At 34.2% G+C, this 71,910-nt stretch overlaps 5 protein-coding genes and 5 long non-coding RNA genes across 18 annotated transcripts; 5 read left to right on the top strand and 5 right to left on the bottom strand.

Moving 5' to 3' along the window:
- Nucleotides 1-16,374: 16,374 nt before the first annotated feature.
- Nucleotides 16,375-27,601, bottom strand: LOC112288647 (putative protein NAP1). 7 transcript variants are annotated; one of them, XM_024533065.3, is made up of 25 exons: nt 27,376-27,432; nt 26,232-26,316; nt 24,882-25,311; nt 24,631-24,705; nt 24,386-24,466; nt 24,018-24,098; nt 23,808-23,890; nt 23,393-23,477; nt 23,070-23,195; nt 22,740-22,847; nt 22,545-22,589; nt 22,181-22,323; nt 21,817-21,949; nt 21,289-21,399; nt 21,048-21,126; nt 20,692-20,885; nt 20,196-20,341; nt 19,887-19,968; nt 19,682-19,792; nt 19,442-19,567; nt 19,096-19,235; nt 18,882-18,978; nt 17,753-18,741; nt 17,363-17,581; nt 16,375-17,178 (listed from the first exon to the last, which is right to left on the bottom strand). In XM_024533065.3, the coding sequence occupies exons 3-25, from the start codon at nt 25,302-25,304 to the stop codon at nt 16,680-16,682; spliced, it is 4,176 nt and encodes a 1,391-aa protein (XP_024388833.1). In that variant the 5' UTR covers nt 25,305-25,311; nt 26,232-26,316; nt 27,376-27,432; the 3' UTR covers nt 16,375-16,679. The 7 variants fall into 7 exon arrangements, with proteins under 7 accessions (XP_024388833.1, XP_024388836.1, XP_024388834.1 ...); XM_024533068.3 differs by having other exon boundaries at nt 24,882-25,219; nt 27,376-27,393; XM_024533066.3 differs by lacking the exon at nt 27,376-27,432 and adding an exon at nt 27,051-27,305 and having other exon boundaries at nt 24,882-25,219.
- Nucleotides 27,602-27,770: 169 nt separating this feature from the next.
- On the top strand, nt 27,771-30,248 carry LOC141045920 (uncharacterized). The gene is made up of 2 exons (XR_012218500.2): nt 27,771-28,081; nt 28,243-30,248. It is a non-coding gene; the product is annotated as an uncharacterized LOC141045920 (long non-coding RNA).
- On the bottom strand, nt 29,276-30,570 carry LOC112288139 (small ribosomal subunit protein uS15). The gene is made up of 4 exons (XM_024532003.3): nt 30,488-30,570; nt 30,089-30,300; nt 29,699-29,885; nt 29,276-29,422 (listed from the first exon to the last, which is right to left on the bottom strand). Exons 1-4 carry the CDS (start codon nt 30,508-30,510, stop codon nt 29,389-29,391), a joined length of 456 nt encoding a protein of 151 aa, XP_024387771.1. The 5' UTR covers nt 30,511-30,570; the 3' UTR covers nt 29,276-29,388.
- A 10,554-nt stretch (nt 30,571-41,124) lies between these two features.
- Nucleotides 41,125-42,250, top strand: LOC149988076 (uncharacterized). The gene is made up of 3 exons (XR_016505322.1): nt 41,125-41,630; nt 41,843-41,915; nt 42,188-42,250. It is a non-coding gene; the product is annotated as an uncharacterized LOC149988076 (long non-coding RNA).
- Nucleotides 42,251-50,422: 8,172 nt separating this feature from the next.
- On the bottom strand, nt 50,423-51,527 carry LOC112288379 (germin-like protein 9-3). 2 transcript variants are annotated; one of them, XM_024532496.3, is made up of 2 exons: nt 51,339-51,527; nt 50,423-51,197 (listed from the first exon to the last, which is right to left on the bottom strand). In XM_024532496.3, the coding sequence occupies exon 2, from the start codon at nt 51,182-51,184 to the stop codon at nt 50,573-50,575; it is 612 nt and encodes a 203-aa protein (XP_024388264.1). In that variant the 5' UTR covers nt 51,185-51,197; nt 51,339-51,527; the 3' UTR covers nt 50,423-50,572. The 2 variants fall into 2 exon arrangements, with proteins under 2 accessions (XP_024388264.1, XP_024388265.1); XM_024532497.3 differs by having other exon boundaries at nt 51,326-51,527.
- Nucleotides 51,528-54,459: 2,932 nt separating this feature from the next.
- Nucleotides 54,460-58,520, top strand: LOC112288253 (uncharacterized). 2 transcript variants are annotated; one of them, XM_024532264.3, is made up of 4 exons: nt 54,460-54,842; nt 54,989-55,107; nt 55,646-57,578; nt 58,323-58,520. In XM_024532264.3, exons 2-3 carry the CDS (start codon nt 55,102-55,104, stop codon nt 57,575-57,577), a joined length of 1,938 nt encoding a protein of 645 aa, XP_024388032.1. In that variant the 5' UTR covers nt 54,460-54,842; nt 54,989-55,101; the 3' UTR covers nt 57,578; nt 58,323-58,520. The 2 variants fall into 2 exon arrangements, with proteins under 2 accessions (XP_024388032.1, XP_090110139.1); XM_090254013.1 differs by having other exon boundaries at nt 58,327-58,520.
- On the bottom strand, nt 57,722-58,563 carry LOC141045901 (uncharacterized). The gene is made up of 2 exons (XR_012218459.1): nt 58,442-58,563; nt 57,722-58,205 (listed from the first exon to the last, which is right to left on the bottom strand). It is a non-coding gene; the product is annotated as an uncharacterized LOC141045901 (long non-coding RNA).
- Nucleotides 58,564-61,227: 2,664 nt separating this feature from the next.
- On the bottom strand, nt 61,228-62,461 carry LOC149988077 (uncharacterized). Its single transcript, XR_016505343.1, has 2 exons — nt 62,416-62,461; nt 61,228-62,009 (listed from the first exon to the last, which is right to left on the bottom strand). It is a non-coding gene; the product is annotated as an uncharacterized LOC149988077 (long non-coding RNA).
- A 151-nt stretch (nt 62,462-62,612) lies between these two features.
- On the top strand, nt 62,613-63,631 carry LOC112288414 (pathogenesis-related protein PRB1-3). The gene has a single exon (XM_024532549.3). The coding sequence runs from the start codon at nt 62,811-62,813 to the stop codon at nt 63,321-63,323; it is 513 nt and encodes a 170-aa protein (XP_024388317.1). The 5' UTR covers nt 62,613-62,810; the 3' UTR covers nt 63,324-63,631.
- A 2,675-nt stretch (nt 63,632-66,306) lies between these two features.
- On the top strand, nt 66,307-67,333 carry LOC112288318 (uncharacterized). Its single transcript, XR_002971523.3, has 2 exons — nt 66,307-66,576; nt 66,956-67,333. It is a non-coding gene; the product is annotated as an uncharacterized LOC112288318 (long non-coding RNA).
- The last annotated feature ends 4,577 nt before the right edge of the window (nt 67,334-71,910 follow it).

The raw sequence follows: 71,910 nt of genomic DNA on the forward strand, positions 1-71,910 counted from the left end.
TATGTGAATGTGCTTTAAGAATTTGCCATGATGGAGTTATTTTGTGAGCTCTACTTTAGTATCTTTGCTTGATTTATAAGAGGATGTTGGATCCTTTATATATAACTCTTTTTCAAATGAATCTAATTAATAAAAAATTATATTAGATCCTTTGTGTATGATTCTTTTTTAGATAGATTGCATTAATTAAAAAAATAGATCAATTTAATAATTTTTATATTTATATTATTTTACTAGCTAAAAATAAATAATATAATATAAAATTAAAAAAATATTAAATAATTTTGATTCAAATAAGATTTATATAATATTTAATTTATATCTAATAGTGCTTATAGTTTTGAGATAACAAATCAAATCTTAAAACTCTTTAAATAATAAATTAGATTTTTTTATCTTTTGAAAAAAATTAATATATTTCTAATAATAAGCTTTCAATCAAAATTTAATTATTAAATCATGAAATTCTAAATTTAAGTAAATAATTATTTTTCAATTTGAATATAAAAAATAAATAAAATAAATATAAATATAAATTTATTTTTATAATTTATATTCTTTAATTAATATTTTTTAATTGATTCATAATATTTTCTAGAACAAATATTATTCTTAAATTATAAAATTATGATATTAATTTTTATATAATTAATAAAAATAAAAGATAAAATTTTATGATTTAAATAATAAAATAAAATAAAAATTATAATTTAAATTTTATTGTATCTTATAAAAAATAGATAAAATATTTTATCAATAAGAATAGTGATCATTTGTTTATGTATATAGGATTTAATTCAAAAAATACCATTTTTTTAAGATTTAGTTTTAATTTTATATTAAAGTTATAAATCTTCTAGAACATCTCAATGAATGTCATACATTATACAATATTATAAAGGTTTCTTAAAATGACACCTTGAACCTCTATCAAATAACATAATGTTTCAACCACTCTCAATTTGTATATTATAATCACAATATTGTATTCTATAGATGTTATTTCTATCAAGATTCTCTCATATTTATTTTAAAAATCATATATAGATTTCTCAAATACCACTCAATTTTATTGTACAAATTATACATGCTAAAATATGCATGCCTAGCATTTTAAATCTGACATCAAAAAAAAAAAAAAAAAAAAAAAAAAAAATCTTTAGTTTTTGTCCAAAACCACCATTTTTTGTCAAATCATGAATCACAAAAAATAAAAATCTCAATACACTCTTCTGTCACTAGAAAACAATAGATCATCACTCAAAGATGGTATAATATTAAGATTAGAATAGCTATTTGTGAATTTAAATTTCACCCTTCTACCCAAATTACAAGATCGCCTCAATTAAGAGTTGCTTGTAATGGATATTGTGAAGTAGAAGATGCAATGAACAAGAACAAAAGAAGAAAACAACACAAATAAGTGAAAGAAATGTATACAAGCAAATACACACTCCAAAACTTAGTCACAATCTATTCAATGTGTTTTCATCCAATAAAAAGTAGAACTAAAAAGTAAAAAATATATTTTTAGATAGGTAATTTTTTATCTTTCCAATGGTGTAAAAAAATATATAAATCCGAATTACTATGAGTAAGTTATGAAGGTTTGAAACAACAAAAAAGTAAATAAAAAATTAAATAAAAAATTAAATAAAAATATTTTACCTCAAGGGTAATTTGCTTATAGATCAAGGATTCGAGCCTCATCAAGGCTCACATGTAATGTATAAGGGTATCTAAAGAGGCCTTGAGGGCTTATTCTTATCTTCCTACCTATATCCAAGGTGTTACAACCCATATGGAACTTGTACACCTTCCTTCCTACAAGGACTAGACTAGTTACTCGTCCTCCTATTTTCTACTAGTAAAACTCATTTTTTTTTGTATTTTTGACTTCACCTTAGTGTTTAAAAACACCCAAGTAGCTTAGGAATTTAATATGGCCATATATTCTTACTCCCTTTCTTCATAATGGCTTCCAAAGTGATAAAACTCATTTTTACCAAGATCTTAAACATTACTCCAAAAAATATAAATAAATTCTAAATAAATTCTGGAAAATCCTATAATGTTTTTATAATGCTAATTTCCATGTAAGGCTAAATTTTCCTATCTTAGTGATTTTTGATAATAATAAAAATCAATTTAAATCTACTATAAATCCTATTTTTGTTTTTTATACCAATAACTAAAATGACATGAGGTTTTTTCTCATGTTTCTTCTAACTACTAAAATTTATATTTTTTATAAGTAGTACATATAGATAGATGACCAATATAAATTTTTTTCTTAATAAATAATTCTTATTATTCAATAATAAATAAAAATACTAAATCAACATAGATAATTGCCTCCAAGACTTACTAAGACTCCATTTCTACCACTAACATTCTAATTTTCTATTTTTCTAAGGATTTCTATACTAATTAATATATATTATGATTTAAAGTATTATAAATGCATATTTTTATCTTAAAACAATAAGTGAGTCAATTTGATGACTTACACTATTTTTAAAGACATGAAATCTAGAAATATTTGAAATAAGACTAAGAACAAGAAAGGTATTAATAAATGTAAAGAGGACCTCATTCTTGCCTCTATATATACTATCTAACTAGGAATTATATAACAATGTTTTGTAATACTTCTAACTCTTGTTCAACTTACAAAATATATATCTAACTTATAAGAAACTTGTCTTATAAGTTAGATCAATTTGTACCAAAAATCATCAATATATACCACAAATCATCAATATAAACAACACATAGCCTAATTTTCAATCTACTAATCACATATAAATATGTCTAAAATCAAATCCGTATTTATAATACTTTTAAGTAGATTTTTTATAAGATATTATCAAATTTATTTATAATTAGTTACTTCTATCTAATTTCTTTAATTTAGATAAATATATATGTCTATGATATTAATATTTCTTCTAAAGACCAATTATATAAAGAACAATAATCAAATATTTGAAAAGTCCAATATGCAACAAATTGTATTTGCCATATACTAAAAATCTTTATTTCTTTCAAAGATAGTTAATATGTCTTCTTAAGTATTGATATTATTTCATACCAAGGTAAGAAGACCACTCTATGATCTATCAAAGATGTAATCTTTTATATATAGACTACAATAATGATCATGTATATACCAATATATAAGATATTATAATCCATTTTGGCGTTGCCTTGAGCCTATGTTAAAGATATGAACTCGAAAAAGATGAAAAAACCTAAAAAAATTGTATTAAAAGAAAAGTGACAAAATAATATTACAGTAGTATGTATATTAAAAACAAACTAGAATAGCTATTACCAAATGACAAGAAAACTAAAGATTCTTAAATCTACATTAAAAGTAAGAAAGGAATCGATAAAGATGAAGAGGGCTTCACTCTTGCCTCTATATATACTATCTAACTAAGAGCTATGTGGCGATGTTCTATAAGACCTCTAATATATGTTGACTTTGCAAGACACATGCCTTGACTTACAAGATAAGTTTTGTATGTGTGGGCTACATAATTAGCTTGTTATTCAAGCTACCAACATATGTAGCACATGGCCAACTTGTTGACCACATTTTTAACCTAAAAAGTCAATTATAAACACTTATAAAGTCAAAACAATGTCTATAAAGCTTCTAAGAAGTTTTTATAGAAGATATTATGGAATTAATTTATTTTTATTTATTTTTATTTAATCATATAGGTAATTATTGGTTTACATGTATATATCCATGACATTATTTTCTTTCAAGAAATAAGTTCTATAAAGAGTGGTCATTATATGTTGAGAAATCTCAAGATCTGGCAAATTGTATTTGCCATATACTCTGATCTTTGTTCTCTTCAAAGATGGTTGATAGGACCTCTCAACCATCAATAGTATCTTATACCATGGTAAGAAGACCACCAAATTATTTGATCGTTGTTGAGGCTTTCATAACTTCCTTCAAATAAAATATTTAGAGCATCATTAAGAGTTGTTCGTACCTTTAGTAAAATTATCAAACATTGAGAGTTCCTTTTAAGGTCATGATACCAAACACATCGTATCTTGCCATCTATTCAAAGAAGAACATATTGTTCTTGAGGATCTTCATCTCAATTGCATCATCTTGAAGGTTGAAACAATCGCAATATCTCATCTGACAAGTTAGCAAATTAAGGCTGTTGAATCAAATTTATTGGTTGTTGGTTCTCCATTTCGTTAATGTCACAAATATACAAGAACTACAAACAAAAATAGAAGTTAGAATGCAATCTTTCTTAGACCTTTTTTCTTTTATAATAAAGACTTACTATTTTTATCTTGATTTTGATAGATGTCATTGATAAAAAAGTCTCTACTACCTTTGCTATATTTGCAAGATTCTTTATTGGCTTCCATGTGCATTCATTAATATCATATTTGCACCAATGGACAAGATATTTCAATTTATTCAGGTGTCGCCTTGAGTCTAGAACTTCTTCTACTTCAAACACTTTATTATTATTCACTTCTAAATGAAGAAGTAGACCTTGTCTTCTTCTTGGTATGTTAACAATCTTATATGATTCAAGAAGAAATACGTGGAAGACAAGATGGATCTTCATTGACTCCGGTAGGTATAATCAATAAGCAACTAGATTGATTTATCTACAAATAGGAAAAGATCTAAGCTTGCAATAGTCTAATTTATCACAAGGATGAGTATTCTTGATATTATGACAAAGTAATCATATCTTTTTACCTACATTGAATTGTGGTTATTTCTTTTGATAGGCATCCACATTGATCTTTTGTTGTTCTTGAGCTTCTTTTAATTGCACCTTTATTGTTGCATGTAGCTCTAACGAATGATTTGTCAAACCTTCTGCCATAAGATTATCAACTTTTGAAAAGTCAAAAATATCAAATCATGGATAGTAACTATAATTGATAAAAAAAAAAGTGTTTATTACATAGAAGAATGCATTGTATTATTATAAGTAAACTCTGCCAATTGTAAGAGGGTTCTCTAATCGTCTTATTGATAATTGATGGTATACTATAAGTATTACTCCAAAACTTGGTTTATATGCTTTGTTTATCTATCAGTTTAAGGATCAAAAGTCAAAAAAATATTTATGTCTACCTTTAGAATCTTAAAAAAAATTCTCCAAAATCTTGATACAAATTGAGTCCTCCTATCGGATATAACATGTTTTGACAATATATAATATTGATAGATATTGTCAAAGAAAAGCTTAGCAGTTTCTTCACCTATAATAGATTTTGTGCATGTTACAAAATCTGCCATTTGATAAAACGATCTACTATCACAAATATAGAATCACACTGTCCTGAGATTAGAAGCTCCACAATAAAATCCATGGAAATAGAAGACTATGATTGTTCTAATATAGGTAATGGCTGAAGAAGTCTATAAAGTCGGTGACAAGGAGTTTTTGACTTTAAACAAATATCACATAATTGAAAAAATTCTTTTACAACCTTTTGTATTTGGGGCCACCAAAAATCTTCGAATATTAGCTCCAAAGTCTGATTCTATCTAAAATATTGTGCTGCTAGAAAGATGTGATGTACTTGAACAACATGTTGTCATGATAAAATACCACCATATAGTGAAATTATAATCAAAATTGAATTTCTAATTAATATCTAATTATCTTAATTCAATTAGAATTTGAGGTGTCTAAACATGACTTTTATGAAAGCCTCTTAGGTTATTTTCTAATCTTAATAGTTAGTAAGTTGAAAGTTAGTTAGTAATTTTACCTTCTAAGTTGTAGAGATTCTTCTACTATCTTAGAAAGACCATAAATTAATAAAATCAGATTAAAAGAGGTAAATAATTAATATAGTAGATACTAGGATTAAGTTGAGAGTAGGATTGGACTAAAAAATCCTTAGGATAGATTAGATTGATACCCAAGGGTCGGTCGTTTTTGAGATAGAATCAAAATCAGACCTGTGGCCACAAAAACAACTGCTTAGGGCAAAATAGGGATTCATTCAAAGATCGAAGGATAGGATTTGAGAGCTAGCTTGAAGTTCTTTCCAAAGGCATAAGGATTTTTTTTGGAAGATTTTTGAGGACTTAGAAATTATTGTTCAAAGTCAGGATTTGTATTGGTGATTAGGATTTTATATAATATAATTAGGGCTAGCAATTTTGGCTATTTTGTGCAATTGATGTAACATCTATAATTAAAAATTTGATATTATTTGGATTATTAGGTGTGCTAATTATATACAAAATTTTGTGATAATCTAACAATGTGATTTAGAGATATCTGGTTTTTAGCACAAGAGGGTTTTGAAAGTTGGCAATTTGAGGTTGGGTAGGGTTTCTATGATATCTAAAGTTCTATCAGTTGGATCAAAGTGAAATTTGGCACGGTGTTGAAGGACTTGAAGATCGAGTTGTATACTAATTTTGAGTTAAAGTTAATGGTTGGAAAGGGAGAAATCACTACTGGGATTTCTGTTTCACTTTTCAAATTGGTAGCCAAGTAATATCAGTGCAATTTTTGGAGGTTTTTTTACAATTTGTAAGTTGGATTGGATTAAAAATTCTTGAGCATATAGAAGACTTGCATTGACAATTACATGCAAAATTTTACATCAAGTGGATAGTCGGATTGGATGTTAGAGCTTCTTAAAGCTCACTAATTAGAATTGGAGCTTACAAGAAAAATCTAAATTGCTTAAATATGAAAGTAACAAGGTAATTGGGTTTTGTGTATAGTTAAGGCTACTAAGAAGAGTATTTTTAGTACTTTTGAATTGAAATTTAGATTATTTTTCTTCTTGTATAGATGAAATCTATTAAGATTTTTTGGATACTTGTGAAACACAACCTCATCTTCCACAACTAGATGCCTAGTGTATTTCCAAGCAAGACAACATATAATATGACAATATAAATATACTTCTCTTTTTGGTACATACAAGCATCATTCAAAATAAAATAGGTTGTTTCTGAACTTGAATTTAGAAGTATCACAAGACTTATAAGAAATATTCTTAATATCATGAATAAAAAGATCAGAGGACATACTTGAATTTGTTTTAGAAAAGTTGACTCAATAGTCAATTTTGATTTCACTGCTCGAAGATGAAATTATTCTAGCTTCAATAAAATTATCCTTTGTTGATTAAAAGTTACATTTCATTCTTTAGGTATAAGATAAGAATGTCTAAAAAGGACATTGAACAAATCTTGTTGTTTTTCTACTTGATAAGTAATATTGAACTAAAATCTTGATAAAGACATGCTTCAATGACTCTAGCGACAATTCAAAATATGAGCTGACATGAAATACTCAAGGTTCTTGTGATCCATATATACAATGTTGAAGTAGAGAGAATTTTCCTTAAGAAAGCGTTGGGCTTCTAGCTGTCACAAAATGCTCAATCAAGCCTCTAAATAAAAGAAACACCAAGTCTATATATAAAATTGTCCCTATAGGGGCAATCATATCAATATAGAAGCCTTGAATACCAAAGATTACCAAAAATGTGATAAAAATATCATAAAAAACTTGTATATCCTTAAGGTAAATTCTTCTTGAACTTCAACAATTCATATCTCACGATCAAACTATCCAAACAAATCCAAATTTTATATGAAGTACTAGTGTATTTTTGACAACTACTACAATAAATTTCAATTATAAATTTGTTACGAATCTTGAGATATTACCAAAACTCTAACAATAGCTTTAAATCCTAAATCTTACAATCATTGCTTCTAATTCTCAAATATTCCTTATGAAGTTGCCAAATCCCTTGTTATGGGCACGGACAGCCTGATGAATGTCCATTGAGCATGGCCTTTGATCAATAGAAATAAAGATCTTTACCTTTTGCCTTCATCTGATTATGCCTTGATTTCATCCCTCTCCATAAGCCTCCTAGTAGTTTAGATTTTCATCCTTAGGCTTCCACCTTCTCTTAAAGCTTTATACTAAACATTTAAATTTTATATAATTTAAATACTTAATAAAAATAGATAAAATTTAAAATAAATTTTCTTATATCCACTATCTTTAAATTAATTTATTAACCATTCTAACACACATCAAGACTTATGAATATAAAATATATTTTAATTAATTTTTATATATTATAAGAATTTACAATACAACAATAGTAATTAGATTAGAAACACCTTCTAGATAATGATGCCATTTTCAAAAAGAATCCACAATTGCAAGAAGATCTTTTTCATGAATGTCATAGTTAAGCTTGACTTATGAGAATTTTTTGGAATAAATAGCTACTAGGTGAACTTTATCATGTATTTCCATTTGTGATAATATGACACCCAAAGAAAAGTCCGATGCATATGTTTCTATAAAGAATACCTTAGAAAAATCAACGCAATACAAAATAGGTGCAAGAATAAGGTTGTCTTTAAAGCTTCAAATACTACTTCTGCTTCTTAATTCCATTAAAGTTTGTCTTTACAAGTCAAACGTGTAAGTAAAGGTGCAATTTGAAAGAATCCTTGATGAAATTCTAATAGTAATTGGAAAATTTCAAAAAACATTGGACATCTCGAATCATTTTTGGGATCTTCCAATCTATAATAGTTTGAACTTTCTTAGGATCCATCATAAGTACATCATTTGAAATGATGTAACTTAAGAAGTCAACTTGAGTAGTGTGGAATATACACTTTTCTATCCTAGCATAGAGACCCCCATCTCTTAATTTTTCTAAGACATGATAAATATGAAGTTTATATTCTTTTTTGTTTTTAGAATATATCAAGATGTCATTTAGATAACATACAATAAGATTGTCCAAAAATTCTCAAAAAACATCATTCATAAGATGTTGAAAAGCTGCGGATACATTTGTAAGTCCAAAAGGCATGACATTATATTCAAAATGTCTATATCTGGTTTGAAATTCAGTCTTCTATTCATCTCTTTTTTTGATGCATACAAAGTTGTATACTCCTTGTAGATCTATTTTTGTATAGATCTTAGTTTAATTCAACTGATTAAGAAGTCCAGATATTAAAGCTAGTGAATACTTATTCTTGATCCTGATCTTATTCAGTCTTTGATAATCAACATACATCTGCAATGATCCATCGTTTTTCTTCACAAATAGAATTGAGACTCTTGTTGGAGATTTGGAATGGCATATGAAGTTCTTGGCTAGATTCTCTTTAATATATTCCTTGAGTTTGGCCAACTCATTTTGTGATAAATTGTAGATTGGTCCAAATGGTGGTTGTGCTCTTTCTTAAAGATCAATTGAACAATCATAGAAACAATATTTTGAAAGAGTATCTGCATTCTTTTTTTCAAATACATCTTGAAATTCTTGATATTGACTTGGAATGCCTCTTGAAGTCTTTGCACCATTAGAAATAGGTGGCATAAATGACATAAGGTGATCTTTTTTTTGCAGCATGCAAGAAAGTTCTTGCATCTACAAACATAGGTTTAATTATACTAGACTTGTAGTTTTCTACTTGATTAACTTCAATCTTAATTATATTTTATTAAAAAATTGAGAATACAAAAAATCCACTTTATTCGAGTATTGTATTTTTTTAACTACAATAAACATAAAATGATTGGATTAGACATAGATTTAATGATATTAAATACTACAAAGCTATTATGACTATTGATTATTACTTCTATAGGAAGGATTTTGTGAGTAACATCTCCAAAAGACAATAGACGACCATCTATAATTCTTATATAAACAAGTTTAGTTTTTCTTATTAAAGTTATGCTAAGTCTTTTAGTAAATTCTTCATCTAAGAAATACATTGAGGCTCCTAAATCTAACAAGGCAGAGACTATGTAATGTATAGGTTCTAAAATAATATTTAATATAAAACAAAAAGAGAGTTGTGAAGAGAGAATAAGACCTTTATTAGGTTTTGTACAAGGTTCCAACTACATGGTCCCTATTGTAGCTAAACAAACTTGTTTTCCAATATATTATCTTCTTTGACATTCATATTCCCCATTTTATAATTGAGTCACTTTTTTGGACAATATTGAGCGATGTACTTAGATTCTCCATAATATAAGTATAATTCTTCTTTACAATGATGAGTCTTTTCTTGCTTAGTAAGAGATTTAAAACATACCGCATCAAGTTGGATATCCTCTATTTCCAAATGTATGTATTGAAGAGGAATTGATGTTGCTATTGAATTATAGTAACATTAAAATCTACTTGTCTAACTCTGAAATCAAAATTTGAAAAATCAATTGTCACACTTCATAACAAAATTAATTGCTTGACTCAATATTTGAGGATCAAGTAAGTTGAGTATCAATTTCTTTATCTGATATTATAATCCATAGAAAAATTTGCTAATAAGTACAAAATCATTTCACTTAATATTAGTTACAAGTTGTCAAAATTGTGAAATATATAATATTACAAATTGATTGCTTTATCATAAAATATGAATCTTATTGGTTAAAATACAAATTATATCATATTTTCCATACATGGATCAAAACTCTATCAAGAAAGCCTCCAAATTATCAAGTATTGGATCTCGTCTTTTAAGAAAAAATAAAAATCATGATAATGCTAAACTTAAAAGAAATGTATCAATGAATCTAACTTATGATCTTCGAGTTGGATAGCTTTGGAATTGAAGTTCAATCAAAAATTATACTTGATTGATAAATCTTCAAAACTTGGATCTTATGCCATCAAACTTCTCAAGCAAAGTAATTCTTGGTTCTCTAATACTAAAAAGATGTTCCACTTTAGGAGAAAGGACATGATTTGGTGCAGATATTGAAATACCTTCAATCATATCTATATCTTCACTTCTTGCCATTCTTGTTGCTCCTTGTGGTAGTAAACTGAGTTGATGCATCGTAAGCATTAATTTCCTCAATTATTCTTGTATTTATACTATTGCACTTTTAATTTCAATAAGCTCTGCTATAATAATACTTGAAAAATAAATATCTAATATTTATCAAGACAAGTAGAAGATGGGACTTAAAAACAAAAAAGATACTATGAACAATATTAAATTAGAAGAGGGTATTATGCAACTTCTAACAAACTTATGTCTTATCAAGAAAAAAAGGTAATCACTCTTAATTAAGAAAAGATAAAGCTCTAATATTATAAGTGTAACCTTATTAATTTATCAAGGATATGAATTAAAAAAAGATGCAAAAATCTAGAAAATTTGTATTAAAAGAAAAGTGAAAAAATAATAATAAAATAGTATGTATATTAAAAAATAAAATAGAATGGCTATTGCCAAAAGACAAAGAAACTAGAGACTCTTAAATCTAGATTAGAAGCAAGAAAAGAGTTCATAAGGATGAAGAGGACTTTACTTTTGCTTCTATATATATTATCTAATTAGGAGATATGTGGCAATGTTCTGTAAGACCTTTAATATGCATTGACTTTGCAAGACACATACCTTAGCTTATAAGACAAGTTTTTTATGTGTGGATGACATAGTTAGCTTATTCTTCAAGCTATCAATGTATATGGCACATAGCCAACTTGTTGACCATGTTTCTAACCTAAAAATTCAATTAAAGATACCTATAAAGTCAAAATAGTGTCTATGAAGCTTTTATGAAGTTTCAATAAAAGATATTATGGAATTAATTTATTTTTATCTATTTTTATCTAATTATATAGATAATTATTGGTTTATATGTATATGTCCATGACATTATCTCTCCTTCAAGGATATCAAAAATTTCTTGATATCAGCTTTAATATCTTATTATATCTAAAATGTCTCATAGTTAAAATATTATAATGAGATTAAAGAGCATGTAATCATGTTTCACCATCTAAAATATATAAGCATTCCTTAAAATAGAGATGATATTTAAAAATTAATATTATAATTAAAAAGATTGTAGAATAAATTGGATTAAAATTGATCCAAAAATATTGAATTAATCATTAATATTGATTTTATAGCTCAAAAATAAAAATTCTTTAGCTTCAAAAGAATTGTTTGTTGTTAATCAAAAGTTGCATCTCTTTCTTTTGACACAAAATAAAAAATATTTAAAAAAAGTGTCAGATAAATCATATTGTTTTTTTTAGTAATTAATCTTGTATTTAAATCTTCATAAAGATATGCCCTAATGGATTTGGTAGCGTTTCAAAATGTACCTTGATATAAAATACTTGAACTTCTTGTGACATGTATAAATAGTAAAATAAAAGTATTTTCTAGATAATAACACCATTCTTAAAATGAATTAAAAATTAATAAGAGTTCTTTGTTGTAGATTTTATAATTAATCATAATTTCTAAAAATTTCTTTAAATAAAAAATTAATTAGTAAAGATTGTCATTTATTCTTATTTGAGCTAATATTATATCTAAAGATAATTCTTATATCTTTATTTTTATATAAAAATGAATTAAAAAAAATTGATACAATATAAATTTGGTGCAAAAATAAAAGTTGTTTTTGAAGCTTCAAATGTTGTTTCAGATTCTTTATTCCACTCAATTTTTTTTTACAAGTCAAATGTATAAGAAGAGTTTCAACTTGAGAAAAGTTCTTGATAAAAATTTAATATCCATTAGAAAATTTCAAAAAATATTACACGTCTTTTATTGTTTTTGGAATTTATTAATCCATAACAATTTAAATTTTTTTTAAATCTATTATAAAACTATCATTTGAAATAATGTATCCTAAAAAGTCAACTTGAATAGTCAGAAATATACACTTTTCTATCTTGATGTATAGTCTTATATCTCTAAATTTTTGTAATACATGACAAATATGAAATTCATGCTCTTTAATGTTCTTATAATATATTAAAATATTTTTTATATAATAAACAAAAAAAATCATCTAAATTTTTTTTAAAATATCATTTTTAAGATAATAAAAAATAATTGACACATTAGTATGTCTAAAAGATATGACATTATATTCAAAATGCTCATACTTAGTTAAAATGTAGTCTTTTATTTATTTATTTTTATAATATATATCTTATAATATACTTTTCATAGATCTTTTTTTCTATAGAGCTTTATTAAGTTGAATTGATTAAGAAGTCTTGATATCAAAGATAAAAGATATCTATTCTTCATGATAATCTTGTTGAAGCTTTAATAGAATGAGATTGTTGAAGCTTTATCTATGAAACAAGATTATCATGAAGCTTTAATAGAATGAGATTGTTTTTATAAAAATTAAAATTTAATCTTTGTTATATAATTTTAAATAAATTTTTCTAAATGTAGCCATAAACACTTTTAAGAATGAATTTAGATCATAAAAGAATAATAAAAAAAAAATCCATCAAATATACAAATTAAAAAAAATACTTCCATATAAAAGTGTACCTATAAATCTAACTTGAATAAATCCATCAGAATATTCAGATATATATATATATATATATATATATATATATATCTTTAGAAAAAACTTGATTTATTCTAAAAATCCTTGAAATTTTGATCTTATTCCATCAAACTTATCTGACATACTAATCATTGCCTCCATCATACTTATAGTAATAAGACTTCTTGGATTCAATTATGAAATTGATCTACTTACTTCTTTTAAGTGCATAATTTCTTATCATATTGAACTTCATTGTTAATTTTTTTTATAGATATAAAAATAATACTCCATTGGTTGATGTTAATAATACATAAAATTTCTACCTAAAGAGTGTTGACAATCTTATGAAGACTTGTAATAGTTGCAAATCTATTCTTACTTTTATCAAGTGTAGTATTTATAAATTTATTTTTTATTTTTATAATAGATAATTTTAACAAATTCATAAGTCAAATTAGAGAAGGATAATTTTTAATCTCTAATATCAAATAATGATTTTTCAATGAGAAATAATCCACTTTTTTTAATAAGTTTAAAAAATAAATAAATAAAAGATAGTCTATAATCTTTAAAATGCAATAATAGGAGATAATTTATTCTTTTCTAAAAAAATAAGAATAGTAAATTAGAATTCTTGCCAAATTATCAAGGATATAAATAAATAAATTTAAAAATAAATAATAAATAAATAGTAAATAAAAATCAATAGACTCTTGCATTATTGTCAAGGACATGAATTGGAAGAAGATGCAAAAATCTGGAAAAGCTATGTTAAAAGAAAAGTGAAAAAAATAGCAAAAAAATAGTATATATATATATATATATATATTAAAAAAAAAAAAAAAAAAAAAAAAAAAAAAAAAAAAAAAACTCTTGCCAAAAGACAAGAAAACTTAAGACTCTTACATCTAGATTAGAAGCAAGAAAAGAGTTGATAAGGATGAAGAAAGCTTCACTCTTGCCTCTACATATACTATCTAACTTGGAGCTATGTGGCGATGTTCTATAGGACCTTAAATATGTGTTGACTTTGCAAGACACATGCCTTAGCTTATAAGGCAAGTTTTCTATGTGTGGGCCACATAGTTAGCTTGTTCTTCAAGCTACCAACATATGTGGCACATAGCCAACTTATTGACCACGTTTCTAACCTAAAAAATCAATTAAAGATATCTATAAAATCAAAGTTGCATCTATAAAGCTTCTATAGAAGTTATTATGGAATTGATCTACTTTTACCTACTATTATTTAAATCATATAAGTAATTATTGATTTATATGTGTATGTCCATGATAGTTATTAGAAAAGAGTATATAATCACTCAAAGATAGTATAATATTAAGATTAGAATGGCTATTGCCAAAGATAAGAAATTTAATGCTTCTTAAAATAAGACTAAGAATAAAAAAGACATTAACAAGAATGAGGAAAGCATCACTCTTGCCTCCATATATATTATCTAATTAGAAGTTATGTGGCAATATTCTATAAAACCATTAACACATGATCAACTTGCAAGACATGTGTCTAACTTGCAAGATAAGTTTCCTGCATGTGTGCTACATGGCCAATTTGTACCAAAAGTTATGAACATTTACAACACATGGTTAATTTATCGACCAAGTTTTTAACCTACCAATTACCAACAAACATGTCTAATGTCAAATTTGTATCTACAAAGCTTCTGACAAGTTTTTTCATAAGATATTATCAAATTTATTTAAGTATATTATTTCTATTTAAATCCTTTAATCCAGATAAGTATGTATGTCGATGACATCTTATTAAGTTGAACCTTCATACATATCACCAACAATCTCAATTTCATCCTCTTTATCATTACCAATTCAATTACACCTCCACCTCTACATTCATACTCTATTCATTGCACCATCTTTAGTTTTGCATCCCACCACCTCCACATCTTCTCATCTTATAGATGTACTCTGCCTCAAACAAGAGCAACTTACATACATTTAAAACAAAAATATAAGTTTTCTTGCTCTTCATGCCCATTTCTAAAGGCTGGAATTCATAGGGTCTTGTATTGTGACTACCTTATCTTTTAATAAGTATACCTTTGAATTGCATTACCATACATTATTTTAGTTTTTTTGCATAAATTTAAAAAATAATCATCTATAGAGGTTATAAATTAAGTCAAATACTTTTGGAAATAGACTGTAACTTCACATCAAGAAAGAAAGCCATAGAGTGAAAGAAAAAGATTGTGTGTGTGTATATATATATATATATAAATGTGTATTCACCATACACAAACCAGAACTGTAGATGCAGAATGGACTCTTAACTTGCACAACTTGGTTGTAAGGCTGCCGTAGAGGTGTCGGCATTCGTTGACTTCTGTCAATGCACAACCCTCAAAGACCACAGCCAGGCCAATTCGAGAGTTGGCATTCGAGTTTCCATAGTTGATTCTAATCTCATGTCCTTAGATTTGCACCTGTCATCACTTTGTGGTGTCAGTGAGCTAAATCTCACGTCGGTGGAGCTTGGTGTGAAATCAGACAGCAACGGTGACAAATGTGGATTTAGGTTTGCAGGAGAGGGAGTGCTAGTAGGTCGAGGAGAAATCAAGGATGACTCTGTAGCTTGGAGCTCCAACGTATGGAGCGACTCCGAATCTGGGCAAGCTCTAATCAAAGCTGAAAATACTCCACCTACCATTATCAATACATTAAGGAATGATACTCATGATTGGTCGTTGTTTCTTCACATGTATGAGTTCAATGAACAAGATAGTTTGGCTACACCTTGGATAAAACTAACCCTGTTAATGCCCGTGGGCATGTTTGGAAACTAAAATAAGGTAGAAAGTAATTTAGTGATTCAGTTAGAAATCACATCTCTCGACTAAAATTGAGAATGCATTAGAACAATTCCTACAAACTTGTATGGCCCATAGAGAAATGAAAGATTGGGCAAACACCAAAACATAGAGCCGCTACAGTTATCACTTCTGAACATTCAAAATGAGGAGAGTATGGTGCAAAATGTTTATAAATACAAGTAGATAGAGTTACTGCTGATTCCCAATAAAGCATCATTCCAGAAGCACCTACTCTATTGATGGCCCAGAAGTCATCAACTAGGTACTGCAAGTAAGTGTGAACAACAAATCGTCTAAAAGCTCCAAGTTCGCCTTTTCATATACAAGAGTAGATACAAAGTCCGATGGGCACCAACTGCCACAATCAAAGCTCACCACTATATGCACCTTCCAACCTCTGAAGTTCAATAAAATGTATAGATGGTTCTTTAATAAAAAGAAAATCAGATCTCTGGTATTACACGTAGGAGAGAGGTCCTGACCGGAACCTGCCAAGTGGACTCCTGGTGCTTGATGGAGCCGGCTCTGGAGGACCACGCCCTTCGGCGAAGGACACCTTTCGACTATAATCCAAAGGACCAGAGAATCGGTTTGCTTTTCTGCGAGGCTTACCATCTGGTCCTAGTTCTCCAGAAGGTTCAACCTCAGGACGCTTGTGCTGGCCAGCAAATTTAATGGGACCAGAGAAGATTGACCCTCTGGAAGTCTGTTGAAGATGAATTTCGCTAGGCTCTGCAGATGTATCACCCTGGCTTTTGATGGGGCCTCCATTACCTGCGTATTGTCGTGTGGAAGGATGGACATGTACGAGACTGGGAACTGAATTCTCGAAATACATTTGGTAGATTGAGCGCATGATTGTATGTGGAACGTAGCCCTCAAGAGTGCTACGAGGTAAGTAGTTTGTCAGTTCACAAAGCTGATCCAGAAAGATCAACTTCGCGACTAGTGGGCTCCTGCAGCAGTATAAACATCAGTATAAGTATCAGTATGAAATTGGCTTTACGATTACAAAATGAGCTGATTATAAACCGATATCTAGTCTGTAACACCTCTAGTTCAGACCCAAGCTTGATAAGACAAAACGAGTACGTGAAAGGATAGTTAAAATGTTAACCAAAGGCTATGGAAAGAGCATACCTATGCGAATCATCCCAAGATTCAAGCACTGTGGCAACGGCACACTGCAAAAATGTTTTCATAGAGGCCTTGATACTTATGTTTACATCCGCTCTAGTCTCTACACCTTGGACACCATCTTCTCCCATACTGCCATTTCTTGGATCTAATGTTAGCCGGTGCTGCTCTCTACGCTCTGATCGCACCCACTCATTCGCAATCATTACAGCGTTTATGCACCTGTTCATCAAAAATTACCAAGATTAAATGACAAGCATAAGTAGGAATGTGCAAGAGGGAAATAAAAAAGTAGTTCAATCAACAGCCAAATTTACTCTAACATCTTTAAAATACAGAAACACTTCCTGTCATAGTTATCATATGCCAAAAAGCAGGTTGCGAAAGTAACACCTGGCTAGACAATGGACATTTGATGTGAATCCGCCAGTAAGCACACTGAATGTAGTGGAGTTCCAAACGTTTGAGTTCATGCACGCAACAAAAAGAAATGGCAGAAGCCCCCACGTTGGATCCCCGGCTCCTTCCATATTGTTCAAAATGCTGTGAATCATCACAGCATCACCTTCTTCAAGTTCAACAGCACCCACACGACTGGATACACGCTTCAATCTCAGGAGATTGGGTTTCTCGGGAATAGTTGCAGGAGCATGTTTGCAGAAGTCGGTCAAGAGAGAAAAGAGGAGTGGGGTGTTGGTCCTTAGCACTTGACCTGTGGCCTCTGCTAGAAGAGCCCGCATGCTAAGCATGTGACCTATCCGCATCGCGTTTGACATGAGAATTTCCAACTCAACGATCTGAAGCAACATATTTTCACGATGACTTTTACTGTGCAAGTTCCCAGCTAAAGATTCCAAAATCTCCTTATTTGAGCGCAAAAAGGTATCAAGAGTATCTACAAGAACTGTCAACTGTTCGAGCAAACTATTGCATAGCTTATCAACGCCATAAGGACCAAAGATCCGCACAAAAGCCTTCAGCTCTGCCAAATCTGCCACCGACTCTGCAGCTACCCGACCAATAGGTCGGGTGCTCTTGAAACACTTGTCCAAAGGAGAAAAAATAACTCCAGAAGCCTTAGCATCCCGCAACAAATTCTCTACATACCAATCTGCAATTGTACATACTGCCTCACCACCAGCACCCACTTCACGGTCGTCAGGGTGAAGGTCTTCCATATGTCTCGCAAACGACTCGGTTAGAAGGACTTCTCTGACACCTCGTGTTAAATCTAGCTGCACATGCTGTTCCACGAGATGTACAATGCTCATATGCCGCTGCAGTCGTGCCTCCACTACAGACGGCCGTTGAAGTTCACCATTCGTCATGATTATACTTTTCAGACGCGTCCGGAAATTCTTCATAATTCGGTCTCTTAAGTACTGGAATTACGGCATACATTTAAGCAGATATTCAGTGTTTAGTAGGTATTCGAAGCACGAATAGCAGGTGGGCACTGGATTAAGAGCAAAAAAAAATTCGGATATAAGTATGTTCTACAAAATCTACGTAAAATACTTACCTCTCGTGGCACAAACATATGATTTAGAACCCGCAAGGGTTCCATTTCATTCAGCACTGAACACAGGCTAGTGAGTCTCTGGACAGCGGCCTCCAACCTGGACAAATACCAAACAAAATTTGAATGGTGCACGACTTTTAGACCAATCAGCAAATAGAAAATGTGCGAGTTAACATAACAGTACTTGAAACGCCCACATTGATTGTGCATTTACATTTTGATGGAGCCCCTGTGAATTGGTTCACTTTCAAATCCAGGCAAAGGAAAATCCACCATTCCATTGACATTCTTGATTCCATAAATGCCAGCCCTAGATAACTGGTTCAGACGTAGGGCAGCTTGCTCGAGAAGAAGCTGCACATGTCCGAGTCAAAAGACTTGGAGGTTAACCACCAGCAGAAAAAAAGTCGCTTCTGACCCAAAGAGTAACAAAACTCCTTACGATGAAACACACAATGAATGAAAACTTAAAATGAACAAGGGAATAAAAATAAAGTTAAAATAACCAAAATTCTTCATATAGAAGAAAGTACCTGTCGAATTTACATGCAGAGACTTACCTTATTATCAAGAGAACCATAACCTCCTTCAGAATCTAAGATGTTGATGAGACCCTCCAAGCCCCCCATGACTGAATCAAGGATAGACTCTGCATATGAGACTGCGTCCCTAGCAAACGTCGGCAGCTGTTCAACACAAGTGCATAACCACATATCAGCGCCTTTTTTTGGTTCAAAATGACAATGCTCAGTTAAACTGTACATCATTAAAGAGACGGTGTTAGCAAGATGAGGCTGGACCTCATCAGGAACATTCGGGTGCGCGTTATCTGAAAACGTGCACGCAAGACTAAGCCAAGCACAGCAGTGCTGCGGTCGACCTTCAGGTCCAAACATTGTATGCCGGAAAACCTGCAGCAGGCAGCGTCATTGTCAGATAAATTATCAATAGACAGATTTGTAACTGAGCATGAAATAGTAATCCATTTGACAATAGAGTACTCACCGCTGTGACATCAGGCCGATAGAAGTACAACATTTTAAGTGATGCATGTTGCAAAATCTGCTTGTCCATTTCATCCACACTCCTGTAACATCCCAATTAGGAAATATGTCATAAATCAAAAGAAAGGAATACAATAGCATCATTGACAAAAATAAAAAATAATAAAAATAAAAAATAATAATGTATGATAACTTTTAGAACCCAGGATTGACTGCGCTAGTATCATCCTGTATGGCTCTATACGCCACTGTAGTAAGAGAAGAGCAATTATCGTCTAATTCAGAAATTGGAGGGCAAAAGTATTTACACCTTGACCATAGGTACGCGAGGTTGCCCTCAGAAACAATGCTATCGTTGCCTGTAGATACAGTTGCCTTATCTAAGTGCCGAATATTTATTGGAGACCTTGAAGAAGAAACCAGCATGATCAAACGCAGCCAATCCCTGCGAAATCCCTACAAGAAATAAACGTAGTAATCGAAGCAGTTAAGGTAACTAAATATTATCCTCGAACCCAGCTTTCATTAGTCAGCAACTTTCAACGAAGTTCTAAATGAAATGGCAAGGAAACCTGCAGGTCTTGAAAAATCCAATGAAACCCTCAACATGGCAAGTTGGTGTCTAAGAAACAGCTACCTAGCACAATGTTGATCTGTCAAATCACTCTTAAGGTTTCCACATCACCACAAAGAAGTACCAGATTAAACCACAATACAATACTTGTCCAGTTGCTTTTCAGCGCTCGAAGCGTTAGTTTACAGTTTCAACACGACACACCGTCCAATCATGGCACGCAGAAACTCACAGAGAGATCAAGCGATGCTGGAACAATTTTGTCGGTGTGAAGCTGTGGAAGCTGGTCCAACGTTTCCAGAGCAGAATTGAACAGCTCACGCAACTCTGGATCTATATCAAGTGCTACCATTCCTGGTCCAACCAGAAGGACCTGCATTCTCTGGACTGCGGCTGATAAGTAGCCCATTGCAAATGCTTTGCAAGCTGCAGATAGTAACGATAATGGTGAGGGAATTCGTTCCAAGATACCATTTCATACCAACAATGACCAAACTCCTTAAAAACGAATCAAGAAACGTAAGAACAGAAGAATATGAAATTGACTGCCTTCATAAACACATAGAGCGGCAAGAAAAACTTCTCTACCTGGAGTGTATTTGCGAATAAGCCCGGTGAGACGATCCATGCCATCTAATAGAAAACCAATTGTAGGGTCTTCCATGTCCTGCACCCACCAATCAGTGAACTTGGTTGATTGACAAAATGCTAGCTCAAAAATTTCATGTGACAGTCATCGATCAAAAAGCTCCAATTTAAGAATCAAACAGGCGCAAAAATGTGAAAATAAAGAAGAGTTATGACGCGCAGGGGTTGAAAAATTAAGCACCATCTCTATGGGCATCACTCGAGTACCCTTTGCTTTTCCCACCATAACTCCAACGTGGCTAAAAAACCATAAAATTTCTGCACGAACCATTACCAAGGCAGCAAATACCATCTGCACTCAAATGTATATTATATCAGCGGAGATAGCCTGGAAGATGGTCTCTCTAAAATGAATATAACTGAGATAAAACATGAAGAAGCAGAAAATATGGGTCAGAACCTCAAAGTACTTTATTAAAAGCTTTTGGACTATTTTCAGATAGGAAGTACATGGGCGATCTTAGTCATGTGCTTGTTAAACAAATATTTACATATAGAACCAACCATTAAATAAATGTTGACCCCACACAAACACCAAGATGGAATCAAGATGGTCTCTTAAAAACACCAGAGATTATATATATATATATATATTGAATAGTTTCAATCATAGCAAAAACGTACTGTTGAGATTTTAAAACCACACAGATACAGTATGCGGAGAAAGTTGGAAGTAGAAGCACAAGGTAAAGCACAAGGTATAACACACCTGCAGATTAGGTGCAAGGAGGGTGGGCTGATCTGAGAAAAACAACAACATACGACCAATCTCCTGCTTCAATAGCAATCGGTGCTCCCTATGTGCAGAGTCTGCATTGTTGATAGCAGTATCTTGGGCGTCGCTGTGACAATCCAGATCTTCATTAGAATGAAATATTACAGCGTAATATTTTAGCACTACAAAGCTTGTGTCAACAAGCGCAGATTAGATGCTGGATGTGGGCGCAAAGAGTGATGATAAGATAAGATAAGATAACCAATATCTAATGCACGAATATTTTCTCCACGACATTCAAAAATTCACATGATTCTTAGATTGATGTCAGTAGCCTGATTCTGCTGTGCATACCCACCATATTTGCTTCTCGACCTGTTTGGCCAGATTGTATTCAACATCAGCATCACGACCCTTGGCACGCCCCGCCTTTGCAAGTTTTTTCGACTCAGCTATCCTAGGTAGTACATAATGCTGATACTCTTCATGCAACAAAACATACTGCACTCATCCAAGAAAGTTTTCCTGATAATGACTTTCCATGCCTGAAATTAACCTTGTGGAACCGCGCAAAAGGCCGACTCTAGAGGATGACTACATAAACAACACAACGAACAATGAACAACGAACGAATTTAAATCTGCGAGATGAAAGCACAGATAGTAATTAATACCACTTGTCAGGAAGACAATCAAGCATTTGCACAAGAATGCAGAAGGTACCTCATCTCGGAAAAGAGGTAGGAGGATAGATTCTTTGAGCAGCACCTGTTTTATAATCGACATGGAAGATGTGTAAGCTGGACAAATAGACAAATACCAAAAGCAGTTTGCGTTCACTACGTACTTACATAATTTTCAACGACTAACATGCAATGTATACTACATCTGGAGCAGCAAGCTGCAGAAGAGACCCACCAAAGCAATATCCACTGCTCCAGGTCGAAGAAGTTCTGTGGGGCAAACTAGATACCCAATAAGTACCCATTCTCGGTATGCTTCAATATTTACCAGCTCTTGTGCTCTCTGAGAAGTTCACAGAATTGCATGTAAGCATTCAATATAAAGAGTGCAAAAAATTGTCAAACATTCAACCTGCATAGTCAGTTCGATACCAAGCTCATGCATACAGCTACATCTTTAAACTGAACTATCCAAAATCCAGAATTCAATATAACACCTGACGGCACCCAAGAACATAGGAAAGTCACAAAAGGTACATGGTAAGCTATACGTCAGAAAACTTACAGCTGGATGTGCTGAGTTGGTAAGCTTGTCAGGATACCGAGGATGAAATGGACTGAGATAACCTTCACTGCGCAGCCTTTGAAAGTCGGACCCAAGAAGTACTGTTGGCCCAACAGCGTCCAATATCTGTTGTGCGTCAAAATCATGAATCAGCTTAGACTATGCCACAATCTTACTGCCCCCAGAGGCAGGCCAGCACTGCTGTAAACAAATCGAATACACACAATCATATGCATGTAGACGCTATTTGCTCAAATTCCAAGTAAAATGCGGCTGTAAAGCAAAGTTGATTCAAGGTTTTGTCTGTAGATTCAAGCACATACCTCACCTATGCGGGGGCTCACAAAATTGAGGTCATCATGTAGCCCCTTCAGAGGAGGGTCATATGCTTCTACAAACTGCACCATGCTGATTCAAAGTATCCCAAACCCTCAGAATTCACAGAAACGAGTGGCAACCGATCCCAATAACACGAAATAAGCAATGTCATGGTCAAGATGGTCATTTAAACGAGCATAAGCCCTACTTCACAAAATTGTATTTTGAACAGACTCCACTTCATGAGGCAGCTGTGATCTACAGCTTTCTTGCTCTATTGTTCGATAACTACAAACTACATTTATGGAACTGTTTTCATGAATGCACCATAAAATTGGTACATATTTTTCCCATATCTACTCAGGTAGACCTGCCAATTACAAGACATGAAATCAAACCCGCCTTCGCAAAACATCTTACCGATGGTAAGCCCCATAATCTCGTCCGCTTTTCATTATTGTATGTACCAGATTATACATCTGAAGGAGCATCTTCCTCGGTACCTGCTTATAACCACAAAGGTCATGATATAATTTCGGGAGCACAATTTGAAACCTTAAAAGCAGCCAACGATAAAATTCCCAAAAGTTTGCGAACATACGTAGCCAGAGGTGCAGGAAATGTATTAACCTTGTCTGCTAGAAGGTTGACCCGCACAAAAGAACAAAAAAGCTCCATAAATACTCGGAGAAGAAGAGGATTTTGATTGGGCTGCAGAAACACGTTGCAAGTCACTGAAAAACCATTCTCCCACTCTCATTTACAGATTAAAGATAATACTAGCCCTAATACTAATTGACAACCGCAAAATGAAGCTTCCTCGAACTCGGGTTTTTTTGGAATTAAAAGGTTTAACTTTTTCTTACAAACTAACGGTTTCATAACATCTATGCCATCAACAACTGACAAGGTCCACGTTAGTCTCAGCTTGACATGTCAAGCTGGGGCATTATCACATGCGATAACGCTCCTATATTGGCTTAGGTTGAAGGGCTCACCAGCAAGGTGACCACTGTGCTACTCAAGTCGAGGATCACACGAAGTGACTGTTCTCGAAATGTCATAAGATCCTCTAGAACCTGCAGACATCCATGACTTCAGCTTGAAATGTAGGTGGATATCAAATCGACCAATGAACCCGAAAACAAAATAGTAAGCCTAAAAACAGAGACAGGTTGTTTCACTCAAACAGCTACTTCTCTGCAGTACTCTACAAATCAGTAGCCTTCCACTGGAATCATACCATTATCCACGGCTCAAGAGACGCTACATATCTTCCTGAATGTTCATGAAGCATATCGCACCCTCCTTTGTCGACCTGAAAAAATGAAAACAATAATTGGATTGAAGTAAATTCAAATTCATGGCCTTAAGTTAATCTCTCTCTCTCTCTCTCTCTCTCTCTCTCTCTCTCTCTCTCTTGATACACAAGTTGTGCTATCCAATGCTTTGTGAAAAAAAGTGTGGAGAGAAAGGGAGGGTAATAGAATCCACCTTGTCCAGCTGCATTTTCGCAGGGTGCTCAGGAAATTTGCGTGCAACATGCTGGCACAGTTTTGGCATGTCTGGAAAGATTCCAGTCTTCCAGAACGAGTCTGGGTGGTGCAGAGTCCCGGGTTCCGCAGACCCCAAAATCTGGTGCAATTTATGCAGCTTGGTCATAAGGCCAAGTGCGACCTTTTGCAAATGGATGACCCATTCGATCTGTCTAGTCTTCTGAACATTCTTCGTTGACTGAGAACGCTGGGTGGCCATCGAGGCGCGTCTCCAAACAGGAGATTCGTTCCTTCGAGCTCCAGTATCCTCAGCACTCCACGCCGCCTCCGCTGGACCTGGTCTGACTGGTGAGGCGTCATTGTTGCGTTTCAACCGCAATTTGGCCAGAAACTGCTGGCTAGTTTGCACATCCAACTCCATTACGCAACTATTTTCACTCATAAGAGCAGTGTGTTAGAAGATTATCTCAACATGAGTTCGTCCAAAACTCATGAGTGCTTTGCGGCACAACCACTGCTTAGTTTTTTCCTCTGGCTTACTACTAGGTAGTTCAGTTGACCACAGAAGTCAATAATTGGAGATATGAGTAGTTGCTCTCACGCAGAATGTGCAGTGCATTGCAAATAGGTTCTACAATGCACAAGTCAAAAGACCACTATCCTATGTCGGAAATTTAAGCTACTTCTAGTTAGTGTCGATGGCGCAAAACAAATGTTACGAGCTTCCAGGCGTGAAACGGTTGATTGATGACCATAAGGATGGAAACTTGTTAAGATACGGCATTTATCTAAGAAGGAATAACCCTGCACCCAGTGTTGACCCAATATTCTGTGCAACTAGTAGGTGCACATACGTAATCGAAGATAAAGTATTCGTAGTAGACATCTTGACTCACCCAATCTCGTACTGTTTACATTACAAGCTGGAAGGCTAGTCACTTTTTCCAGCTGACGTGATAATATTTTTCGAGGTCTAAAGGTCACAGAAGAAAACGTAATGAAAGGAAGACTTGATTACAAGCCTAGCCCTACCCCTAACAATTTGTCACTAGCCGTTGCAAAAGATTAATGACTAAACAAGGGTGGTATCACTCCATCAGGAACAGAACAGTATTAGCTCGTGTGCAAGAAAGCACAAATGCACAAACAAGTTAACCTAACATAATCGAAAAATGCTGATTCTAATGACTAGTCATGCCCCTGATACGGTATTTACTCGATTTGACATGCTCAGAGCATGTCTCTACGATACTTGCCTAGGTGATTGCCCTTGGTCTTGTCGTCCAAAACGAAAATCCTTGATTAGAAGCTGATGTACCTCACAGATATCAATAAAGTGAACACGTACCTCAAGTTGCAGGCCTATCTCTCTAAGACAGTAAATTTCTCGCTCCTCGATCCATAGATGCCACTGCCCCGCTAGCCTGATAGACCTGATCAAAGTTGCCGAATTCGTTAAGCGTTTAGGAAGAGGGAAAACATCCGCAAAAAACAACTTCATCCGTAAAAGCAACCGATCGTTCATCAAACAGCCACTCGCAAAGTTTGTCTTGCTCCAATAAGCCAGTACCAAAACCGCTGTAGGAGTCTCACAGCTGACTGACTCATCAAAACTGCTGCAAGACTATTGCGATGTTGAATGCACGCACTACAAAAATCTCTTAGTACAACAAAAACTAACTGCATTGTCTATCCCAACTGATGCAATGTGCTCTATTTATTTTTGTTCACGAGTCTAGGACACAATAATTTGTAGTGCTCATCTTTGGTGAAGGACAAAAAAACATCCTATTCCACACCGTAATGACAATATTCTACACATTAAGCAAGCCGAACCCTCAGATCCTCATCCATCACTTCGAATAACCCAGGTACACGAAAGCTCCTACTCTCCTTCAATCCTACTCTCAAAAGCACACCAAAGAATACAGAAATCGGACTTCCATGAGTCCCCCACTAGGAGTGTCCACTACACCCGACGAGACTCGGAGGACTGGTTAACCCACTGCGTGCACGTGTTGGGAGAAAGAGAACGGGTCGATACAAGCACAGACATGGCGACGAAGAAGGGTTGAGAACCGAGAGACTGCGATCTGAAGCTACGCGGAGACGACCCAGGAGAGATAGAGCCCTAAAGAAGCGGGAGGAGGCAAGGAAAGATACACACACAGGAAGAAGGGCGGTGGGGAGGGCTCTAGACACGAGCGTTGCTTTTCATAAAACACAGCAAGCTGGGTGGCTGGGTGGCTGGCTGGCTGCAGTGAGTTGTGCTCAACGACACGAAACCTGGGGCTCTCGCCTCTACTCCTCAGAGTACCCGAAGTCCACCCCGACGACCAGCCCTGCTGCTATTTTCCACCCTGGGAGCCACGCCACTGGGAAGTAGACGGGCCTCGACGCCACAGTCCTCGCGACCCAACAACACAAACTCTAAACAATGCGCGCGCAACCGCCTCTCGGCATTCTTCACGGCACTTGGCGTAGGGCCCTACCTACCCTGTCGCCGTCGGATGTGTTGGCTCCGGCCCTCTGGGCTCCGGGGCTCTGCGATTCCCGATCCCGCATCCCCCCCCCCCTCTCGTGCCGACTGTGAACCCACACTTGCTTGCTTACTCGCTTGCTCTTGCTTCGACAATGCAACTAGTTTCAGGAGGGCAGAGCTGTGGCAGGGTCAAAGTCTTGGCCATGTCCGCATGCACAAGGGTGGTGGGCAGACGAGAACCAAGTCGTCTTGAGGTGAGAATCTAAATTAAGGCGCAAATCTCTGACGCCTAAGAAAGGAAGGGCAGCAGGGTGGTGGTGCGTGAGTGGGTGTTCATGGGCCCTTGCGGACTCCTCTTTTGCGCTGTGTGCCGTCCTCCCCCCCCCCATAACCCCTCATTCTCCCTATCACCGCGCCCTTCCGAACATGAACTGAATGGTCGTTCTAAACGTGTCGATTCGAGCACACTTGTAGAATTTCTTTCAGGATGGAGCGCTTCTTCAAATGTCTCGGTTTTGAGATGTGGGTTTTGAAACTTGGAAATGACATTATTTGCCAAAAATACATCTTCACTAGCAAACTCTTTTTTTTGGTGCTGTTGTTGTAATAATTGGGGGATGATTGAAGATGAAAAGTGTTGTGATTACACTATAGAACTAAATTGGGTGGTATTGCTTTTATGGACCATTCTTCATGCAAACAAGGCATATTGAGATGTAAAATCTACATGACTACATTATTGATTGTATACAATTTGATTGTCTAAATATACAAAATAAATAAATTGAATTCAAATTTATATAATACAATTTTGTATTGAATATAAATTTGTATTCAAGTGTATTTCTAATCATAATAATAATTTGTACATGAACAGAATAAAATAAAATAACAAACTTATACGTAAGAATGTACCTTTTACAATTAAAGTTGATAATGAAAAATTCAATAAAATAAATGTGACTTTCTCTTTGTAGATAGTTAAATTTTGTCATTAACGTGTTAATGAATCATGACTCAAGCTTAAATTCTTTAAGTTTGATAACATTTGACAATCATTTTCAGAAATGTCTATAATGTCAGCAAAAATTATCTTCATGGTCGCTTTCTTGGTAAACGCTGAAAGGTTATTTGAAAAAACAGTATTTACTTAATAAAAAAGCAGCAATATCCATTTTTAGGTATGAAGTACGCGATATAATTAACGGATACTTACGCACATGCCAAGGTGGAATCAAGAAACAATCCATGATCTTGATGAGCGATCCAAATACGTTTAGCTGCCATACGATCATTTTCATTGACCACAATTACTCTTGAGTTGTCAATCTTCCTACTTGTGTTATTGACGACAACCTGACGCAATGTAAAGGTTACAAGATATGTACTTTACCAAGTGGCTCATTGATTGAAATTGAGTGAGCTCATCAGTAGTCGAGAAATGATGAATTTGTCTACAGAGAAGTTTTTTACTCGATTATGGGAACATAGGCTTTCGATACTGATGCCGTGCTATTTAAATTATTGTCATATCACGCAGTTTCGAAGAAAATAAATTTCATGAGTCGCGAAGATTCCAGTCACAAATCGCGTACTTTTCTTATCTTTGAACGAAGAAAAGTACTAATATGTGCGGACCCAGAATTGTTTATTCATCTCGTATCCACTCCAGAGAATATTCAAGCACCTAAGTGGTTTTTAATCCCCACTCAACCAACAAGCATGAGGGGTGAATTCTGCTAAAACGAGGGCACGGAACTCCTTGAGGCATATTTTAGTATGAAAAATATGAGAGAAGAGTAAGGGGGGGGGGATCAAACAGAGGATATTCAGTGTAACCATTTTAGTACAAAACGAGACTGAGGCTGGCCGTCTCCTTGAAGACAAAACCACTTCCAGTTGCAAGATAGTAGCTTCAACGTATTTTGCTATTTCAATGAAAACATAACCCCCTGAGTACAGCTTCGGAAAATTTTCTATCCAAAATCTATTGCAAATGCCAAATCTTGGAATTTCTCTCCACTTAAGCGACGAGAGTGCTAGCAGTGGCGGATTCGCTGCAAAAAACACAGTATAGTTAGAGTTCAGACTGGCAAGCCCTAAAGGTGGTTCGGATCCAAGAGATAATACACACACAGAGAGATATGTCGCCAGTCTTCATGAATAAATCACACTATGGCATACTTTCAGTATCACGAAGGCGTTGCCAACCATACTGCAGTTTTTAGGAGCATGCTAATAATGTGAAACTGCAGAGTGAAATTAAGCCCACCTATTCATGTCATTCCTCAACAATATTCCTCAGATAGAAGGAGTGGAGTGTTACTACTTACTACTTCCAGGTAGGGGGGAGCTTCTTGGTGCGCTTGTAGTAGCGAGCTAGCCTGTGGACACGGCTCTCGATCAAAATCAATCGGAACTTAGAGTCCTTGTCCTTGCGGTTCCTCTCCAAGTGCTTGCGCACAGCGACAGCCTTCTTGATCAAGTGGTACAAGTCCTCGGGGATCTCGGGACCCAAACCTACACATGGGCGCAATCTCGTCAGCCCTCAAGCAATGCGGTGTCAGTATCGTCAAGCTGGTCGGAGACCGTCATTCTGAGGTGATATCGTTAGCTTCCGGAATTAAACGACATGAAAATAGGACGCATAGTTTTTCGTGTGAGTATCCATTAACTGTCTGATTGCCCAGTGCGGCGTGTAGGTCAAAAAGCCAAATTCTTACCATGTCCCTTCAGAATACGGAGAACCTTGCTTCCAGTCACGCTGTTAACCTGGGCAATACCGTGTGAATCCCTCAGGATCACACCAATCTGAGAAGGGGTCAGACCCTTCTTGGCGAGCTTGCAGATATGCTCTTCAACCTCGGCGGTGGTGATCTTCAACCACGATGGCGGGCTCCTCTTGTACGGCAAAGCCGATGAGGACATACCCTTCCTGCATACAAGTCCAAAAACTTCAAACGCAATTCGAGTGAACTGAACCAACGAACATAGCCACCAACAACAACCTAAACCTAAAGTTTAAAATTCCTGAAACCTAACGACGGCAGCAGTTAACTAAACGGGCATTCAAGGAGTATGAGCAAGGGCAGAAAAGCGGACGCCGCAGCAGATAAACGTACCCGGAACTGTGCATACGCCCCATGGTGAAAGACTCAAGGTTGCGGGCTGACGCCGATGCGAGAGGCGAAGGCCAACAGAATGCGCGCGGAAAAGAGAGCAATCAGAATCGACGGAGAGACCATATAAGCCAGCCGACCGCATAGGCTAGGGTTTCCTCCTCCAGGTACCAAAACGAGGTCCTCAACGAAAATAGATGACTTATATGGTCCCAAGGCCGTGTGTGCCTTATTCCGCAGAAGCTGAGCGAGAATATAGTTTGCACTTTCGAAGCTTCGCAGCTTGATTAGCGCTTTCTATTTCCTGACGTTTTGTGCTTGCGTTTCAGCTGTAAGATTTGTTTCAAGCAGATTTAAAAGAACTTGAAGAGATAATGTTTCTTCTCTTTACCATTGCTGACTCTTTGAAATTAAATTTTAACATATTCATTGCCCAACATTCAAATGCTATCAAGAATATAATGTTTCGTGCAGGTGATTTTGTCGGATCGCTGATCAAAACCACGTCACGAAATCAACAGATCGGAGTCATCACCAGTAACGATTCATCCGGTAGGATTGCAACAGGATTGTTGAACTGAGACATTTGTTGATGTCTCTACTCAACTCTTGTGGGCTTTCAAAACATTGTGGTAGAGAAAATTTTAATTTCCATCAACAAAAACCACTAAGTAGTTGCAGTTTTCTACCGCACCTTGTGAACCTTCTCAATTCTGTTCATATTTGCATGTACTCAATTAGATGGTGGATACTTTTAATCTCCTGTTATGCAATCTTCAATCTGCTTCAAAAGCTGCAAAATTTTGCTGAATCATGCATGCAAAGGATCACAAGTTGGAAATGGAAATTTTTTGCTGAATCATGCATGCAAAGGATTACAAGTTGGAAATGGAACTTATGAGCTACTACAAAGTGACTCAGTCCATGTCTTGGAAATGAAACTTGTTTGTTTGTTTGTTTGTTTAATTCAATTTTTTAAAATTACAACATTATAAACCTGTATTAAAAATACGGGAATGTTAAATAGACACATATGTGGCAATCATTATGAATGCGATTAGTTTTTATTGGTTGCAGATATGTAACGGACATATGCATGTAAGCCAATAATTACATGTATAAATAGGTAGAAATAAGTAAAAGTAGGTAAAAGTAAGCTAATTATATAAAATTTATTATACAAGCTTCTTATTAGCTTCATAGACTCTGCTTTGACTTTATAGGTGTCTTTAATTGACTTTTTGGATTAAAAACGTGGTTAATAAGTTGGCCATGTACCACACATGTTGTTAGCTTGAAGATCAAGCTAACTATGTCGCCCACACATAAAAAAACTTATCTTGTAAGTCAAGGCATGTGTCCTACAAAGTCAACACATATTGGAGGTCCTATAGAACATCGCCATGCAGCCCCTAGTTAGATAGTATATATAGAGGCAAGAGTGAAGCCCTCTTCACTCTTGTCAACTCCTTTCTTGCTTCTAGTTTAGTTTCAAGGGTCTCTAATTTTCTTGTCTTTTGGCAATAGCCATTCTAGTTTCTTTCTTAATATAAATATTGAATTATTTCTATTTTTTCATCTTTCTTTGAGAGAAGTCTCACTTATTTATTTGTCTTTATCAACTTCTTGTCCTTGATAGATTGACAAGATTACACTTATAATATGAGAGATTTGTCTAATCTTGATTAAGAATGGATTATTCTTTTCTCTTGATAAGATAATAACATATTAGAAGTTGCGGATTATCCTCTTCTAAACTGATATTGTCCTTAGTATTTTCTTTGTTTTCAAGTCCTCTCTTCTATTTGTCTTGAACAATAATAGACATCTATTTTTTCTAAGTGTTATCGTTGCAGAACTTGCTGAAATAAAGAGTACAATGGCACAAATACAAGAACAATTCAGGAAGTTAGTGCTTGCAATGCATCAACTCAATTTACTATTATAAGGAGCAACAAGACTGACAGGAAGTGAAGATATAGAAATGATTGGAGCTGCTTCAATATCTGCACCAAATTATGTTCCTTCTTCTATGGTGGAATACCCTTCTAATGTTACAGAATCTAGAATTGTCCTACCCGAGAAGTTTCATGGCACCAGATCAAAGTTTAGAGGATTTATCAATCAAGTAAAACTTATGATTGAACTTTAACCCCAAAGCTATGCAATTCTAAGATTGCAAGTTAGATTCATTAGTATTCTTCTTTCAATTTCAACATTATTATAATTTTCATCTTTTCTTGAACAACGAGATCCAATATTGGATAATTTAGAGGCTTTTTTGGAAGAATTTTGATTCATGTATGGAAAACATGATGCAATTTGTGATGCAATCAACAAGATCCATATTTGGCAACAAGGCAATCAATCAGTAATGTTGTATGCTTCATAGTTTTGACAACTTACAACTGATATCAAGTAAGATGATGCTACACTTGTTAGCCAAATTCTCTAAGGATTATAATATGAGGTAAAAAAATTGATGTTTAACTTACGTGATCCTCAAACATTGAGTCAAGCAATTGACTTTGCTGTAAAGTGTGACAATTGTCTTTTTTAATTTCAATTTGAGAACTATACAAGTGAACCTCAATAATACTATAATTCAATGGCAACACCAACATCTGTTTAACATATACATTTAAAAGTAGAGGATATGCAAATTCATGTAGTACATTTCAAATGTCTTATTGAGCAAGAAAAAATTCATTGTCATCAAGAAGGATTGTGCTTATATTGTGGAGAACCTAAGCGCACTACTTAACATTATGCAAAGAAGTGACGTAACTATAAAATGAAGAGTACGGCGATCAAAGAAGATAGCATGTCAAAAAACAAATTTATCCAGCTACAATAAGGACTGTGTGGCTGGAACCTTGTACAACGGCTAATAAAGGTCATAATCTCTCCTTAGAACCCCCTTCCAATGTCGTATTACGTGCTATCTTGCTTGAGAACGCACCAGACATCTGGCTATGGAAGATAAAATAATGTTTTGTAAGTATCCAAGTAGGCTAGTGGGTTTCAACTATCTGAATACAAACTATTTCGGATTTCAATGTAAAAGCTTAATTCCAATATAAAGTGCTTAGAAACACTATTTTTAATAACTTCAAGATATTATAAGTACAAAGTCTTTTGTTATTTGTTAGTTTTTATTTTTTATTTATTTTATCTTATTTTATTTTATTATTTTATTTTTATTTTATTTTATTTTAGTTTTAATCCTAACTCTAGACAATGAGCTTCAACAAGCTCTAATTCTCAATCTAATTGTCTAATTATTGTAAATTTCTACCACTAGTGTCTTTGCAAGCCTTCTAAATGCTCAAGAAGTTTTAATCCAATCTAATTTACAAGTTGCAAGAAATTACCGTTAATCCACATTAATGTATCTTGACCGTTACTTAAAAGTCCTCGACTTATCATGCCAAAAGTCACCTTATTCCAGTTGGTAGATCTCTCGAAATTACAGAAACCCTAAACAACCCCAATCTGCTAACTTCCGATACCTCTTTACACTAATGGTCAAATATCCTCTATCTGTTCCATCAGATTAACACAAACTTTTGCATGCACTTGGCATACCAACCTTTTAGACACCTCTAAATTTCAACCGCAGAAGTTTGTCCAATTTCACAAAACAATCAAGAGTACTAGCCATTACTTTATTACAAAAAATCCAATTCACTAATACAAACATTGGCTTTTAGCAACGATTGCCAAAGTTCTTCCAAATCCTATGAAACTCAATTCTACACCTTTCGAAGGAGCTTGAAGCTAGCTCTCCGACTCCAAAAAACCAATCTCTGAATGTCCCTTTCTTTATCGTCTCTTCCCTTTTAACTCCATGTGGTCCCCTTTTCTTTCACCATGGATTTCGAATTGGAACAGTCGACGGTGCTTCCCCGGAATTCCTCTCTCTAAGAGGATCTTTCTACGGAAAGGACGTTTCTCTCAAAACAGCATAGAGAATGGAACAGCTTAAAATGGAACTGAAGCCTCCGTATTCGGGACCTCATTGGGTTGCCCAACCAAGTCAGGTCTCATACTAAATAAGAGGCACATACTAGGGCCTAGATTGGATGTCCCTGTAATTGGGTCAAATTTGTCCTTTACATTAAACTCACTCGAATATTGAATTGGTCCTTTTTCTTTTTGCCGACTCCTGATAAGAATGGCTTGGATTCATTCCGCCCGATTCATCAAAGAATCTTGAGGACCTTGATTTATCTTCTCAATTTTTTCTTAGCTTTGGATCTGTTGATCCCGCTTATTGAATTGGATAGAGCATTACATTGTTGATAAGTATGCCTCATTTGCTTACAATTCCTACACACTATGGTGTAATCATCACAGGCTTTGGGATTGAAACATTCACTGGCATAATAACCAACCCGTTTGCAATGGAAACAACAAAGTGGTCTTCCTGCACTTCCATCATGCATATTGGGTGTCTTTGGCGATATATACATACTAGGCTTGTTCCATATAGGGTTGGAAAATGATCCTGGTTGTATGGTTTGATGATACTGATGGGATGATATTAACTGCTCTAAATATTGGCACTGAAATTGGACAATGTTTCTAACATCCAAGATGATTAAATATTAATAATATCTTTTTTATTTATATTTTTTTTATATAGTCGTGTTATAACACGACACCGAAACATAGCATATTCTTTTGGAACATTGTTGCTATGACTACTCAATTGACGTTTAAGATGGAGCACAACTGCCATTTGGACCAATCTTTACTTTATCAAAAAATGAGTTGGCTGAACTTAAGCTATATATTAAAGAGTATCTGGCCAAGAACTTCATATGCCATTCTAAATTTCTAGCAAGAGCTCCAATTTTATTTGTGAAGAAAAAAGATGAATCATTGCAGATGTATGTTGATTATCGAGGACTCAACAAAATCACCATCAAGAACAAGTACCCACTACCTTTGATATTTGGACTCTTTGATCAGTTGAATCAAGTTAAGATCTATACAAAAATAGATCTATCAGGAACATACAATTTAGTATGCATCAAAGAAGGAGATGAATATAAGACTGTGTTTCAAACAAGGTATGGACATTTTGAATATAATGTCAAGCTTTTTGGACTTACAAATGCACCAGCAGTATTCTAACATTTAATGAATTATTTCTTTCGAGAGTTTTTAGATGATTTTATTTTCTGTTATTTAGACGACATCTTAATCTATTCCAAGAACTCAGATGAATATGAACTTCATGTTCGTCGTGTGTTACAAAAACTAACATATGCGGGATTCTATACTATGATAGAAAAGTGTGTATTTTATACTATTTTAGTCGACTTCTTAAGATACATCATTTCAAATGATGGACTTACAATGGATCCTAAGAAAGTTCAAACTATTATGGATTAGAAGATACAAAAAATAGTAAGAGATGTCCAATGCTTTTTGGTATTTGCCAACTACTATTGAATCTTCATCAAAGACTTCTCTCAAGTTGTAGCTTCACTTATACATTTGATTTGTAAAGACAAACTTCAATGGAATCAAGAAGCGGAAGTAGCATTTGAAGCTTTGAAGATGGCCTTTGTTTTTGCACGAATCTTGTATTGCATTGATTTTTCTAAGCTATTTTTTATGGAAACATATGCATCAGATTTTGCTTTGAGTATTGTATTGTCACAAATGGGAAGAGATGATAAACTTCATCCAATAGCTTTTCATTCCAAAAAAATTTCAACAGCCGAGATCAATTATAAGATCCCCAACAAAGAACTTTTTATAATTATAGATTTGTTTCAAGAGTGGTGCCATTATCAAAAAGGTGCTTCTAGCCTAGTCACTATGTATACAAATTACAAGAATCTTGAATACAATACATTCTTCTACAAAACAAACACCTTTCTTTGGCAATTATGGTTATCATCCATGACTTGATACTTTTGACTTTTCAAAAGTTGATAATCCTGCGGCAAAGACTTGGCAATTCATTTGTTAGAGCTACATGCAATAATGAAGGCGTAGTTAAAAGAAGTTGAAGAACAACAAAATGTCAATGTAGATGTATATCAAAAGGAACAACCACCATTTGACATAGGTGACAAGATATAATTACTTTGTCATAATATTAAGATGACTCATCCTTGTAACAAGTTGGACTATCAAAGGCTTGGACCATTTTTTATTTCTGCACAAATCAATTCAATTGCATATCATTTATACCTACCGGAGTCAATGAAAATCCTTATAATATTCCCTATGTCTCTTCTCGAACCTTACAAGACAATGGACATATCAAAAAGAAGACAAGCTCTACCTCTTCCTATAGAAGTGGACAATAATGAAGAGTTCGAAGTGGAAGAAGTTTTAGATTCAAGGTCGCATTGAAATAAATTAGAATATCTTGTCCATTGGTACAAATATGATATTAGTGAATGCACATGGAAGCCCGTAAAGAATCTTGTAAATGCATCAAAGGTGGTGGAGGCTTTTCATCGACGACATCCATCAAAATCAAGATGAAAACCTTCCTTATAAAAGAAACAAGATCCAAGCAAGATAACATTCTACTTTCAATCCTTGTTTGTGGCTTCTTTGTAGTTGTGACACTAAGAAGATGGAAAACCAACAACCAGCGGATTCGACTCAAGAACCTTTGTTTGCTGACCTGCTAGACAAGACATTATGATTGTCACAACGTTCAAGACGGCACATTTGAGATGAAGATCTTCAAGAACGACATATTTTTCTTTGAATAGATGGCAGGATACAATGCGTTTGATATCACGACCTTGGAAGGGACTCCTGATGTTTGGTGACTTTACTAGAGATAGGAACAATTCTTGACGGTGTTCCAAATGTTTTATTTGAAGGAAGTTATGAAGGCTTCAACATCGATCAAATTGTTGGATGGTCTTTTCGCCCTGGTATGGGACACTATCAATGGTTGAGAGGCCCTATCAATTATCTTCAAAGAGAATAAAGATCAGAGTATGTGGCAAATACAATTCGTCGCATCATAGATTTTCTCAACATATGATGATCGCTCCTTATGAAACTCGTTCCTACAAGGGAGAGTAATGTCATAGACATACGCATGTAAGCCAGTAATTACATGTATAAATAGGTAGAAATAAATAAAAATAGATAAAAGTAAGTTAATTCTATAACATTTGCTATAGAAGCTTCCTATTAGTTTCATAGACTCTGCTTTGATTTTATAGGTGTCTTTAATTGACTTTTTGGATTAAAAACGTGGTCAACAAGTTGGCCATGTGCTATACATGTTATTAGCTTGAAGACCAAGCTAACTATGTGGCCCACACATAGAAAAACTTGCCTTGTAAGTCAAGGCATGTGTCCTACAAAGTCAAGACATATTGGAGGTCCTATAGAACATCACCATATAGCCCCTAGTTAGATAGTATCTATAGAGACAAGAGTGAAGCCTTCTTTACTCTTGTCAACTCCTTTCTTGCTTCTAGTCTAGTTTCAATGGTCTCTAGTTTTCTTGTCTTTTGGCAATAGCCATTCCAATTTCTTTCTTAATATACATATTGAGTTATTTCTATTTTGTAATCTTTCTTTGAGAGAAGTCTCACTTGTATATTTGTCTTTATCAAGTTCTTGTTGTTTATAAGATCCTATTGTGGAGATATGAATCTAGAAGTCATTTTTTTGTTCATAATGGTTAAGATGGATGGATTGATTTAATAAAAAACTAGGTCTATTTATCATTCTCCTAAAAATATATTAATTCTAAATATTATAATATTTATCTTTTACATGTATTAAAACATCTATTTTTCTAGGTTTTTATAATGAAAAAGTGATTAAATCATTATTACCTTTTTTTCATTAATTATTTTTTAAAATAAAGATAAATTTATATAAAATAATTTAGAAAAAACTTTGAATTTTTAAGAAATTTTGATATATATTTTTTTATATAAAATTATCAATTCATACATATATAAAAAAATATTAAAAGTTTTTGAATTTATTAAATAAAATTTAAGTTTATCTTGTTAATAATTCTTTATAAATTATAATTATATTATTATTTTTTAAATTCAAAATATAATTTGATGATTATATATTTTTTAGATAGCCATCAAATATTTGTAACCATGATTTATGTTTTAAGTTATTGCATTAGTTCCAAATTTACATAAAATTTGATTTCTAACTATTTTTTTTTAAGCTTTTTGTACTGTAATTTCTGTTCAAGCATAAAAGACCATATAAGTAAATTTATAGTGTGATACTAAATATAATTTTATGCAAAAAATATAATAAATTTAATCAACTTTAATTGGACATAACAATTATTCAACATTATAAATATTCAATTGATAAAATAAAATCACCATAAACAAGAAAAATGATAAAAAAATGAATAAATATATAATTTATTAATGATATCTTAATGAATATTTAAGAACGTTGCTACAATTTTGTACAACTTTATTTTGAGTTTAAACAAAAAAGAGTTTAGTAAAAAGATAAGAATTAATAATAAAAAATATAAAACTAAATAAATTAGAAGATAAGTTTGATTTTTTTTTAAAAAATAAGAGATCATAAATTTTAATTTATTTAAATAAAATAACTTTTGAAAAATTTATAAGAATTGAGGAGTAGCATTTAGATTTGTGATATTTATCACTCATCTATGAAAGATCAAGAAATAATGTAGTACAAAAACAATTTGGTGTGTATTTTATCATCTTTTATTATACAAATTTTCACTAACTACCTTATTTGAACTTAATTTGTTTGGAATTGTATTTGAACATGTTTGCAAAATATTTACTCCATAGTTTAATCAGAATTCATTAGATTTTTATAATTTAAATGCAATACAATATTACTTAATGTTTCTGTAAATTAAAGTGAAAAGATTTTCAATCTAATAAACAATTGGTTTAATCAAGAGTAGTGTAAACAATGATGATTATGATACTTTCCTGAAATGAAATGTTACACTTGTGAAATGCCTCACCGAAGATTGGCAGTCGACGAACGAAACTAGGACACAACGCTCGACGAACGAAACTAGGATGAAAGACTGAACGAATGAAAAAGAGCTTCTCTAAGCCGAAGCCGCAGCTGGAACCTTCAACTGGCCTTGCTTTGGTACCGCTTCCATTTAATAGTATCATTTGTTTTTTGAGATTTTTTTTCCTGTGTCTCGTCTCGGACTGGTCTCCTCACAGCTCACGTCGCATACAGTTTTCATCTGCGTGACTCCCGTGAGCTCAGGACGACTGTGGCAATCGCGAGCGGACTGGAGAGTTCTGGTTCATCGATATCACAGAATTTTGGATTCTGTAGAGATATTCTTCAACATTTCGTCGTTGAGTTTTGTTGAATATCACAGATATTATATTTTGCTTTGTGGCCAACATTTTGGATTCCAGGCACGTTTATCCAGGAGGCTTCTAAATTGCTAACTGTCGATCATTCGGTGTTGGAGTATGCTTGATTTTTTTGTTTTTTATTTTTTATTTTTTATGGTTAATGATAGAGGTTCCTGCAAACAGTGATGCCTCTATTTTTGTTGAATTGTAGCCGTGATATAAGCTGCTTGGTTGTTGCAATGGACAAGTTCTTTCCTAGTTTAACTTGAAGTTGTCCTGCTTGTACATCTTCTAGAAATTTGGATTCTGTAGAGATATTCTTCAACATTTCGTCACGCAACTTCTTAACCGTATTTCCTTGCCAGCAAGCGATTTGCCGCTCTGAACTATGCCATGATAGTTCTTCTAACGTGTGCGTCACATTCCAGTCTGTCAATTTGCTCTTCAATTCAGCGGCTTAAGATTGCAGTGGCTTCATTACCTTAATGAAAAGATATTTTATAAAATTTCCTTTACTACATTTGCCGCTGTGATACAGTATCATTGATGAATTTGCATTCAGCCAACCGTCGAATGTTAAAAATCTGTTGGTCTTGCCCAAATTTTGAGATTCAAAACTTGCATTTTATTCTCCAGCTTCCTTATAAAGCATAATAGACGCAAAAACAGCGGAATGGAAACTAGATGCTCAGACGTAGACTCAGAAGTTGCGGTAACTCCGACACATGAAGGTAAACATGTGAAGTACACTGTGGAAGGAATAGATTTCGAAGTCTCTAGGAGGTACAAGCCACCAATTGAAGTGATCGGGCACGGATCTTTTGGAATTGTCCGGTTAGAATTTTCCTCAAAAGCTTGACGTTTCCATGTCTCCTATCCTTACTCCATGAAACATTACCAACCATGTAAATATGCTTTAATTGCACAGTTGTTTTAGCATAGTTTCCCTTGACATATTATTTTTAGTCTAAAGCGTTTGAAATCACTTTACTGTTCAATTCGAATACAACCATAAATCAACCTTCATGATTTTAGATTATCTGCATTTGCAGTACAGTCTTCAGTGCTGTTAAGGTTGACCATCCGATCATGGTCCAGTATTGACCCATTGATTGTAATGTCCATTTGTTTATTCAGTCAAAGTTCATGTTCAGCTAATATTTTGTCAAGGGGTTCCTCGACTCGGTATCATTAACCTTGTGGCTTATTCTGTTTATCCTATATCCGTGCAATTGTTCTTTGATGATGAATTTGAATGATTCTTGCCTTTGCAGTTCATTGCTTGATTCCGACACAGGTGAGAGTGTAGCCATAAAAAAGTTAAGAGATGAATTTTGCAGCAAGAAAACCACCAAGCGAACGCCGCGCGAGATAAAAATCCTCCGTCACATGGATTATGAAAACGTGCTTTCTGTTGCGCTGAAACTTGACGTTTTGTTTTAATCTTTTGCAATTATGAACTCCCTTAGTTCTTCCCTTCTATATTTGGTCCATGGAGCTTCAGCACAGTTTATTTACTGTTGCATATTCCGGTCATGTGCAATTTCTTCATGGTCTTCGGTTTCTTGTTGCATGGACTTGTAATGACTTTCTTGACTTGGATCAGGTCATTCCCATTACCGATATCATTCCTCCTCCAACTAGAGAGAGTTTCAACAATGTGTACATTGTATATAAGTTGATCTTTTGCAGAATGGATATCCTTCAAACCACGTAAAAGTTGTTAAAGGAAACACTGCACATGGATTCTCACATGTCAAGAACTTTGATAAAGATAAATGAATCTTGCTTCAGTAAGTAAGCTGGACCTCTCTTGAACCATCCAAAGTTACAGTACACTTCCAAATCCTCGAAGCTGCATCTCAAAATATTACTTGATCAGTACAATCCAAAGTGCAATCGCCGATTTTCACTTGCAACAACTTCTAACCTTGTATTTCGATTGAATATTTTAAAGTCTAACAAAAAATTCTTGAATTTTTTATATTTTCATGTTGTCTCTCAGGTTTTAAGTTAACGAGAAAAACATCTCCAAGAACAGGTGTGTATGACAACTGGATAGTGATCTGTCGTAAGAGGTTGGTATGCCCAAATGATTTGCAAAAGATCTGAATCCACTTATCATTTGTACATTATATATAAGTTGATCTGAATCCACTTATCATTTTATATCAGTGAAATGATAATGCTTTGAAACCAATCCTTTATAAGATGAGTCTATACTTGTAATTCTTAATGATCAGAAGGTGTTGTTCGCATTTTGATGTTGAGGGTTTTAGTATTAATCTGTTCAGTCACATTGCAATATCCTGTAGCAATTGCCGCTTAAAATTGCTTTCGTAAATGACAGCTCCTCGGACGTCCTGGAAATCCGGATCCTGGATCTATGGTTTTGTCAAGCAATAATCAGAGTGATGTAATTCGGCGATTGAGCCAGTATGTTTGTATTGCTCGGCCTCAAAAATACCAAAACGTTGCTCATTCTGCTTTCGATCTCGTCTACAAGATGCTGCTCCAAGATCCTGCAAGGAGAATAACAGGTATCAATTCAACAGTTCTATCATGGGATGAGCTATATCTTGCTATTGGTGTTTATGATGGAAAGGCAGCGTTTAAACTACCCTTCACTTTCCTTTTAATGTGAGTTGTTCATAATGCTTGTATTACGCAATGGAAACTGCTTTGCCGGACCCTTATTTTGGCTACACTTCATGCTCCTGGTAACGAGCCTGTTTCTGCGATTCACCTAGACTTCGACTTTGAGGGACCCTCTTTCTCTGAAGAGCAAATTAAGGATCTCATCTGAACGGAGCTAATGGATCATAGCTCAAATCCTGAAGTGATGGGCGGCAGCATCCAAAGTCGTTTTGCTGACGAAGAACTGTGAAAGATCATTGGTACATCCCGGACAACCGTCCACGCTGCTTGAAGTACTTAATGATAAGATCACGTTCATTAGCTTTCCAAGTAACGACTGGACCCTATAAGCAAAATTGCTCATACCACTCCTATAACGCTACAAAAATCTAGTCAACGAAGAGCCTCTAGAACTTCTTTATAAGTATGAGAATGTCATTTTAAGCGAGTGCATAAAATATCCTACCAAAATCACACAAGTATGAATAAACCATGTCACACTGTATTCAGCATAACCTATCACCTTAAAACCGCTTCAAGCTGAAAATTGTTACAATTCGCAGACTTTAATGCATCACTTTGTATCAAATCAGCAAGAGCGCATAATACATAATAGGTACGCAATTGAGGTCCCTACATAATAGGTACGCAATTGAGGTCCCCAAAAAAGAGAAACAAATAGCCCCTGCTCCTTCCCCCCTAGAGCAGTCGTCATAAAATTGGCAATGCAAACGAACACATCAAACATCACAAGAAATAAACCCTGGATTGGCCAAACAAGATATACATGGATCACAACCCTAAGACGCACAGCAACTCATCTCCAAGAGTTCCAGACAGGAGCGCAGTCCTACCACATCCCCCCCTCATATTAATTACCCAGTCTTAGTAGTTGTGAGCTTTCCACTTTGCCTTCAATGCCCATTCGTACCAGCTAGTCCACATTAGGGTTCACCTTTGGGATTCCTGAGAGTCAAGAGCACCTCTGAAAATTGCTTACAAAAGGCTCAAAATCCAAATATCAGTTGAGAAAATCAACACACCTTAAGAGCAGCGTCAGTCACATAAAGCATAACCAGTGAGATTTGACGTGCACAAGGTGCCTTATTATACAATGAGTTTGAATGAAATATAGACTATGACATCCAAGGTTCTAGAGCTATTTTGTTTATCCAAATTCTAAGATAATATTCATTTGTTAACTTTGGATAATTTAATATTAATATCCTTTCTCATTTGAGGTTTCTTGTCATTTTATTGTTTTTATTCTTTTTCTAATCACAGTCAAGTCATAGTGATAAGAATATTGAAAGAAATTTGATTATTTTTATGCTATTTAACAAATGATTGTGGTATGTGTTTTTTTTTTTCTTTTGTATTTTATGTTGATGCTTTTGTACTTTTCTAATTGTGCTAACAAGGATTTGTATTTATAGTAAAGGGAGACTTATTCTATTTTGCACATACATGATTTTGGAATTGTTGTAAAAGTTGTATTATACTTTTGAATTTGTTGATGGTGCATTGAGTTACATATTCGAATAGGGAGTATTGAGTGATGTTGTCAAATTGGATTTAAATAGACCTTTTTACATGTTGTTTTTCAGTATTGTTTTTGATAAATGTATATACTTGTGTTTTTAAGAGCTAATTATTATTTTCTTGAGTAAGGGACATTGAGAAGGACAATGTAGCTAATATAATTGTTCTAATAGTTATGGCAGTCTATGCTCTAAGAACACCATTGCTTTTTGACATGGAAAAGTCTGCGTCTTCTTAACATTGTTGTTGGCAACAAACTACGTCTTATGTGCCTTCAAATTTGTCTTTTGTTAATCTTAGACATTTTCATAAAATAGGGATTTAATGATGTAACTTCTTTTTAAGTAAGATTTTACAATTAACAACCATAGATTTAGCTAATATTATTTTTTGCTAAAGAATATATTTTTTATATTGTATATTTTTTTATATATATGAAAAATATTATAATTTAATATTTTCTTTATATGTCTTAATATATATATATTTAGTATCATCTAGATGGAATTTTTGTAGATTACCTATGAAGCTAATAACTTGGCTTACAATATAGAAGATATGTAGTTAAGTAATAATTAGAATAATAGGTGAAGTCATTGTAAGAGGAATTCATATCATTAACAAAGACTAAGCCTTTTGTCAAGGATGTTTTGGACTTCTTACAGTTAGATATTCTAAATTATTTAAGAATAGAAAGTAAATATTCTTTTTGATATAAAAACATGCTATGTGGAATTTATTCAAAATTTATACCAAGATGTCTTTTTATTTTTCTAATGTCAATCATATCAAAGTTATCATGCAAGAAAGATTTGAGCCACATAATCAATTTTTCATTGTTATTGGTAACAAATAAATTGTTGGCATATAACAATATAATAAGTACTTGTCATAGACATATATAATTATCTAAATAAGAAGTATTAGGTTAAAAACTTAGCTAATAAGTTACCTATATATTACACATATTGGCAACTTGTGATATAAGTTGGCCATGTGGCTTACATGTAGAAAACTTGTTTTGTTGTTAGACACATATCTTACAAGTTGGATACATTTCCAAGATCCCATGGAACGATGCTATGTAGTTTTTACTGAAATAATACATAAAGACAAGAGTAAAGCTTTCTTTACTCTTATCAATGCCTTCATTCTTTTTAGTTTTGTTTCAAGAGTCTCTAGTCTTCTTTTCTTTGCTAATAGCCATTCTAGTTTGATATCATACTATCTTTCAATGATTATCTACTCTTTTTGAGCAACATAAGAGTGTATTGAAGTTTTTATTGATTTGTGTCGTTGATATTACTTCTTCATTCTAATGCATGTAGTACATATTAGCACCATTGTTACTACAATTCATTCATTTGTCATGTAGAATTTTATCTATTCTTTTGTACCATGCTTGTAGCGATTATTTTAGAATGTATAGAAATTTTTGAGATTTTCAAATTAGATGTTTTTATCTTAGAGATATAAAACCTTAAGGTTGGCATATATATATATATATATATATATATATAAATAGCTATTGAAAAAATGCTTATTCATACATCTATATGATGTATATTCTATTTATTGGCTATATTTAATGTTATTATGGTTTGCATTATAGACTACTTAATGACGAGAATAAAAGATTTTGAGAAACCAATACCTTTTTTCTGTTCAAAGTTTCAAGCAAAAATTGTATCTTTTTTTATTAGGTGATTTTTTAAACCCTAGTTTTAGTTTATAGATCCATTTGGATGTAATAGGTTGTTTTCTTGAGAGTAAAGATTGAAGAGTCTAGGTATTATTTATTTAATAGATTATATTTTATTAGCTATAGCTTATCTTTACTCTTTGTTGTGATATAGCTTGTTGTGTATAGATTATGTTTAATACCTATAAATGCTTCTTCTGGTGAAATAAATTGTAGCATCTTTATTGAACTATAGTTTTAAATATAATTAATGTTTTCGGCAACTTCTTCTTAGAAATACCTAGGCATATTACTACATATCATAATGCTTTGAACGCCTTCAAAGAATGTGTAATTTTTATGCTTTGCAAGTCTATTTTGTTGAGATGAATAGTAAACAATCATTTGTTAATGGATGCTTTTGAGTTTGTAGTAGGATGTCTATTCTCCACCTCTATTGACATGCAAGTACTTAGTTTTCTTGATATTTTCTTCTACTATTGCTTTAATTTTTTTTAAAGGTTTTAAGAATCTCTAAATTATCAAACAAGTAATAGAGCCAAATTTTTATAGTAAAATCATCAATGAAGGTAAGGATCTTCTTATTATCTTATTTGGATTGAATAATCATAGGTCTATAAAATTCAAAATGGATTAGTTATAAAGGTTGTGTGATAGCAATGTTTTGTTTCTTGAGATGGTTTTTTTTATAATTTTTTTTTATTATGCATAATTATCAGATTTATTTAATAAAAGATAGTTTTAAATTTCCAACAATAAGGCCTTTGTTTTTTATATATTAAAGAGTTTGGTAATTAATATAGTTGATCTAGCAATGCCATAATTTTACTATGTTGAAAAAATTCAAATAGGCTTATATTTTATGATGGTTCCAAATTATTTTGTTAAGATAACATATATTGATGATTCTATGGTATATAAGTGAGTTGAGTTTTCTTTAACCTTGTATAATATGTTATTGGCTCTTATTATCTCAAAGTAGATTTAGTTAAGATCTTCTTGTTTATAAATGTAATATTATTTTGAATCAAAGAAGATTAAATAACCTAAATTTATAAGCTTGTCATTTTATTTTTTTTTGTTTTTTAAATCTTAAAAAAATTTGAATGTTTTTAACTTATTTATTTTTTCTAGTATAATTTGAGATGGTTATAATATCTTTGATTTTTATTGGTAAGATTTCTCTGCCAATGGTTTTAATATTAGGAAATTTTACATCTATTATATATGATAATAGATGTTTATTGCTTAATACATAAGAACTTGCTTCAAAATCCAAGAACCAATCTTCTTTAGGATCAAAAGCATCTATGCAAGCATTCATAACTTCATCTTCACCACTTTCTTTATCTCCTTGAATTTTGATAGAGTTAATGTATTATTTTTTTGCCTTTTAATTCAACCAATTAGATATGCATATATTTGATTTTATCTTCTATTTTAGCTATGTTGCAATCTTAAGCATAGTGACAAAGTTTATGATATTTGTAGCACTAGATTTTTTACATGTTAACTTGAAAGTGGTTTCATCCATCTTGATAGTTCAAATGTCCTCTAGAACTTTGTTCACCAAAGCTTTAGTTTTAATGGGTGTTTTGTCTTTTAGAGTTTGTCCTTCAATTTTTAGTCCTAAAGTACAAGTTTCTTTTTCCTTCTTTGTAATCTTTTTTAATAGCCCTAGTTGTTTCTTCTTGCAATAGTAAATTTTTGAATTTGAAAAAAATAGATTGTCATTCTTTTCCTTTCTAAATATATTTAAAGATCAACCAAAAATTTAGAAGACTTGATAAGGTGAGATTAACTAAGACTTTATCAATTAGGGCTATAAAAAAAAAAAACTTGATAATTTGTTATCCAAGTTGTTGATTTCTTGAAAGTGAATTTTAATTGAATTTTCTTTTGTTAGTTGTAATAAAAAGAGTTTTTCTTTCAAGGATAGTTATTATAAGTTGTTCTTTATATTATATAACTATTGTAATTGTAACCAAATATCTTTGGATTTTGTGATATGTAGAACATTAATAAGGATTGAATCACGGACCATGAATGTTATAATTTATCTAGTTCTAATGTATTATGCTTGTATGTTTGTAGAAAATTATGGTAAAATAGCATCCACTCCTACTATAATTGTTGTTTAGCATGTTATTTGAGAAATTCTACTACTAGATGTTTTTGAACTTCAAGACCTTTTTGCTGATTCTTTGTATTTTTATAGATCCTCCTATATCAAGATCATCTCGACCTTGTAACTGTATATCATATAGTTGGAGTGTTCTTCCAACTTCATTGATTTAGACACATCTCTAACTGCCAAATCTATAATTGTAAATAAAATAGATAAATAAAAATGTTATTCTTTCAACTAGGATTATGTCCAAGTAATCCTATAGTTCTTTGCTAGTTGAAGACTATGCCTTTCAACTCACTTGTTTTATCCAATACTAAGTGCGCTATAATTTCATATTGCAATAAATATAACAAGTGAGATTTGATATATACAAGGTGTCTTATTATATGATGAATTTGAATAAAATATGAATTGTGACATATAAGGTTTTGGAGCTATTTTGTTCATCCAAATGTTGAGAAGATATTCATTTATTAACTTTGGATGACCAAATATTAACAACACTCAAATAGGAACTTTATTCTGAAATGCAAGATCTTAGGTATTTTCACTGAATTGGTGTCATAAGCTAGAAACAAAATAGAAAATAACATTGAGTATTCTATAACCACTATACTTAACAAGTCATTTTGAAACTGCAATGATTATGAATGCATTAAAGCATTTGCACAAAGACGTGGTTTTGCCACTAGTAGCCGAGAGCTTGAACTCTCTAATTCCTTAAAGACCCCTAATCAAACATCTGAAGTGAATTCTCTTGCTTGTCTCTAATACCCTCTCTTTGAACTATTAAACTTGTAAGTGTGGAAAGGATCAAATAATTTTTGCTTATGAGGGAACATTTATGATTTGTGAAGAGTTAATGTTTGTGGAGTTATGAGATGTATGTATCACATATTGTACAAAAATAATTACTAAAAGTACAAATTCAAAAATCACAAGAATATATTATTTGGTTTATTTTGTCAATATTGCACTTCCTTGCCATTATTTGCATACTGATAGCTTTCAAACATGATAAAAAAAAATATTTTTGTTAATTATAATTCAAATAAAGAATGATATTATATATTTATTTATTTGTGTATTATTCTTTTGTTTACTTTGTTGATTTCATACATGCCTATTTTGAATTTTTTAGAAATTTTATTCTACCTTCATTCTTCGTCTTGTTAATTTTTTTCAAAAACTTTGATTTAGAATTCACAGTATGTAAGTGTATTGGCAGTTCACACTTTAAGAGAATACCTTTTCTTTCTTAAATAATTAATTTAAAAAAACTATTTTCTTCATAATCATGGCAACACAAATGCATTACCATTTTGCAACCAAACCTCCTTATATATATATATATATATATATATATATCTTAACTTTTCACTCAGATAATATTTATGAATATTGATTCCACATATCTAATTCACAAGAAAAAGTTAACTTTCAACATTTTCTTATAAATCCAACAAATCCATGTGCTTCTAAAGCAAGCTCAAGGTTTTTGTTTGGTAAATTTTTAATTTGAGCTTCAAGAAACTTACACTCATCATAAGACTTGTAATAATTCAAAACCAACATTATTTTATTCACACTTGTTTATTTTGCATATGCTTTGATAAATGCACAAATTTATCGTCGCGTCGTGAACGCTGTGCCGCGACGTGGTGGTGAGGAGCTGCTGCAGCGACGTGATGCGGGACAAAAGCCACAACGAGTTGGACCCTTGAAGCAGTAGCAGCAGTTCATCCACTGCATGCACGTCATACCATCCCACTCTTGTGTAAACTTTTGTGATGTGAGTAAAGTGTGAGCATGTTTCATGTTTCGCACTTCGGAGCGGAAAAATCAACGTAACTTGACGTGTTTTTTCCTCTGTCCTGTGTGGGTGCCTCGGGGCCTTTGTGGAGCGCATAGTGACGCACACCTGGTTTGGATGGGGAGAGTTCCCCTTTCGAGCGGTTGGATTGGGGTTGTCGATGTATTCGTGACATTGTTGTGCAGGTGTGACTTCAGAACGTGGGAACAGATACTGTGTTGAAAGGAGGAGATCGAAAATGCGAGGTTTCGAGGGGGCGTGGGTTTCTCATTGCTGTGAGTTTAGCGTATGGATTACTGAATATAAACATGCCAGAAACACTACAATAACCCCTTCTCTCCAGATTACAGTTGCATTTCTGTAGTATTGATTTTCTGCAAATTAGTTTTCAGAAACAAAGGCTGACCTGGGCCCTCTTATGATAAAAAGACCACAAGAAATCGCCTTGCATCCTGCTCCCTCCGAATTTGTAGTTTACCTCCGAGTAGTACCGCCTATACAAGTTGCGTTAGGTGCTGGTAATCGTCGGTGGTAGCCTCAATCATGTTTGAGAGTATGACTTACTTCGTGGAGAGGATACCCATTAGAATTGCGTTTGGAGCTTCCTCGAGATTCATGGACGAAACTGCACTATCAAAAGCATCTTGACTTCGGATATAGATTTTACAGAAACGGGTACGCAATGGATAGGTAATCTATAACAGGAAAGCGTGGTGCGTGAGAAGATTTTTCACCATAAAACTAGCCACAGCAAATCAAATAGAGGTAACGGTGAGATTTCGGGTTGAAGGTATTCAAATCTTTGGATCACAATACATCGTCACATGCTTGAAGACCATTCCAGTGCTGGAATGATTCTAGCAGATCATTGAATCACTACCCGTGCGTATCCCCCATTTCCAAAATCACCCTAGTTACGGAATGGTGCCTCAAGCTTGTCAATGACAAGCTTGTGAACCTTGAATGCAGTCTCATGGACGACTTTGGGAATGCCGGTGCCGAACAAGGTCACGGGCAGAGACACGGTTCCGGGGTTGGAGCTGCTGAAGGCAGCGTATGCAATCACGGGCAGGCGGCTTAAGTTGATCTGGTAGTGTACTAATCCCTTGGGGAAAACGAACACATCGCCCTCCTGCAACACGGCGGTGAAGAGCTTGTTGGCGGTGTCGATGAGGCCCACGTTCAGAGTTCCCTTTAACACGATCAACAGCTCGGTGCCCCGAGGGTGGATGTGGAAAGGGTTGATGCCCTCGGGCAAGTACTTGAGGAGTGCAGATGACACAGCAAGGTTAGTGAGAACCGGGAATTCATTCGAGCCAAGTCTTTTGGCACTGAACTTGGCACCTGCGGCGATCACTGGCTCACCACGTAACAGCGTAGAAGTGAAGTAGTCACTTCCGATATTATTCCTGTCAACACCGGGTGGGATAAAGTAATCGCCAAGGGTCTCGGGTTCGCAGGCCTGGGCTGCGAACACGATGGCCGTGACTACCAACACTGCGAAAGCAACTCGGGCTGCCATGTTTCTTTATCACCTGCATGCGCAAGGGTTTCAATGCTTCTTGGCCAGTGCAGCAAAGAGACAAAATCACAATGCACAAATTCGTCTATAAACTGAACAGTCAAATAAAACACATAACTTCATTTCAGTCTGGTCTCTGACTTGCAATCCTCACTTCTGAAACCGAAGTCCACAATGTAAGCTCCTGGTCTCGCCCCCGTTGATCGTTCCAAGAGATCTCCGACGGCAGGTGACAATGAATTGCATCCAGCAAGTCGGACAAGCCACGCCTGGTTCGCAGCTACTGGAATTTCCAAAGGAGAGGACCGACAGAGTTGACGGGGTGTTCAATACCAATGACAGCATCGACAGTGATGTAGAAATCAGCACAGTGACGACCTTAAATCCATTTTCAGATAGAGACCTGACGTCATCCTTTGTGCGAAAGTTGCTCATTCCCCTACGTGGATGTGAAGCGGGGCGTTATAATCTTCCGTGAGCTAGTGAACGATTCCCACGATCATTTCTGGCTTAACGACATCGTGCAAAGGACCTCCACAACACCTAGGAATCGAAGCTGTAAAGCACTAGCATTGACTTCGCCACCCCAGTGAATTTGGTGTACGTGCCATGCACGAGCTCTTTCTCACCACTGGTCGCATGCATCGATACAACGATGGGATGAAGATGAAGGCAGCTGGAACAAAGAGGCGAACAAACGTCGGTAAGTAGGCGGAGTGTGTACGCACTTGGGTCATCAGATTCCCGCAGCAGCAGCCGATGGAGCTGCAACGCGAGGTGGCCGAGCTGCGCTCCTCTCACTGGGTTCGCGTCGCCGCTACTACAGACGCGACCCGCGCCGCGACGCCAGCGTGGCGTGGCTAGCGCGCCGACGTGGCAACTCAGTGGGGTTCATTCACGATTGAGTGAATTTGATTTTGATGCTGGAGACCGTATTGATTTGATTATTTTATTAGAAGTCTTTTAATGAATGGTTCAAATGTACTTAAAGACGGGAATTTTCTTTGAGAGGAAGAAATATAACTACAGAATAGTGTATCAAGGTAGCTTTTACAAAATGATGATAATAAAATATAGAGATTAAAGAAAACAAAAAAAAACTGTGATCGATACATGTCCAAAAGAGATACGATAATAGCGATGAAGACTCTGGCATTTCAAATTATTAAGGATTTGATTCATTTGCCGATTTCAATATATATATATATATATATATATATCTAAAAAATTAACATTAGTAATATAAAATTGTAGTAGTTATTTGTTTTGTTTTGTTTATTTTATTTTAATTTAATTTAATTTTTAAACAAAAAAAATGTATTTTCACACCTATAGACATCTAGAGTCTTTTGACGCCTCTTACATTCTTTTCAAATAAATTGAACCTTTTAAATATTAAATTGTAGTGTTGAATATTTTATTGATTTTTTGTTTTCTAGATATTTAAAGTATAATACAATTTTAATTAATTTATGTGAAGATTTAGATAACAAGCCTTGTTAAAAATATTTTTTAAAAAAATTTTCATTAGCAATTTAGGCAAAATTCCATTGAAATAGGAACTATAAGTTACCAATTTGATATGTGATAAATAATTTTTTTGTAATGTAATCAATTATCTTCTAGAGTTTTATTAACCAATTAAAATCCTATAATAAAGCTAAAGCTTGTTTTTTTCATAGATACACTATACATGAGACTAAACAAGAAGTTGAACAATAGAGTTTCAACAAAAAAAAAAAAGCAAGAATTTGATTAAATCAAATGAGTATAAGATTAACACTAAGAAATGTGAGCTAAAACTCCAAAAGATGTATTATTGAGACTAAGGATTCCCTTAGCATTGACTCTAATATATATCAAGAAGCTTCTCAAAAAGTTCCCATATTACTTGAAGACAAAGCAATCCTAAGAAGCTTCTTTGATAATTTCCTTAATCTTTTTAGAACTTTTTAAAATTTATTGAAATATTTTGAGAACCTTTAAGAATATTTTAAGAATATTCTATTAAAACATTCTAGGAATATTCTGAAAAATTTGAGAATCCTCTTGTTGAATGTTAGTGACAATATTATTAAAGTATTAACTTTTTAACTTCATAATTTGATCTAAATTATTTTAAAAGCATAAAAATTTATAACTTTGTTTGTACTATAGTAATATATATATATATATATATATATATATAGGTATATATGTATTACTATTATTACTATTATATGTAGTAATGATATATATGTATATATATATATATATATATATATATCACTACTACTATGTCTTGAAGTTTATAAATTATTTCTTGATTTGTGTATTTAAAACTAGACGTTTTTGTAAATTGGAATTAAATAATATCTAAAAGCAGATTTAAATGCAATCAAAAAGATTGATATTTTAAAGACAACAACATTGTACTAACTTATTTATTTATTTATTTATTACATACATTGTATACCTCATTTTGTGAAAGTACTATGATATAAGCAACAAAGTCTTACAAAGTTAACAAAGAAAACCTAAAGACCTTATATTTTCATAATAATGAATATAATAATAAGTAGGATATATTTTGTAATATTTTATTTATATATATTTTTAAAAATCTCATTTAAAAACTATAAATGAATCTATAGAGAATTCTATAAATATAAAAAGAATTAAAATATTTTAAAAGAATATTATAAATATGATGTTGCATATATTGTGACAAATTTTTATTTAAAATTTTAAAAGAAAATAGAATTTATGTATAAATATATATATATAGTAAGTTATGAAAAAAGCATAATTTTTTAGTAATATTTTGGAATGAAAAAAAACTTTATCAACATCCATTTAAAGCTCACTCACCTAGAGTCACCTCATTACTAAAAAATATATATAAAATAAATTGTATATTATTATTTTTTTTAAAAAAATCGCTCTAGCACATTTGGTGGTGAGAAAATCTACACAAAGTGCTTGTTTTTTATATCGTGGCCAACAGCACATACGGCGCAAAAAGTATACCCCTCGAAAAAAGCTACGGTTGACAGTGGTTCAAAAACAAATTCCCGGTTCCCGATTTTCCGTCCCTGAGAACGGATTTCCCATCCACGACGCATTCATCTAAATCACATCTAAAATTTACATATGATTTTCATCCATAATTCATACATCCACACGTAGTTTCATCCATCCAGCTTGAGGGCTCTTCTGCAACGGGACCGGGGCCATGATGAGACAGCGAGGGTGTCGGCAGTGTCGGACCCAGAATTTTACACACCCCCAAACGATGCCGCTTGTGCATTCATGACGCAGGAATGGGCGTCACGACCCGATCACCACATGCGTCGAGGCTGGCTCGCTGGATGGCTAGCTTGCTACTACTACTGCAGCTGCTGCGGCGTTACGACCACTCCTCCTCCTGCCCTTGGAATTGCTGCTGGCCCCCCTCCCTCACTCTTTTCCCACCCCTCCTGGGATTTCTGGAGTGGTGCCCTTTGTGTTCGCTATTTCTATCAGCATCTGCGTTTCTCCCCTTGCGTTCGTGCTCGCCACGGCGACAGACCACAGCGCTCATGACGTTACTAAGATGCAGCAGCGGTGGCGTGGAGGTGGATCTTTGTGCTGTGGCCATGGTCTTGTTTGCTGCAGGATTAGACATTCACGGAATGAGGTATTTCCTTTCACGATCGGTTGTTGGGATATTTTTTATTTTTATTTTTATTTTATTTTTTAATGTTTTGAAGTGCCTGCATTCGGTTGCGTGTAAGTTGAGTAGCATCAGAATTTCAGCCTTTTTTTTTCTTTTTTTTTTTGCAGAGGTCAGAGGAGCAGTAGTGACGTGGAAGAAATGGGGAGCAGGAGGTAGCAGACGGTGGGAATTGGGGTTTTTTTTTCGCCTGTGGCGATGCTCAAGCGCTGCACTCTATCGGATGCTGGTAAGTTTGTGTCTGGTAAGTTTGTGTCTTGTGGGGATCTGGGTTGTTCGTCTTCGTGGTATTTGGGGTCAATTTCTGCCCAGGAATCGTTGTGGAAGAATTGAAGTAGCACTGTATAACACACCGGTCGCACTTAAAGAACTTGGGTTGTTTTGGGTTGATTGCGACCTGTATCTTTCTTTCGTCCTTCCATGATGTGCAATGGCAATTAGAGTTCGAGGGAGGGTGTTAACGATTCTTCGCCTGATGCCACAGTGGCATTATGGTGACTACTTCCATCGAGAACCTTGAGCTTGCTGCATTTCTTCTCTTCGTTGTGACATGGAGAGAGTTAAAGTCTTGTGAATAATCGCAATGTCTCCACTTGATTCTTGGCTCTTGAAATGGAGCCCATCGCATGGAAGAGTAAAAATCGGATGGTATCACTTCGGAGAAAGGGATGCTTAAAATAAAGTACAGCACGGCATTAGAGGACTAAGGAATAGTAAGGTTTTTAATAGCGCACTATCAATCAAATTAACCGGATTTGTGTGCGCAGGAGAATGTGATAGAGATACGCAGAATGGCCTTTTCAGAACGAGAAGAATCAGTGCCTGCCAACAAAGTCGTGAGGAATGTGCAACCTCTCAGGGATTTGTTTGCCGCAGAGATGGCAAGCTCTTGCGTTCCAAGAAAGGAGATGGCGAATGGCTTGGCTGTTCATGCCGGACCATTATGGGGTCCCACTGCAGGGAACCTTGAAAACCTCGCCAGTGATACCAACAGAGAAGACGCGAAGTCAGTGAAAAACGAGTCCCAGGAGCTGCGATTTTTGTTCGCGAAGGACTGGTCAATGCAGAATTCTGACGATGAAGACGACTTTTGGGCTTCAGGGTCATTGTGCGGAGCTGTGATGACGCCAAGAAGGCGTACGAGACCCTTGAAGAGCGACAAAAAACCTCCCAGTTCTTCAAATCATTCACCCAGACAGTCGACGAAGATGGAATCAAGCAGAATCAACTCTCCATCATCGTTGAAAACTTCGTATTTAGCAAGTCGATCCGGCGTAATGCAGCAGCCCAGTGAACTGAGCCCTGGATGTCTGTTCTCAAGATTGACTGAAGAGCTGAGGGTTGGATGTGGTGGAGCGAAACCCTCTCTGGGGACGTTGCTTGCTGCGGAAGTAGCAATAGGTCGAGATCAGAGGAGCGCGGACCGACGGGAAGGAAATATTGGGTTCGAAGGTTTCTCTTTCGAACGGGATGCCGCTGTACGCAGCGGTGAGAGTAGCAGACGCGTCAAAATCGGGTCCTTGTGTGATGTCTCTGCTCCAGTGCACCCTGAGTCCCACACTCGATTGAAATATCTGATTGCGGAGTTTCTTACTTCAGGCACTAATCCCGTGGTGGAGGATGGCGTGTCTGAAATGCACGAGATTCAAAGACCGGTCAGGCATGAACTTGACACGATTGTCAATACTTCGGCAAGAGAGGATGGCCTGTGTTGCACTTCCGAGAGGTCGCAATCCGGTACAAACCTGGATGAAGAAGTTGAAACCCTCTTGAGCCCTACTTTTTCTCTAGACGAATCTACGGATGCCGATGTGAATTCGTCAACTCAATCAACAGCGAATGTGCCGAATTTTCTCCCGAATCCTCCAACTCCTGGAGTTTTTCTGGAAGTTCAGCATTCCTCACGGGTCGAACCTCTCTTGACCATTGTAAATGCTCTCAACGCGGTGTCGGATGCGGGTCTTATAGAGGAATCCGTATTCAACAACGTGGATGATCTTGCACAGAGTAATGCCGATGGAGAGGAGGCTGAAGCACCACGAGTTCAATTGGAGACTCTTTTAGAGCAGGCAAGGGGTGAGCATGGCTGGTTGCCATTAGGCCGAAGCCGAATGGGCTCTCCTTCTCTGGTTGAAAGCCCGTCGTTAAGTTGTAGTAGCTCAAGAATTAGTGTGCTTGGGATGTCATCTGGACCCCCTGATGATAATTGCCAGGTTTCTCTTAGGGGAGTGGCATCACGTCCCTCACATGCTGTTGTGGATGATCCTTCCAATCGTGAAGTTTTGAGAGAAGAACTTTTACCCAGCTCAGACATAGTTGAACGACCTGAAATTCAACAATCATCAGATCCCGCAGCAGGGACAGAGACTCCTCTTGTAGATGCTGCGAGAGAAGCTGAGATCTTGACACCAGCAACAGAACAGCCCCCAAGGCGTGTGTCATTGTTATCTTTGTTGAACCAGGACATGGAAAATGTCGAGAATGAGCTTGAAGCGGAGAAGGGAGTCGATGAACAAGATGATCATGTAACGGAGCAGCTGGATCCCTTGTGCTGCGTGTGTATGGTTGGCCACAAAGGTGCAGCATTTATTCCATGTGGACATACCTTTTGTCGAAGATGTTGCCGGGAAGTGCGCAGAAGTAAAGGGTCCTGTCCTCTCTGCAACAAAGCCATCATCGATGTCCTCAATATATATTAAGGTTTCTCCACTCAAGTATTCAATTTAACTGCAGCTCTTCCATGGTCCTTGTTTTAGATGGTGTCGGGTTTCAGGGTTAACTCCACCTCTCAAGTTTTGCAGTGTCTAGGATGATTTGAGCCCTGGTAGCTTTTGTTTCACGCGTGAGGAAATTGGGACTTGTCAAATAACTCTTCACTTAAAGGACTTGCACATGCCACAACAGAATCACAGGGATTACTCATTTCTGTAATCAATAGCGAGCTCAGAATTCTTTAGCAGCATAATGCGACTACCGTTGCAATTTTTTCTCAGTTAGGGTTAGGGTTTAGATTTGAAACTTATCTCATCAGAACGTTGACCAGTGAGCAAATACCTATGAAGTGTACCGTTATTATTCTGCAATGCTTCATCTTGATTTGTGACTGGAGATAGATTGTTCCTTCACCTTGATTACTCATCAGGTGGTTATTCTCTGCTTAGTAGACTCATAGGAAGTGTCCCGCAATGTGAACGTTGAGGTTCAATTGCTGGATTTTTGTTTATATTACTGTTATCCCTGTAAACTTAACGCCTTGTTAGCAATTGAAATTTATCCTTCACGTTGTAGCTGATTGCAAGGTCCTTTCAAATGTTGATTGTGGTCAGCCTGGAAACCGACATGTAGTGTCCAAAACTAAGCGCATGGCTGCTTGTATCGACAATCCTAATCCACGTCTTTGAAAGAATAAGCTCTAATCTGAAAGCGGCTGTGGTATATGTGTAGGCAGCATTTGAGCTTCATTACATAGTAAATTCGGTTGCAATCACGGAAAGCATTGTGACCAATTTCTGGATCAGCCTCAACACAATGCGTCTAATTTCACTTGTACATGCTCCACGCACCTGTATACCCACGTGTGGGTCAATTGCAATTTAACGCAGGATGAGATGTGTCATGTTCTCCTCAGCCCCTTCAACGAAATCTTGCACTTTGTCCTGTTTTTATCTTGCTCCTTTTATCTGAAAACATTGCTTTTCTTTGGTTCGGCACAAGTAATCGTTTCCTATGCATCCAGTGCGGTTGGTGATGTCGGGCAGAGATGTGCGATGTCTGGTACCTAAAGACCTAGACGGCCCATGCTAGTGCTTCTCCTATTTAATCCTCTGACAAGTTCGGCATATATATATATATATATATATATATTTGTGTCTGTCTGTGTGGATGTATTCTATGAATTACTGGCTTCAAGATGGAGGAAGAGTCCAAAAGTAAATAATGAAATAATTGTTTGATGATCATTATATATAACGACTAATTGTAAAGTTGTCAGGGAAATAGATGATTGGTTTGAAGTCAACAACTTTGGATGGATTGTTTACATCACTGGAAGTCTGGTTGATTTCAGTTAAAGCAAGAAGATTTTGTTCTTGAGGATTATCATAAACACTTTAAAAGACAGATCTATGATGGTTAGTTTCAACCGATAAAAATAATTACTTTTGTAAAGTGCGTTTAAAAGTGTGAAGTGTGATGTTGTCGGCAATTGAAATAACATGATTTTGTCCCTACCAATGACCAAATTAAAAGTATGTGAACAATTTCACACTTACATTTGTGAAAAATATTTGAAGAAATTTAATTCTGCTTGAATTATAATTAAAATTAAATTATATTTCTATCTATCATATATTCTATAAGACAGTTTGAGTACAAGAAATTTAATTCTGCTTGAATTAAAATTAAAACTAAAACAAAAAAACAAAAAAAATCTCCCAAAGAGTGTGAGGAACTAAGATTAATTAAATAATTTTATTTATTTATAAACAGAATAAACTAGAATTATGTAAATTTAAATATATTTCAATAATAAAATATTGAGAAAGATTAGATTTTAAAAAAAATCTTAATTGAGAAGCTTCCTATGCCAAAAGATTTATTTTGTTTTTTTGTTTTTTTGTTTTATTATTATTTGGTAAATAAGATTTTAGAAATTTAAACAAGTTGCACCTTCTAGTTAAAATCAAAATATGTTCCAATATTTATATTCCAATTCAATGGTTCTTAAATATTAATCTATCTATTATATATTCTATAAGACAGTTTGAGTGTAACACAAAAAGACAAAGAAGTCTTTTGATTGGTTGTGAAGAAGGGAATGAGGGGAACTTGGAGAACATTGAAACAATGAAACTATGGAATCAAAGATGAACAAGAGAATGGATGGATGTGCCAAAGATTATAGTGCCCAATGGCACAAGTTTCCACTAGTATATGTATAATACTACAATGATTATATGGACATCACTAATATTACAAAAAAAAATTTTAAGACCATAATATAAAATCAATTTTTTAGATAAAAATTTGAAAGTAATAGAAATAAAATACTTGAGAAAATAAAAAAATTATCACAGAAAAAATAAAAATTATTTAAATTCATATTAACTTAATTTTTGTTGATTACTTTTTATTTAACATTTTTATTTTGATTTAAAGAAATCTTACATTGTACATGAATTTATTTAACTTTCTTTTTGGAATATGTATATATATATATATATATATATATATGTGTGTGTGTGTGTGTGTTTGTAGAGAGATCTTCCAAATCTACATTGGATTTAATAACCATTAAAATAGAACTTGCACATACAAGAAAATAATTCAAGTTTACATTTTTATCAAATTAGTAAAGAATTAAAAACACAAATTTACTGTAATGTAATAAAAAAAATTCTTTTCTTTCAAACATTTAAATTTCAAAACATTATAAATCAGTACATATATGCCATAGTTTTGTACATTGTCGATATATTGCAATTTTTAAGTTAGAAAAAAGATTCTATGCTTCAATGTTATTAGAAAATCTGTGTTTTTATAGATATATTTTATGTGTATATATATGTATATATATATATATATATATATATATAGCATGTAAAATTATAATAGTTCCATAATCACTATTAATTATTATAATTAAATACAAAAATATATTTTCAATTAATAAAATCAAATCTATATATTAATCCTAATATTATTCATATAGATTTTTGAAATAGTTGTTTGCTAATAGTTTTGTTGTATTACCAAATACAACAGATTAAAAATAAATAAATAAATAAAATCTCAAAATCATATGTGTGTGTTAATATATAGTAATAAGATATCCTAATGATTTATAAGCCATAGGTAAAAGTAACAATAACTTTTGTTGAAATTCAAATCTTCATATAAAGTGATATTGTATAATTCTTGAATACATGAAAAAATAGAATATAAAATTTTAAAAATTATTTCTTTTAACAAAGCATTCTAAATATTGTACGTGTAATCAGATTAAAATCTATAAAAAATTAAAGTTATAAAATAATTGTACATAATTAATTTACACTGTCTATCAACTGAAATTTATGAATTCAATAAATGTAGCTAAAATTATTTCTTTCATTATGTAAATTCTTGATAAGAAAATATGGTATGAAATGCACATTATAATTTAATTTAGATTTTTAAATCATACAATTCTAAAAAAACCATTATGACTTTAAAATACATATAAAAATGTTATTAAAATATTATATGGTAATAGTTTTGTAATGTAATACTACCTGAACTATTACTTGAAGTATTAGATGTTATGAGAAATGTGTCCAGAAAGATATTAAAGCAAGAAAAAACCTAATATGTACAAGTAAAAGAAACATATAAATAAGGCGCTAGAATGAATTTTATTTGAATTCATAGATGAAAATACATGAAATTACATGATCACAAATGACATGCTGATGAGATTAGTGACAGTGCCAACCTTAAAACTTAGTATTCTAATTAACAAATCTGTTGTTTATGGACACTCTATTGTTGTTAATATTGCAAAATACTGCATAATAAGTAAAATAAAAAATAAAAACCCAGTTCGATTGTGCCTAGTAGTATTTTAGAAAGAGATAATTCACATACCGACATCCGCAAAAGCTACATCCTGATAAGCTCTCACAACTTTCTGTTCATTTCTCAGACAGTACTCAACAAGACTTTTCAACTGTAATACAGTGTACAGGCAAGAAGTATTAAAATATCACACAACTTCAGCTTCATAAAGTTAGGGAACTGTCAGAGTTTCGAGGCAAATCATCGGACACTTTTACAACAACGTAACAAAAGGTGCATTTCAATGGCGGTGATGGGAAAGTTATCGGCGTGAGATTGTCTCCGGATGTTCAGATTTGTGAAGCATGTTTGCAGTTCGGAAGATCGGTGTCCAGATGGGTTATACATGCATTCGCTGAAACATATTACACATATAATTGAAACCTCACAGGTGTGGCTGGTTTGTTATTGGTGAGGGCAAGCAAGTGGCACCCTGCAGAAAAGCATGGAATTTGCGGCAAGGAGATTGACAAGCTGCAAAAATAATGCTGCGGAAGCATCCAACAATCGACGGGGCTCAACGTGAGCCTTCAAAGCCTGCCAGAGACGGAGGACGTTGTCATAACTTCGGAGTTAGGCAGTCAGGCGCTTTCATAAATTGGGGCACATGGCTGGCATGTCAAATGATTCTTCCATGGTCGGTAGCATCTTCACTAATAGGCATTCCTCCTTAAAGGACCCTTACCTCTAGGAAGTAGCAGCGAATTCCTTGTCTGTATTAGCGATTGTGAGAAAGAAAGAAAGAACGAAAGAAAGAAAGAAAGCAAGAAAAAAAAGGTGAGCATAAAAAATTGCACAAGTTGTTCGTGTTTTCAGTCCAATTGACGTATGGTTGATTAATCTAAACGAGTGTGTCATCTCCCCAACCACTGTACATTTCGCTAAGCCGCTCTTCAGAAGCTGTGCCCAGATCGTCGCATTGAATTCAGTCAGAGGTACGTACCACAGTCCAGAAATGGTTGTTCGAGAGAGGGAGAGTTGTCATCGTTAGGTCCTATGTTTTTTTGCTTGTTTGATCTCTGCAATGACGCCGAATCTGTCAGTTGAGATAATGTTCAGAATGGTTGGTGGACGCGACCATTTCGCCTTGCTCATGATACAAGGCTGGCATCATACTGCTCGAGCCATTCCCCAGAACTCGATAATAAACACTTCTATATTTGACAGTTCTCAGAGTTCGCTCGCTGCTACTGGAGCTGGAGCTGTAACCGGGGTTGTGGAATAGAGGAGTGCGCTCAGGGATTGTCAGGCGCGGCGCTGCTGCATTGCGAGTACCTCAAAGCCGTCAGTCAGCGTGGTCGGAGGGATTTGGATTTCTGAGGTGGATCTCTCGCTTCAATGGCGGTAGCTTATAGCCAGAAGTTGAATCTGTTTCTGGCGGTGGTGCTTTCGGCGGCCATTAGCAGTGTAGCTGATGCACAATTCTACCCGACAGACGTGAACGGATTCTTGCGCCCTCAGAATGAAGCGCGAGCTCAGCTCGGTCTTAGCCCCCTCCAATGGGATCAAAACCTGGCGAATTACGCCCAAGGATGGGCGAACCAGAGGAGACTCTACGGCGACTGCCGGCTCCAGCATTCCGGAGGACCTTACGGAGAGAACATATTCTGGGGATCGGGGAAGGCATGGCAGCCCGTGGAGGCCGCGAATGCGTGGGTTGCCGAGAAGCAATGGTACCGCTACTACAGCAACTCCTGCGTGTACTACAACAAGTGCGGTCACTACACGCAGATTGTGTGGCGAGGGACTACCAAAGTAGGGTGCGCGCGGTCCGTATGCAATGACGGCAACATCTTCATGACTTGTAATTACTATCCCCCCGGAAACTGGGTTGGACAGCGACCATACTGACATAAAAATGTGGACACCATTTCTACACTTTCTCAGTTGGGTGTTCAAGGTAGTGAATTTTGTGCAAGGAGCGACTAGTAGAGAGTGCACGTATTACATGTTGATAGATTCCATCTACTGTAGCATTCACCACCCACGCATTCGCGGCCTCGACGGGCTGCAACCTGCCGGAGCACCATCACATTGCACTGTACCATATGTATACACAGCACATGATCGCAGACATGAAGCACGCGAGAGAAACTCATCCCATGACCGGAATGTGAGGCTTGGTTCTAATTTTTAATAAAGGTGGACCATTGAGTCGACGACCTGGGGTCATTTCGCTATCAATGCATGAGACCGCGAAGAAAGTCTTTTTCACAATCCTTTAAAAGTGTCTGCGAGTCGTGGGCCTATGGAGTCATTTCGAGCTTCAGATGCTTCCAGCTTCAGATACTCTCGGATCGAATCCGAAGTTGCCGTCAATGGGGGTGATCAAGGTGAGCCAGAATGCTTGAGGTGCAGTGCACTTGCCGGAAACCTTCCATAGTCACTAATGCCTAGCTACTCGTCCAGCTCGGTGAACATCTCTTCCAAGCCTCAGCATTCTAGTCGCGAATCTCACTTCGTCCAGAGAACACCACACTCGAGACTGTTCTTCACCCATATCGCCTACTGTCTCTCACCCAAGGCCCGCGGCGGCATCTTCAAATCCGCATGAAAGTTGCCACGTCAGTGACGCCGCACTGAAAAAAGGATGTACGATCCAGTCACTCAAAGATGTGAAAGGGACTGAGATGGGCTTGCAGTACCCAGAGGCATTCAAGGCCCAACTAACAACCCTGATCGATCATCAATGCCGGTCGGCGTAATAACCGTTGTTGTTGCTGAGGTGCGGAACGAAGCCCGATTGTGCTGAATGGAGGTTAGAGAATGGTAGGCTGCCTCTTCTTCTTCCTCCACCTCCTCCATCGCCATCCTCGTCTTCGTCTTCGTCACCTCTGCAATTTGGATCCATGTTTGTTGTATGATCTGGTCACGGTAGTGAGATCTCGTCACGCTTGGCTCTATTGTTAGTGAATGCTCCTCCTCACCGGCTGCGTTGGAGAGTGTTCGGTGGCGAGGGGCAACAAAGGTAGCCCTTTTGGCAGCGACCATCACTTCCGCTTCACAACCCATGGCCCCTTCTCTTGATCTGGGGAGCATATGATGTTATCGTATTAATACTTGAATCACTGCATTCCTCTAAAGAATATATATATATATATACAGAGAGAGAGAGAATGAATGGTTAAGGCTACATCTTAATTGGTATTGCTACTCCATGTGATCTCCTACTAGACAACTAGCTAATAATATGTCTCTATCTTTTCTGCATTTTTTATTGTTTTTGCTTTAAGAAAGGGTGGTGGTTAAGAGGGAGACAATGAATATTTTATAAAAAAAGAGATTGCAATTTTTTTCCAAAAGTATTTTATTTCAAATTCTATTTTATTTTTTAAATATTTGCATACTAAAAACACAAAAACTTTAATTAATTAATTAATTTATTTATTTTATTTTTTAATATATTGAGCAGTAATCAACATATATTATGATTGTAGTGGCCTACCAAGTCATTGTATATTACAACAACACACCTATTTATTACTATTCATGAATAATTGTTTGAATGTTGTGCACTATCATGTTATTGTATTGCTATGTGCTATGAAGACTTAAAGCTTATATGTATATATATATATATATATATATTGAGTGGCTAAATAGTAATAAGTATTGAAGTTTAAGTAATATGTTTAAATATGTTTTAATTATAAATTCTAATAACAAATCAGTTTGTATTTGTGATGATTTTGCCTGATTTCAAATATTAAAAGTAAAAAAGTAAAAAATAAATAAAATGTAACTTCTTTTTTAAATCAGTTTTTTAGTTATTAGAATTTTGTTTAAAACTACATACAATTTCACTTAGTTAATATTCTTTTGAAAATATTTTAAACCAAATATCACAATAAATAATAATAAATATATATACCACTTTAAACATACATTCTTTTGATCCACAAGTCAATATATATATATATATATATATATATACTCTCTCTCTCTCTCTCTCTCTCTCTCTCTCTTTACATATCTATATATATATATATATATATTTACAAATTGGCATGTAATAGAGATTTCATTGTTAATTTAATAAATTATTTAATTCTGATATAATACAAATATTATTCTTGGAATTTAATCAGTTACACAAGAGCAAACATTTTATTATCATTATTATTATTGACATATTGAATAGTATGATCTTTTTCCAACCTCAAAGAACGTGTTTTATAAAAAATAATAAAAGCAGTGTTAAGATTTGCTAATAATATTACTACAAATACTCTTAAAATAATAATTTTTCACATTTGTCAAATCTCTCAACATCAAAGCACGATTTTTTTTTGTTTGTGTATGAAATTAGAATAAAAATAGTGATTTTGTTCACATTGTGGCTTCTTCTCATTTTATAATATCTCCAAAAAACATTGCCTTCCAACAAAAATAAAAAAAGAATAAGAAAAAAAAGAAAAAGAAAAAACTTCTTCTCTTCACCAACGAAAGACCTTCATAAGACTCTTATACTGAAATTTTCAATATGAGTTTTTAAGTATAAAAATCTTTTAAGAAATGAATTTCATGCATGTACACGATAGTTTCTTTATATCATACATACTGTCATCTTCCGTCAAATATAAAAAATCTACCACTTCTATTTGATGTTATTAAAATAGTATTACTAATTAGGATTCGGAATAAAAATTGCTTGTTGTCTTTCACACTGCCCACGTTGCAAAACCGTGGGCTTTAGGCTCCGTTCTCCTCGGAACTCTTCTGGAGATGCCATCTGGACGCCACCCTACCTCGACGCGTGTCATCCGATTTAAAAATACACTCGAATCGGGCTTGAAGGCCTAACTCGGCGCCGTGCTCGGCATTGCTCAGATCTTCACCCAGCTACTTCAATCGACTCATCGTGCTCGAACCCAACAACCGAGCTTGCAATTCGCATTTGCTCTGTATTGGGTCGGATAAGCAATCAGATTTCAGTTAGCTATCGTGTTGGGTTTTGTTGAAATTTCAAGGAGTTTTTGTGATGGCAAGCGCAAATGTCAGCAACCACGCTGCTGCTCCTGTTGCAGCTGAGAAGACGCATTTGAAGCAGCAAACCAACGCTGAGGAGCCTGCCGTTGCTCCTGAGACAACTAGATTTCCCAAGGTTAGCTTCCAGTTGAAGCCTACGAAGTTGAAATTGAATTAAATGGTGTTCACCTTATGGTTGGAGTGCAAGAGAAGCCTTGATCGAAGGGTGTGAGGTTCTGTTAGAGTTGTGCTGTTTGATTCATAGAGCATTACTGATGCAAACCTATTTTTCGGTCTACGTCGACGGTAATCAGACTCAGGATGTGCAATTTTTGCCAGACTATCTCCCACGTTTAATTACAATTGTTCCACTATGAGGTAGATACATACTAAGTCGCATTTGAGGTCGCAAATTGTTCACGGTCAGACAACCTGAATGTCTGGCTCTTTAGTTCAGTATTTCATCTTTTCTAAGATTTTCTCTCCCTGATGGAACATGCCCTTCTCTGCTGCAGGATGTGGATGGAGCGAGCAGTGGTCCTGTATGGCAAAACATTGCCGTCCCCTTGAAAGCAGATCCCGCCAACAACCCTAGCAGCGAAGAGTGGGATCAGGCCAAACAAGCTTTCAAAGACACTGGCTTGCTCAAGCGCCTTCCTTGAGCCCATGCTCAACGTTAATAATATATATATATATATATATATATACATACTGTATGAGCTACATTACGGAAAATACCTCTTTGGTCATTAGGATCTTGTCCAATATAGTCAACATTAGCTGAGTGCTTGCTTAGTAGACGTCAGTTACACACAACGTGCATTTAATTTAAACAATGTTGTATTCATTAACTAGCAATTAAAATTATGCCAGTTTGTTTAATTTCTTATAAATATGTTTGCCCTTTCTCATACCAAAGTCATAGCTATTTCAGTGTAGAAACAAGCTTCTTTTCTTGGATGGAAGGCTAGGAGTGGACTTCTAGGGTTTCGTTGAGAGGATGGGTGTCTTGTTTGACAAACGTGGGGTGGAATCTCTGAGGAATTCTCGTCGAGGGTGAACCCAACAACTCGTCCACTTCCCTTTCCTTCCGTTTCATTCTACATTTCCATGCGCAGATTCTTCTCTACATACACTGCCATTCCGCTGAGCACGAACAGTTCACGTAATCCTTGAGCATTGGGCGATCTGAGATTCTGAACTGCTTCTCGTTGCACCACCAGGGAAGTGTCTTCTGGGATCGAACCCCCAACGTAAAACATTGACATCTAGAGGTATATTCGGAACATCAGGAGATACTAAAGTCCGCAGGATACCTGTGTTCGCGACAACGATTCATCGTGGCGTTGGCAGTGACCACGTTTAAGTAATTTGCAACCAGCCTGATCTTGTGTCCTATGAATGCAATAGTACAGACAATAGAGGATGAATTACAAATAAAATTTCACTACTAGGAAGTCATAATTAGCTACCATTTTTTAGTAACTAGTGAGTAACTAGTAAGAAAGAAAAACTTCTCCATGTGATCATGATTGTGATAAGTAAAGATTGTTTGAATAGTATATAATAAGGGGATTCAGACTTAATGTTTTTGGATAACCAAATATCACTTGTTTTGGAAACTCAAATATCATAAATCATTCAAAATATCATTTCAAAAATCACTTCTCCAAATATCACTATTCAAACTTTATTACTCCTTTTAAGTTTTTGAAGTACCACTTGATATTTTGGTGATTTCAAAAAGTGAAGGCAATTAAAGCAAAGCGAAAAGAATTAAGGCAAGTGAGGAAGTTTGTGATATTTCATTGGCTCCTCTTTTGATATTTGGATTTCAAAATCAACTACCTTGTGAGGTAGATGATTTTCAAGTATTAAGTGATATTTTGAAATAACACATGATACTTTGAGATATTATCATGGGTGAAGTATCACTCAAAAACCTTAAATCTAAATCCTTTTAATATAAGGTTCTTCTTAAAATAAAGTATTTTGTTGTATTTTCAAAAGAGGTGTAGTATCTTGTAAAACAAATGGTGAAGGATCCCATAGCTTAGAAGTTGTACAAGAGTGTATAATGTGTGGTTTTGATTTCTTTACTTCTGTTAGCTTATTAGCTTGTTTTGAATTCCTTTCTTAGCTTTAGAAACTATTATTTACATATCTTGATTTACAAACAAAGATTATTATTTACATAGAGAGTTTATATTTTCAGCATTAGTTTTATATAATTTTTTTTAGACATGCTAACTATTCTTCTTGATTTTTTATATTTTAATCATTCTTCATTTTTTATTTTGATCTTCTTGTTGTTTAATACATTTCTCTAGTATCATTACATTTTACTTTTTAAGCATCTTAATAGAGAAGGATAAAATTAGAACCTAGTATTTTAATGGAATAAAGATTCATATATAGAAGTGGTAGATTCAAAACTTATGTCACAGACATACACATGTAAACCAATAATTACTTATATGATTAGATAAAAGTAGATAAAAATAGGTAAATTCCACAATATCTTCTACAGAAGCTTCATAGATGCTACTTTGACTTTATAGATATCTATAGTTGACTTTTTAGATTAGAAACATGATATACAAGTTAGCCATGTGCCACACATGTTAGTAGCTTGAAGAATAAGCTAACTATATGGCATATACATAGAAAACTTATCTTGTAAGTTAAGGCATGTATCTTGCAAAGTCAACACATATTAGAGGTCCTATAGAACATCGCCACATAGCTCTTAGTTAGATAGATAGTATATATAAAGGCACGAGTAAAGTCCTCTTCATTTTTATCAATTCATTTCTTGCTTTTAGTCTAGATTCAAGAGTCTCTAATTTCCTTATCTTTTGCCAATAGTCATTCGAGTTTCCTTTTAATATACATATTTTTTTTATTTTCATTTTTTTATACTTATTTATTTACTTTCATCAAGTTCTTGTTCTTGATAGATTGACAAGAATATACTTACAATATCAGAGCCTTGTCTTTTCTTGATTAAGAGTGGATTATCACTTTCTCTTGATAAGACATAAGTATATTAGAAGTTGTAGATTACCTTCTTTTAAACTGATATTGTTCTTAGTATGTTATTTGATGTCTAATCCTCTCTTCTACAAGACTTGAGCAAAATTAGATATATATATTTTTAATTATTATCATGGCAGAGCTTGTTGAAATGAAGAGTGCAATGGCACAAGTGCAAGAGCAATTGAGGGAATTAATGCTTGTGATGCATCAACTCATTTTATAACCACAAAAAACAACAAGAATGGCAAGAAGTAAAAATATAGATATGATTGGAGTTCCTCAATATGTGCACCAAATCATATCTTTTTTTCTATGATAGAACATCCTTCTAGTACTAGAGAACTAAGAATTGCCATGTCTAAGAAATTTAATGGCACAAGATCCAAGTTTCGAGGAATTATCAATTAAGTATAACTTATGATTGAGCATCAATTCCAAAGCTATCTAACTTTAGGATCTCTAGTTAAATTCATTTGTACACTTCTTTGAAGTTTCACATTATCATGGTTTTCATCTTTTCTTGAACAACAAGATCTAATATTAGATAATTTGGAGGCTTTTTTGGTAGAGTTTTGATCTATGTATGGAAAATATGATGTAATTTGTATTGCAACCAACAAGATCCGTATTTTGCAACAAAACAATCAATCTGTAACATTATATGCTTCACAATTTTAATAACTTATAACTGATATCAAGTATAATGATGCTATACTTATTAGCCATTATTTTTTATAGATTACAATATAAGGTAAAGAAATTAATGCTCAACTTAGCTGATCCACAAATACTGAGTTAAGCAATTGATTTTGTTGTGAAGTATGATAATTGACTTTTTAAATTTTGATTTAAAAGTCAAATAAGTAAGCTTCAACATTACTATAATTCAATGGTAACACTAATACCTCCTCAATATATATATATATATATATATATATATATATATATATATATTTGAAAATAGAAGATATATAAATTGATGCAGTATGTTTCAAACTTCTTACTTAGTAAGAAAGATTTATCGTTGTTAGGAAAGATTGTGCTTATATTGTGGAAAAGCTAAGCACATTGCTCAACATTGTCCAAAGAAGTGATGCAATTATAAAATAAAGAATACAAATGTCAAAGAAGATAATATATTGAAAAACGAGTTTGTTCAGTTACAATAGGGACCGTGCCATTGGAACCTTGTACAATACCTAATGAAGGTCATATTTTTTCCTCAAAACCCTCTCCTTGTTTTATATTAAATATTATTTTACAACATAAATATTAAGAAGTCTTTGCTTTGTTAGATTTAGAAGCCTTAGTGTGTTTCTTAGATAAAAATTTCACTAAAAGACTTAACATATCTTTAATGAGAAAAACTAAACCTGTTCATATAGAAGTCATAGATAATCGTCTATTATCTTTTGAAGATATTACTCACAAAATCTTTTCTATAGAAATAATAATCAATGATCATAATAGCTTTGTGATATTTAATCTCATTAAATTTTCCTCTAATTCAATCATTTTAGGCTTATTATGGTTAAAAAAATATAATCTTTGAGTAGATTAGATTTTTTGAGCTTTCAACTTTTTTAAAATTATAATGAAGGGTATAGTTAATTAAGTAAAAAACCACAAGTATAATATAATTAAACCTATATTTATAGATGCAAGAGCTTTCTTGGATGATGTAAAAAAAGGATTACTTTGTGTTATTTATGCCACGCCTATTTCTAATGGTACAAAGATTTCAAGTGGCATTTCAAGCCAATATCAAGAATTTTAAAATTTATTTGAAAAAAAGAATGTAGATATTCTTTTAAAATATCATCCCTATGAATACTCAATTGATCTTCAAGTAGGAGCACAACCACTATTTGGACCAATCTACAATTTATTACAAAATGAGTTGGTTGAATTCAAAGAATATATTGAAGAGAATCTAGATAAGAACTTCATATGCCATTTCAAATCTCTAAGAAGAAACCTAATTCTATTTGTAAAGAAAAAAGATGGATCATTGCAGATGTGTATTGATTATTGAGGACTCAACAAGATCACCATCAAGAACAAGTAACCACTACCTTTAATCTTTGAACTTCTTGATCAGTTGAATCAAGCTAAGATCTATACAAAAATAGTTCTATAAGGAGCATACAATCTCATATACATCAAAGAAAGAAATGAATAGAAAACTATATTTTGAATCAAGTATAAACATTTTGAATATAATGTCATGCCTTTTGGATTTACAAATATACCAATAGCTTTTTAAAATCTTATGAATGATATTTTTTGAGAGTTTTTGGATGATTTTTTTATCTGTTATATAGACAATATCTTAATCTATTCTAAGAATATAGAAGAACATGAACTTCATGTTTGTCATGTATTATTAAAATTAAAAGATGTAGGATTCTATGCCAAGATAGAAAAGTAT

Source organism: Physcomitrium patens, chromosome 11 (assembly GCF_059467195.1).
Source record: "Physcomitrium patens ecotype Gransden chromosome 11, ASM5946719v1, whole genome shotgun sequence".
Lineage (NCBI taxonomy): Eukaryota > Viridiplantae > Streptophyta > Bryopsida > Funariales > Funariaceae > Physcomitrium > Physcomitrium patens.

Excerpts from the sequence above, each read along its gene's own strand:
- LOC112288647 (XM_090254011.1), bottom strand. The coding sequence starts at position 25,325 with ATGAGTGAAAATAGTTGCGTAATGGAGTTGGATGTGCAAACTAGCCAG. Across the intron at positions 24,706-24,881 it reads CGAAAATGCAGCTGGACAAG|GTCGACAAAGGAGGGTGCGA; the intron begins GTGGATTCTATT and ends TCATTTTTTCAG. Across the intron at positions 21,950-22,180 it reads CAGGTCGAGAAGCAAATATG|CGACGCCCAAGATACTGCTA; the intron begins GTGGGTATGCAC and ends GGATTGTCACAG.
- LOC112288139 (XM_024532003.3), bottom strand. The coding sequence starts at position 30,510 with ATGGGGCGTATGCACAGTTCCGG. Across the intron at positions 30,301-30,487 it reads GGGCGTATGCACAGTTCCGG|GAAGGGTATGTCCTCATCGG; the intron begins GTACGTTTATCT and ends ACTTGTATGCAG. Across the intron at positions 29,423-29,698 it reads CTCCCCCCTACCTGGAAGTA|CGAATCCGCCACTGCTAGCA; the intron begins GTAAGTAGTAAC and ends TGTTTTTTGCAG.
- LOC112288379 (XM_024532496.3), bottom strand. The coding sequence starts at position 51,184 with ATGGCAGCCCGAGTTGCTTTCGCAGTGTTGGTAGTCACGGCCATCGTG.
- LOC112288414 (XM_024532549.3), top strand. The coding sequence starts at position 62,811 with ATGGCGGTAGCTTATAGCCAGAAGTTGAATCTGTTTCTGGCGGTGGTG.